This window comes from Magallana gigas, chromosome 9 (assembly GCF_963853765.1).
Source record: "Magallana gigas chromosome 9, xbMagGiga1.1, whole genome shotgun sequence".
Lineage (NCBI taxonomy): Eukaryota > Metazoa > Mollusca > Bivalvia > Ostreida > Ostreidae > Magallana > Magallana gigas.
Genome location: NC_088861.1, coordinates 43,584,778 through 43,639,328, shown reverse-complemented (window position 1 = coordinate 43,639,328; position 54,551 = coordinate 43,584,778). Strand labels below are relative to the sequence as shown.

Genomic DNA, 54,551 nt, shown 5'->3' with positions numbered 1-54,551 from the left:
TGATTGTTACATGTATAGCCCACATGTTATCCACTGATGAGAGAATTAAAATGAATTTTATATAAGAATGCATATTTGTAACGTCATAGGTAATTAATACAGCGTTAGTTGGCGACATTAGGCCTTCTATTTTGTCTTTAAAGTCCGCAGTGCTTTCATGTAAGTTGATTGTTTTGTACGATAGTGAAAGAAAGTGATCACATTTCTATTCTATTATCCTTATCGACAAATAATCTCTATATAAGAGTTCTTCATTTGAATCAGAAATATTTCAATATAAGGAGTATTGAAAATAATCAGATATCTTCTAAATTAAAAAAAAATAATAAAAAAATAGGGGAAATGTGAGCTTAAAAATAAAAATCTGAGTTAAGACATTTTTTATATCTAGTGGTATAAATTGATATACTTTGGGATATTTTCTCATTTCATAGAGGAATCGAAAGTTCATATCGGAAACAGATGTCATCTCTCTCTCTCTCTCTCTCTCTCTCTCTCTCTCTCTCTCTCTCTCTCTCTCTCTTATCATCCTTTAAGATATATTAGACAAATGTCATCTTAACTCCATATATATACAAACAGTTTTATAACCCTTTAAGTTGAGGAAAACAGATAGTGACGTTGAGCTGACCTCACGAAAACAAATAGATGGTCAAAAGAATCTAAAGAGAGCAATCTCTTTATTAAATAAAAACCTTTTAGGTGAACAATTTGTTTGTATAGAGGTAAACGTAGGGATTTTGCACATCTTGGACCTTTTGTCCTGACTGAATTTAATCTATATATGAGCCAGTGTATGAGAAAAGGGGTCTTATGACATAAAAATCATTAAATCATGTTTTGAGTGATTCTTACAGATGAGAACATGAGAAAGCAGATGATATTAAAATTAATAGTCTAGCTTGGCTATAAACTTTTCATTTTGACGCTGCAATCCAGACTATTTTTATCATGACGTCAGAATTTTTTGTGTTTTAACGTCAAAAAATTGAAACCAAGACGTCAGAAATGCATTAAGAATTAGATAACCGAGGTTGCCTCATAAGAATGATATCATATTGTGACATAATAAATCAAGGTAATTAACAAGGTTTCATTGTTTTATGTCAGAATAAAACTAAATGTGTTTAAATAATGCATATCTATTTAACAGCATTTTAAAACTCTGCAAAATGTCCTGAATAAATTGAGTTACCGGTAATGTTATTTTTTCTTTACTTCGTGATTGGTAGGAAATTTCCAAGACTGAATTACAATTATTATGATTTATATAGTAGTATATGTACGCATAAGTGTGCAACTTTTCCCTGTATATTTAGAGGGTTTCTTACAATGTACATACTACCCATTTGTAATTTTAATCACATCTAAATGTAGCATCTACAAAATGACAATTTGCTCTTAGGTATATTTATAACTGAAACCAGACTTATTAACTATTTAAAAACTCATTCTTCCAGATAATACCGTTTTAATATTATCAAATATTAGAGTAAATAACCTCTGAGTTACAAACTGACACATTGGGCGAGAACAATAACGTCAGATCGTGACACACAGTATTCTTGATATTAAGATTATTTAGACAGTATTATCAACTTTATCTAAGCAAGTTTGATTTTTAAATTATAGTTAAAATCACATACACCACGTATTGCGTAATAATTCCAATCTTCGTAGAACAAAGAAATTTGTTTTGATTTTTTTCGATGGCTGAGTGGTTATCGTACTTACCGCTCACTACTAGAACAGGTTTTTAAAGGTCGTGAGTTTAAGGTGGAATAACACACCTGGAAAAAGTCACTCGAATTAACTGTAAATTATTTGATTATGAAAGATATAATGATATATTAACTATACATATTTCAAATAAGAGAAAAATTTGCAAGTTGGGGATAAAAAATGAATATCTAAAAAAATCAATTCAGTAAATAACAACAAAAACCCCAACGGGATTCGAACTCGATATGTACGGATAACGAGCCTCACACTTTATCGACTCGGCTATGAGGTAAGTTATATGTTTACGTCGATAAAATCCGTTTAATAAAACATAATGTCGTTTCGACCAGAGGTCAGCCATTTCGTGAAGATGTGTTATTCCACCTTAAATTCGGCCGGACCGACGGTGAAAATCAAATAAGGTGAACTTATAAGTGCTGCATAGGATTAATATATCAATTTGTGGGTCTTTGGACATCAATCAGCATTAATAAAAAGTCCTTTAGAGATTCGCTATGAAAGAAATTTCATCAAAATACCCTTTTTTAGTTATATAGAATATTCATTCCATGACGTTCCATACGGTAAAAATCAATCAGAATTGGTGCAAGAAATTGCAATGAACGAAATTCCCTGAGATTTGGGTAGAAACAGAAATGTATTTTCTGCATTAAATATTCATCTTGTAATGTTCTACACCATGATGATCAATTGGATAGGAATAAAATAAAAACAAAAAAACCCTCACAGTTACGTGAAATAAAGCATAATGTTTCTCTATCAATATCTATTTTATAATGTTCAATTACGTAAGAGTATTAATAAAAGAAAATTTCAGCCGGGAATTGCAGTGAAAGAATTCTCTAAATCAAATTAAAACATATTTGTTTACTTGTATTAGATATTTATTTTAACGTGTCTCTCCAGCAAAATCAATCAGAACCTGTGCAGGGGATTGCCATGAAAGGATTCTCGGAATTTTAAAGGATTGCAATGAAAGACTTCTTTGAATTATACGTAAAACCAAAATAAGTAGTCTATATCAAATATTCATTTCTTAATATGTCATTGCATGTAAATCAATCTGAACAAGTCACAAATGCTGTAGATGACCACAATGAAAGAGGTCTCGGTATTTTAAATGAAAACAGAACTATTGATATATTACAATTTCTGAAAAAATTAAAGGGCATTCCAAATGCTGACTTTTATACGAAAGCCGAGAAGGATCATTCGAGATTCGAGATTCGAAATACGAGATTCGAAATACGAGATTCGAGATTCGAAATTCGAGATTCAATATCTAAATTAACCAATCAAATCATGGATCTGAAACCTGTATCCTAGCAACTTCAAACTGTTCTAAATAAAGATCATTCGTACATGCTCTTTCCTACAAATAAATGTCTTAATAGCTCTTATATAGTGGTTATAAAATGGTTAAATTAACATTGATGAATTAACCCCACACAGTATAAACAATTAAATTAGAAATAACACTGTTGGCTTTGCGAATCTAAGTGGTTTTGTTTGCCCTGTATGTATTTCCCCCCCGAACAATTTTAACCCGAAGTGTATTCGCCCCAACTGTGTAAAAATCGGCTCGCGAAGAAAGATCTTTTTAATCTAAATGTTTTAGCTATGAAACGAAACTCAAAAAAATAATCGACATGTCAAAATATAGGTTATGATAAAGTTTTAAACCATAGAAGATATAATGATTTACAACCTCAAAGACAAAAATCCAGATAAGAATAGTGTATAGTAGGGTATAGCAATGCCATTGTCGATATGAGGGAGAGAGAGATAGAGAGAGAGAGAGAGAGAGAGAGAGAGACAGACAGACAGACAGACAGACAGACAGACAGACAGACACAGAGAGAGTTTTGTAGTGTCAAATTTAGTTTGATTTAGAATTTAAAATTGATTTGATTTGTTACAAGCATATATAGACAATAATTAAGCCTCTAAAACGAGAAAAGAGAGGAGGTAGCTAGGGTAGGGCAGACCAACTAGCAAGCTTTAATTTTAACGTTGTTAGCGCACCTGTGATTTACATCGACTCTCTCTCTCTCTCTCTTTCTCTCTCTCTCTCTCTCTCTCTCTCTCTCTCTCTCTCTCTCTCTCTCTCTCTCTCTCTCTCTCTCTCTCTCTCTCTCTCTCTCTCTCTCTCTCTCTCTCTCTCTTTTCACCTAGCATTTCCTTTTCCGTGAGGGGGCTTGGGGTATTTGTGATGTCTTACATTAGCTAGCAAAAATGATAAAAAAACATGAAATTTTTCTATAAATTGTGTGCGGATGTTGTACGCCAATAATCTGTTTTCAGTATATACATTTCAAGAGGGGGGGGGGGGCGGCTATATAGTCCTAATTAATTTGTCAGTTATTCTGTCCCCACTTTGTTTTCTCTTCGTTTTCCAGGGTTTTTTTATTTGGCTCGGCAAAATAATATAAAACTTTCTGTGTAGCTCCATAACGATGCACTGTAGATAAATTATGAGTAGTTTTACTTTTGATAAACAGGTACATATCCGTACTTGATTTTTAATTTGACTCTTATAATCGGATTTAATATTCCAATAATTATAGGGTAGGAAAGAGTAGACGGGACTTTTTTGCGCATATTCTACTGTACCATTCATTCAACACAGGTCTTAGCACTCATCGAGTTCGACTTGCTTTCCTTTTCTTTCATCCACTGGATTTAAAGCTATTAATTTTTGAAAATATTTTGAATTTATGGCCTGATTATATATAAATTAGAGCTGCGTTGGTGCATATATTTACCCAAATGGACCAAAATATAACCAAATGAATCTAAAAGTTTTGACAAAATTAGTTTTAAACGTACGACTCTTTTTTTCAATTCTAATCGGGTATGTCCTTTAGAAAAATCTTGAACCACACACATTTTAGCAAATAAAACGACAATTGTTTCATTTTTTATGGGGAGGGAGGTGGTGCCGGTAAAGGACATGTATTGCTTGTGGCAGTTGTGCTATACTCTCATTTGTTATAATAGGTAATACTACATATTGATATAAAATGAAAGTTTCCAATTACACTGTACATAGCTTCTATCACGCATTCTGACCCGTGCGATAGTTTAAAACAATTTTCAAAGCATTTAATGTAATTCAACCGATCATTTTTGAAATTTAATTTTCTGGATCCCCGCCTGATACGTCCGCCTTCTTGTATATTAGAATTACATGTACGTTGACCATATGTACACATTAACTTAATCGGCTATGTTATGGGACGATAACATTTTTTATAAATGTTTTTGCAGGATATGTAACAAATAACAGCCTATTTGTGGGTTTTTGCACTGATTATTTGAGACAATTTGCCGCCATCTTTTATGCATACCACACACCACTCACAGTTTCTTTATTTGGTGTTCTGTGTGTATGGCGACAAATTGGTAAATTTGCACCACTCACCCCTTGTAGCTTCATCCTGATTACATTTTATCTGGCTAAGTGTAATGTAGTAGTATATTAAATACACACATCTTTGTTTGCAGTGCTTATTTACATCTTTAGAGATTTACTAACAAAAAAAGTAAACATTTGTATGACTTATATGTAATTATTGTCAATTTTGGTGCGGTGGGGGGTAGGGGGGTAGGAAACTACAGAGAAACTTAACTTGGCTGTGAAACATATGCTTTTATTCTTTCTTGTTGATATATCAATGAATGAATTATAACAAAATATATGTACAACAATTAATTTTGAAATATTCATTCACAATCAAATAAAGGGTTTTACTGTTCTCTGCATAAGAAATCGGCAATGTGAACAAATTGGCACCCTATCATCCCTACCTTCAATTGTAGAGAGTAGGTATCCTTCTATATTGAAAACAATTCCAAAAGTAAGACTCATAATAAGTTGTTTACTGAGGAAAAGGAAAAAAATTGTATTTATTAATAATTCCGTATGATGTGATAATATCTCAATGATTTGTTTATAATCATAGTACTAGTGTATCACTGTATGCATACATAAAAACGATAAATAATGCTTATATTTATTAGTGAAACAGGACAGATTATTTATATTTAGATTATTTAGATACATGTACAATCTTCATGCGGGGATCTAGAAAGGAGGGGGTCAGGGGATCTGGACCCCCTCCTCGGGAAAATTGGAGCTTATTAAATTTACATAGTAAATTTTTTTAAAATTGGCCTAGGACCCCCTACAGAAAAAATTAGCTACGCTTATGAAGTTCTCTACCATAACCGCATTTTTACACAAAAGGGGTGAATAAACCCGGGTTTTAAACTATTACTGGTGGTGAAATACCTAAGGGTTCAAACGCATCAGGTGGAAATGCACCAGGGCAAACAAAATCACTTAGATCCGCGAAGCACACTGCATTATTACTAGTCTACTTAGATATTCTGTTTAAAAATTAATACAAATAATTATTTAGTTAGGTAGGGAGAAGTGAAGATAGCATTTATTTGTATGTAAGAGCATGTACGTATGATTTTTATTTAGAACAGTTTGATGTCGCTAGGATACATATTTTCAGATCCTTGATTTGATTGGTTAATTTAGATATTGAATCTCGAATTTCGAATCTCGAATCTCGTATTTCGAATTTCGTATTTCGAATCTCGAATCTCGAATGATCCTTCTCGGCTTTCGTACTTTTAACATGTTTTCTTTAGAGTTTGTAACTGTCTAAATGATAATAAAAGTTTAATATCTAAACAATCCAGATAAGAAAATTGGCTTATAGTGTACCAATGTCATTGTCTATATTACATACAGAGAGAGAGAGAGAGAGAGAGAGAGAGAGAGAGAGAGAGAGAGAGAGAGAGAGAGAGAGAGAGAGAGAGAGAGAGAGAGAGAATTGAGAGACGTGGTGTCAAACTCAATTTTGATTGATATACAAGTATATATGTATTAGACGATTAGACAATAATTAAATTGTTAATGCTTTGATTTCTTTCAAGGATGATAGCGCACATGTGATTTACATCATGCAATTGCAAACTACTATGACAATATAGACTGTCATCAAAACAATCAAAAATTATACTGGAAATTATTGAAAGATTGTTTCCACACTAAACTATCACACGACATTCCAACTATAAGGTATACCATGGACAATGGTAAGGAGGGTTATGCATTTTCAGACACTGATAAGATTGAATTACTTAACAATTACTCTACATCTTTTACTTTCTTAGATGACAGCAATCATGACCTTCCAACTATAGGGGGGTGTAGATTTAATAACTCTTTTTCAGAAATAAGAATACAAGAACATGAGATTACAGATATCATATCTATCATTCCAGTTAATAAGGCAGTTTTCTGTATCAAGGGATATTCTATCACAAATGTATGTATCTTTTATTAGACCACAATTGGAATATGCTGCCGAAGTATGGGCTGGTTGCACACAGATGGACATAGACAAATTGGAAAAGGTTCAATTAAATGCCGCAAGAATAGTAACTGGGCTCACAAGTTTTGCTTTAAGAAACTCAATTTATTTTGAAACAGGTTGGGAACCTTTGGAACACAGAAGAAATAGAGCTAAATTAGTAACTATGTACAAAATGCACAATAACTTAGTACCTACTTACATACAAAACATTGTACCATATACAAGAGGCAGTGTTTCAAGGTACACAACTAGAAACTCTCTTGATTATTCTGTTCCAAAATTTAGATTAGAACTATTTAATAAATCATTTATTCCTGATACTGTCAGAGGATGGAATGCCCTAAGTCTTAATACAAGGGAGGCAACCTCTATTAAAATATTCAAAAAATGTTTATACAATGATACGGTAAAGCCTCAGAAACATCTTTTATTTGGAAAAAGATTTTTAAACATAACACATACACGTTTGAGACACAACTGTAATTCTGACTTTTTCCGCTGTAACTTAATAGCCAGTTCAAACTGTTCGTGTGGCTTATCAGAAGATGCATACCATTTGTTTTTTGTCTGTTAAAAGTATACAAGAGCTCGGAATTCTCTAATGAATAAGCTATTAACATTACGTTATGTATACATTATAGATACACATTTATTGTTATGGGGGGATGATTCGTTGACAAATACACAAAACACTGAAATTTTCAAGACGGTACACATTTTTTTGAGTGAATGTGGTCGTTTTTCAAAAAATGTCTGAATTTATAAGATGATATTATATATGCAGTAGATTGTTTATTCATGTATATTTATGTGTATTCATATCTAACGTTATTACTGGCAATATTTATAAAATGTCATTACTAGGAGAAGACTATCTAAGTTTTAGAACTTGTGTCTTATCCTTTTGATTTATTCAATAAAATATGTTCAATTCAAATTCTCTCTCTCTCTCTGTCTGTCTCTCTGTCTGTCTGTCTGTCTGTCTGTCTGTCTGTCTGTCTGTCTCTCTCTCTCTCTCTCTCTCTCTCTCTCTCTCTCTCTCTCTCTCTCTCTCTCTCTCTCTCTCTCTCTCTCTCTCTCATTTGCTTTGTTTCTGTATTGTACTTTTCCTTTGGACTTTTGATTGTGAACGCCGTGTGTTATCACTATATTTCATTTAAAATATTTTTGATATTGATGAAGAAAAAAATCATGCTGCATTACTCTATACCTGGTACTTTTCACTCCCGTTTCTTTTCGGTCCTTTTTTAAGCCGCCAGTGATTTCAAGACTGATCTGTTTTTGCTACTTAGATACAGTGATAAAACTTAATCTTTCTAATATCAAACTTAATTAAAACTATAAGTTTATATTCAGATCGATTTATTGCAGACTGCATTATCGTTTTCAACTTACTTTCTCTTCATAGTTTTTATAATGAAATTTGGGGTGCATGTTCCATTTTTAAAAGTATTGACTTTGTCCTAAATATATTTTTTTTGTCAACCCTGTTTTAAAAAATGTACATGAAAATAATGTCGAAAAAAAAGAAATACATATTTAAACATACATTTATTCATGCTCATTTATAAGATGCTAAAACTTACTTGTATACTATAATATCGATTGTTTTTGTAGCAAAAATCAGTATACTCTAAATCAAAATTGCATCAGGCGTTGCCACCAATTGAAACGATGCTCCTTGTTTATGATTGCCATCCAATCATTATAAAGTCATATTGGCGTTCGAAAAACACGTGATAGATCCATTTGGTTGGGTTCGGTTGTTGCTAGTTAAAACAAAGACAAACTTCAATGTCGATTTGGGTTAAAGTAAACTTTGAAAGCTTCATGAAAATGATATAAATCTAACGGACATGGAGAGTTTAATTGAACCAAACAGTTTTATCATAGACAATCTCATGACATCAGTTGTCGAGGGACTGCGGTTACTGTTTTCTTATCTGTCAATTTCGAATGCTATGGTGTGCCAACAATATAGAGTGAATCTTGAGGTTGACAATAAAGTATCTATACATGCCCCTTTGGAAAGCCTACACAACGTTTCCTTCGCGACTTGTTCCCGTTCGTGTATTAATGGATGCGAGTGTTTTAGTTATAACTCTCAGACAAAGATGTGCAAACTCTACACGTTTGACAGCTTATGTAATCCCTCTTATATGACGGTCAGTGAAGGAGGGTGGAGATCATACACAATTCATGGAAAAGACCCAGGTACAATTTTAGTATATCTTTGCTCTATAATCAGTGCATTAGTATGTAAGTATACGTTTTCAACTCTTGACGCAAATGTATACAGTCTGTTAGTCTGCTTATTCATTTTGGATTTATCTTTCTTTGCCCAATTTTTTTTTTTTTAAGGTCTTCCGTTTCCAACGGAAGACCTTATAGTGATTGTAATGTTTCTTTTTATTAAGGTCTTCCGTTTCCAACGGAAGACCTTATAGTGATTGTAATGTTTCTTATTATTATTATTCTTATTTTTTTCCACGTTTTTCTCAGAGATGACTGGATAGATTTTCTTGAAATTTTCAGGAATAATAGGAAATGATAAAGTCTAGGAAGGATTTTTTTATTTTTTCAAAATTCATTTCTGGTCGTCCGTTTCCTGTCCCGCGACGAAAAAGCTTGTCACCTCGAGATCTCAAAAACGGTAAAGATTTGAACAACCAAACTTTGTGGGATGATAGACCTGTGTATGTAGATGTGTTTAAACTATTTTGTTTTGTTCGTCGTAACTTCCGGTCGTCACCGGAAGCACTTCAAAAAAAGTAATTTTACGCATTTAATTCATTTTTCATAAATTAGATATATAAGTATAAATCTATACATAGGTTATCTATGCGATGTTAAATCAACAAAAAAATTCTACTTCCGGTGAGATATCTCAATCATCTCAGGTAGCTCTTTTAATACAGATTTTGTACCTGCGAGATCTCAGAAACTATAAGTGATCAAGACACCAAACTTAAACAGATGATAGACATTTGATTGAAGATGTGTTTATTTGGTTTTATTTTGCCTTCCGTCACTTCCGGTCCACACCGGAAGAGTTCAAACAAATCGAGCCGTTTATTAGTTTAACTGTTTCCCTTTGGCATTTTTAGTTAGATAAATGAAAAATAATGTACAAAAGGCAAGTATACAAGAAAGATTTCATACAATTTACATTGAGCACTTCCGCATGTCCGTTTCCTGTCCCGAGACCAAAAACCTTATTTCGACGAGATCTAAAAAATGGTGACGACTTGATTAACAAAACGTTGTGGGATAATAGACCTCTGTATGAACATGTGTTAACACTATTTTGTTTTGTTCGGCGTAACTTCCGGTCGTCACCGGAAGTACTTCAAAATTTTTGTTTTTTTCATATTTTATTCATTTTACATAAAATGAAAATATCAGTATACAATCTTACTTATGTCATCTATATAATGTTAAATTAGCAAATTAATTTTACTTCCGGTGAGATATCTCAAATATCTCTATGTAGCTTTCTTTTTTACAAATTTGATGTCCGCGAGATTTTTGTCATTGTAAGTGATTGAGACACGAATCTTTCATGATTGATCGAAATTTGATTGGGGGTGTGTTTAACGGATTAAATTTTGTCAACTGTCACTTCCGGTTCTTACTGGAAGGGTTCAGACAAATCCTGTTTTTAACAAGTTCAACTGAGTTTCTTGGGTGTTTCATCTAGTCTGATAAACAGTGATGTTCGTTAAGCGAATGTACGAGAAAAACCATCTTTTGTTTTCATTTATCACTTCCGTTCGTCCGTTTCCAGTCCCGAGACAAAAAATATTGTTTCAAAGAGATCAGGGATGTGAACAACCAAACTTTAAGTAAGATTGACTTATGATTGTACAAATGGTTAACATTTTTGTTTAGCTCGGCGTTACTTCAAAAATTGATTTTCTTTTTCATTCCGTTGTTTTTATTAGAAGTAACGTCTGGATATATCATTCACAATAATTATCATATCCACTTTTTTTCTATGTGAGAGAAGCAATGTCTTACAGTTGAATTGAAACATGTATATCAAAACGGAAGACCTTTTTGTTGCTTTTGCAACAAGAGTCTAGTTATTATTATTATTATTTTTTTCCCCGATTTTCTCAGAGATGACTGGATAGATTTTCTTGAAATTTTCAGGAATAATAGAGAATGATAAAGTGTAGGCATGATTTTTTCATTTTTTAAAAATTCATTTCCGGTCGTCCGTTTCCTGTCCCGCAATGAAAAAGCTTGTCACCTCGAGATCTCAAAGATGGTAAAGACGTGAACAACCAATTTTTGTAGGATGATAGACCTGTGTATGTAGATGTGTTTAAACACTTTTGTTTTGTTCGTCGTAACTTCCGGTCGTCACCGGAAGCACTTCAAAAATAGTTATTTTACGCATTAAATTCATTTTCCGTAAATTAAATAAATAAGTATAATTCTATGCATAACTTATCTATGCAATGTTAAATCAACAAAAAAATTCTACTTCCGGTGAGATATCTCAATCATCTCAGCAAGCCTTTTTAAAACACATTTTGTACCCGCGAGATCTCAGAAACTATAAGTGATTTAGACACGGAACTTTCGTGGATGATAGACATTTGATTGAAGATGTGTTTAACTGGTTTCATTTTGTCTTCCGTCACTTCCGGTCCACACCGGAAGAGTTCAAACAAATCGAGCTGTTTATCAGTTTAACTGTTTTTCTTTGACATTTTTAGCTAGATAAATGAAATATAACTTACAAAAGGCAAGTATACAAGAAATGTTTAACACAATTTACATTGAGCACTTCCGCATGTCCGTTTCCTATCCCGAGACAAAAAACCTTATTTCGACGAGATCTCAAAAAACGGTGACGACTTGAACAACCAAACTTTGTGGGATGATAGACCTATGTATGAACATGTGTTAACACTATTTTGTTTTGTTCGGCGTAACTTCCGGTCGTCACCGGAAGCACTTCAAAAATTTTGTTTTCTTCATATATTATTCATTTTACATAAAATGAAAATATCAGTATATAATCTTACATATGTCATCTATATAATGTTAAATTAGCAAATACAGTTTACTTCCGGTGAGATATCTCAAATATCTCTATGTAGCTTTCTTTTTTACAAATTTGAAGTCCGCGAGATTTTTGTCATTGTAAGTGATTGAGACACGAATCTTTCATGATTGATCGAAATTTGATTGGGGATGTGTTTAACGGATTAAATTTTGTCAACTGTCACTTCCGGTTCTTACTGGAAGGGTTCAGACAAATCCTGTTTTTAACAAGTTTAACTGAGTTTCTTGGGTGTTTCATCTAGCCTGATAAACAGTGATTTTCGTTAAGCAAATGTACGAGAAAAACCATCTTTTGTTTTCATTTATCACTTCCGTTCGTCCGTTTCCGGTCCCGAGACAAAAAATATTGTTTCAAAGAGATCAGGGATGTGAACAACCAAACTTTAAGTAAGATTGACTTATGATTGTACAAATGGTTAACATTTTTGTTTAGCTCGGCGTTACTTCCGGTCGTCACAAAAATTACTTCATAAATTGATTTTCTTTTTCATTCCGTTGTTTTTATTAGAAGTAACGTCTGGATATATCATTCACAATAATTATCATATCCACTTTTTTTCTATGTGAGAGAAGCAATGTCTTACAGTTGAATTGATACATGTATATTAAAACGGAAGACCTTTTTGTTGCTTTTGCAACAAGTGTCTAGTTTTTTTTTATAATTTAATGTTTTCATCCTATCTAACCTAACCATTCGATACGATAGTGATTTAAGTGAGTGAAACAATATATTTATAAGTTTGTACGACTGTACTCATTCTTGTTTTCTTCTCTCATATGCAATCAAATGCATATGAAACCTCCCTTAACGAATCCAAAAGATCTTACTTTTAAAAAAAAATATGAATGGAATTTACTAAATAACTACATGTACATGAATAAACAAAAGAAAAAAGATTCACTGAAGATTCATTATATTAAGCGGAAAAATAAAACAATTATCATCAAATTCGTTCATTGTGATAATATTATTTTAGAAAAAATATGGAGTAACAAAAATGTGAAATAATGTTTTGATTTAATTGATTATTATTAGATTTCATGTATAAATTCTAGGCTATCAAAGGTTGGTTTAAAATAGGTCGGGGTTGGGCTTTGACTAATCATAGTCAAGTGCGAGTTTCACGTGGCTAGTTCTAACACTTGTAAACAGAGGAAAAATAAGCATAGCTAAGAGTAAGTTGACGAAGATTGTTTATACACGTGTTGTAAATAGAAAACAAAATGTTAACCTGTTTTGGGTCTCCATGTCGGGCAAATAACCAAAAGTTTCGAGTTGGACACCAAGGTGAGTGAGAACTTTAACCATGTCCCCTGGACAAAGGTGTTTTTTAATACGTTTTGTCGATGTGGTTTGTCACAAAGATTTTTCCGTTCCATACAACAGAACACTTATCTCTATCAGCCTTTACTAATTTCCTTGCTTCATAGGCAAGTTTGCTCGAGTCTTCGTCAAGTTCTGGTTTACAGCTATGTTTTCCATTTCAGCGATTATCCTAAGGTTTTTTCCTGCACCTTTCTTGTGACGCATGCGCTCAGGATGTAAAATCCCTTCATGAGTTCTTTCATCACCTTAACACAAACTTTATTCCTACAACGCCCCGCTTCGATTTTTCAGATTTAAAAGGAACTCTTTTAAACAAAACAGGCGCATTCCTATCCTGGAGAAAGTAAATTACGAAACCAAAATGACGACGAAATATTTCCAAAATGCTCATTCTTAAAACTTGTTGGTTTTTCGCATTTCTTTTTATGTATTCCATTGTTCTGAAAATCGCCATTACGATAACAATATGGCCGCTATGCAAATTAGTAGAATGTACACGATTTCTCCATATTCTCACCATTATTGGATGTATCAAGATCCTGAAATAACATTTGCCAACAGTGATTATGAATTTAGAATATTTAGGAAGAGTATTTGATATATTAGGTTTTTTTAATCAAGACCAAAATATGTGAGAGAAGGACGGGCGAGTAAACAAATGATGAAAATAAGGATCGACTTGACATCTGATATCTAAAACCAGTGATATCTGAGTGACAGACGTACATGTACGTTCACGCAATAATTGATGAGAATGCAAACCATATGATTTCGTAAAAATCCAGTTATGCTCACATTTGTTTCACGAATTTGTCACGGAGTTTTCATAATGATATAATCAATATAGATTAAACGAGTCCTGTTAATAATATTAATACAATTTGTGTCCACCTTTTGTAACTAGATATGAACAAACCAGCCTGTGCAAAGCAGATAAAGACCCGCGTAGAATAATAAATTATTCTATGTAGAATAATGACCCTTTTGCCTTAAAAATAATTGTCATTTTCATAAAAATGAACCCATTGTACGTGAAGAAAAGTGACCCCTGTAGAATAAAGACCCCTTAACAATTTAGGTTTTTCAGTATTTTTTTTTTTTTGTTAAAATATGTAAAATAGTCTCTATAATATTGTAATTTTTAATTCAGTAAACAAAATGTAACAGAAATTATAATTTATTTTCAAATCAACTTAAAATAAAAGAATGTGAATATTTAAGAAGGAAACGAAATCCTTTCGTCATAACGAGATACGACGGTGGCTGATATAAGATCCTACTACAGCCACCGTAAGAAACTGAAATAATGTACCGAAGTGTAATTATCATCGCAACAAGTAACATGCAAATCATTATTATGAGTAAACACACATTGAAATTACTTTAATATACACATGGAAGCTGTTAAAGGTCCAAACATTTACAAATTTAGATACACCAAAATGTAGGTAAACACATTTAACTTTCACTTTGTGAGATGTTGACTTTTATTGCATCTGTTAAATGTTTTTGACTCAAAGTACAGAAAATGCATATGTATGAAACTTATATCCTTAATATTAGTTATCTAAAGACGCCATATCAAATTTTGATATCCTGTTATATTTGCTGCACACAGCTACATAAATCTTGAAATTCTACTTCTGGTTCAGCTTGTACATGTACAATGATTACGATATAAAAACATCAAGATAAAATTTCACCCAAAAAAGAAAGAACTACCGTATAACGGGTACTTTCTGCGGCTCGAAATTTTTGCGGTTTAGATCCTAAAAGGTATCAAATCATATTCTGCATTTTCAATTTCTGCAATTACATTAGGCCGCAAAAAATAAATCTGAACATAGCACTATTATAATTTGTATCAATATTTAAATCCTTTTTTCAAGCGTTTTACGGGACTTCGCCTAGGGAATTACCGCCGCTACTGTGTGTAAAAAGGTGTTTATTTCGCATTATGCAACCAGCCACCTGTTGACTCTGGCTGCAGTAATTGTCGCGTGGACAAAGTTTGTCTAACAATTTACGGTAACTCACGCATTTGTTTGATGAATGTGCACGAATATTTTACAAATGATGATTAAATAAAAACTGTGTTTAACTTCTTTTGATCCGTAATGAAATTACAGGTTGATGTTTGACTGACTTAAACCTTTAATATTATTTAATTTGACCGATCGTTATTGAAGATACTTGACCGACACTGAATTGAACTGAACATCGTTCTAATGTGACTGCTTATCTAAGAATAATCCTCTAATTTGGCTATTATTATTTAAGACTAGTGTTGTGTTGAATGAGATTTGTAAATAAATTTTACACAAGCGCTTGGAATACATTATCTAATTTATCGATACGGGTAACCTGGAAATTAAATAAAGTCTGATAATTTTGTTACTTTTGAGTGTCTATTTTGGAGATATATATCATAATTAATTACTAGAAAATGTCATATATGGTAAGTATGAATTTTACAAACTATTCCACACAAATGAAATGGAGCTGTAATGATATTATGAGTTAATCACTGGAAATCACCGAATATATAGTACTGAGTAACATACTGACTATTGAGGATATATGTAACCTGTAGATACGGTAATCGTGGCATTTATGTGAATAATCTTAGACTATTTTGCGATTTTATTTCTGTGGATTTTCCATACCCGCAAAATACCACAGAAAGTAAACAACCGCAGAAAATACCCGTTATACGACAATCATAAAAACAATTTAAGGAATCTACAAATCAGAAAAGTTGGCATGCTAAAAATGGATACTGACGTTTCCATGTTGTAAAATTTGTATTCAGAAATCTAGAGTGTATTTACTTGGTAAACATCAAATTGTAACTCTGAAGTACCAACATTAATCAATTATCTCTTACAGCAATTTGTAGAAAACAGTCGTTTAACATCATGTCTGAATTTTCTATTCAAAGCGCTATATATCAACGGGTTAATCGCATTGTTCAGAAAATATGTTCTTGCACAAAATTCAGTGAACACCTTCATTTGTTCTGACATGCCTTTCTCTATGTCTTTAATGATGCTATATAATATTATGACCACCAAAAATGGGAGAAAACTGATTATAAAAGCGATAGTTATAGCTACAAATATTGTTGTTGTCCTAGTAACTTTTACTCCGGAAGTAATTGGAGTTTCTCTCGGAAGCGTATGCACGGCTTCCTGTAGGTAGTTAACAGGGCTTCCTTGATGTCCGCTTTCCACAGTGATAGATTCAAGCTCAACTGAATGAGAATGTTGAGTGCCCATGGTTGAGCTATTACTTTCCTTAATATGCCTAATTCTCATGCTTCTAGTCCTTCTTAAAAATATAGAGATACGCACATATACAAAAATAACGAAAACTAGACAAACGATGTAAAGTATCAACATGAAAGTATAATAAGCAAATGTAAAGTGAGTATGTTTCATATTGTCTGAGACTTCACATCCAACACCCTCTATTCCGGAAAGCCCAAGGCTTAATGTCCTTTTTCCCATTACTACTAAAAATGGCAGCGATGACAAGGCACCACTGCACAATGCAATGACACACATAATTTTGACCGTCAAAATTTTAAAACTTTCACCAAAATTACAAATACGTTTGTATCGATCAACTGAAATGAAAACCAGAGTAAACACTGACGCGATAACTGTACATGATTCCATAGCCCTTCCAATGCTGCAAACAGCTGGAGCATTAAACATGTAGGGTAAACTAAGGTCTGCGATCTCCAAGGGGATTCCGAACGTACAGGACAGAAGATCCAGAACTGCCAAGTTCAAAATGAAGAGATCGGATGTTGATTTCTTCTTTGCTTTAGAGTAAATTACACATACAACTATATTGCCGCTTATTCCAACGATCAAAAGAACTACAAGGAACAGGATCACAGGGAGATCTCTTAGGGCTTTCTGGTTGTTTAACTTCAAAAGTAAAGAATAGGGATCTTTCGACGAATCTGACCCATAAGAGTAGTTCCAATAACTTGTCAAAAAGGTAGAGGTCTCCATGGCATGTATACTCGTGTATACACTCTGATTTGCTTTTAAGTCCTGTGTGTGGGGTTTTGTAACTATATATAAGATAAATTTGTTCTAATATCCTGGTTTGCAATCTGATAACCTATTAAGTAGACTCGGTTTTTTTGCCGGAAATTACAGTGTTTAAAACCGGGAATTACGTGGTTTAACCAATTATATTATAGCATTGAATCATGATTTTTTGAAGTATACACTCTCATAACTGCAGCGGTGTGTGCATACAAAATGAGTAACGCGCGTTAGCGCGTTATGAAAATTTGTATGCACACACCGCTGCAGTTATGAGAGTGTATACTTCAAAAAATCATGATTTAATGCTTATATTTACATTTTTTTTAACTTCTTGCCTTGTCTGCAAATGTGATTCATACCTTTAAATTCCTATCTTATCCTAAGGGTAAGTTAATATTAATGGAAGAGCCACAGTAACAGCCATAAGCGTGAACTTTGATTTTCGCTTGTGACGTTGCAGTTTACAGCGTTCAACGTTTGTGACGTCATAATAAAACTCGTCAATTTGACCTTTGACTACTTGTTGCATTTAGAGGCATTTAAACATCACGGAATTTAATGGAAAAACACAGTAGAATGTAAATATTAAATATTACACGTCTGATATTCTCATTGAATTTCCTTTATCATAGTTTGGAATTTTTTTTTAAACAGAAGAATTCAGTTTTATCAGTTTTGAATTATTAAGATTTTGTAGAAAAAATAATAATTATCGATAATTAAACAAAGATTTAGATAAGGTCACTTTATATATATATATATATATATATATATATATATATATATATATATATATCACAGAGAAATTCACTTTTGTTGGAGCTCCACCTTCCGCCCCGACCGAGGATTGAAATCACGACCTCTGGAACCCATTCTCTCAGCAGTGAGCGGCCACCGCGCTCCACACTCGGCTATCTAGGCAAGACAAAAATCTTGCTTTCGATAACGAACGGAACCTAGCACGCTGGCCGCGAACTACACAGTTGCTTGAGATACAGGTGTGATACAGTTAAACGACAATTTGAGAGGATCGGAACGATACACATTGCATAGATTAGTGTACCTGATATGTCATCTTTATCATATATTTCACTTAAGAAAACAACTTTTTTGGAAACTCGCTTAAGTAAAAAGTCATAGTTTTAAAAATGGCCAAAAACTCCTTCCTTATGGAGAGCTGTGTTTTTATGTAATTTTCTTTTAAAATTTTTATTTACAAAACTATAGATTCAAATAATAATACGCACATAATGATTTAGCAAAAAACTGGATTATGAGGCAACAATATTGATTGAGGAACAAATCAGCCGATAAAAGTATTCCATTGCATAATGCATGCACTAGGGTGCTATAGTGTTATGTCACTGATGATACATTTGTCTGAAGGGTTTCCCATCGTCCCAGTTTGTACACTTCAAAGAACGTAAACTATTTTAAGAATATCACTTCCCTATCGCTTTTATGTAGGTATTATTTCTCCAAAAGAAAAAAAACAACATGAATTGTTTTTCTTAACCTAACTAAATTTAGGTGTATAATATCCCAAAGTACCGATGGAAGTTGATTTAGGAGGGAATAAAAACAAAAAGAACAAGACCTGACAGAATGAGAAATCTATCTTTGATTTTCTTTCCTCATTAGTCACGAGATAGCAAAAGCTACAAAGATAGCTACCTTTACAGCAAGCCAATGTTTGATTCAAGAAATTAATATTTACCTATTGTAAAGATCACGTGAATCATGGCTAAGAATTAAATTAAATAGGCTGTCTATCAACGGATTGATCGCAGTTTTCAGAAAATAGGTTTTTTAACAAAACTCCAGAAACACCTAAGTTGTTTTGATATTTCTTTCTCAACGTCGCTAATGGTGATCAATAATATCAACAACTACAAATGGGAGAAAACCGATAATGAATACGATTGTTATTGCAACAAAAATTGTTGTGGTTCGTGTTACTTTAACAGCAGATTTTCGTTTTGTTACTTTGTCGAGAATTTTGACAGCTTCTTGGTGTAGTTTGTTGTCAACGATATGGGGTGTATAATCCTTGTTTTCAGACTGAACATCACCTGAATGCGTATGTTAAGTGACTGCAGATGAATTGCTAACACTTTCACCCGATAATCACCTGAAAAAAGTATTATATTGATATAATGATGTACTTGGGTGCTATAGTGTCAGATGACTGATGCTATATTTGTCTGAAGGGTTTCCCATCGTCCCAGTTTGTACACTTCAAAGCGACGTAATAAGTAAACTATTTTAGGAATATCACTTCCCTCTCACTTAGATGTAGGTATTATTTCTCCAAAAGAACAAAAAAAGACAAGAATTGTTTGTCTAAACCTAACTAAATTTAGGTGTATAATATCCCAAAGTACTGATGGAAGTTGCAGAACAAGACCTGACAGAATGAGAAATCTATCTTTGATTTTCTTTCATCATTAGTCACGAGATAGCAAAAGCTACAAAGATAGCTACCTTTATAGCAAACCAATGTTTGGTTCAAGAAATTAATATTTACCTATTGTAAAGACCCCGTAACTCATGGCTAAGAATTAAATGCCACAAAAGTAACAAGGAACAACTTTCATTATAGAAACCCGTGTATCCGCCAAACTATAGAATGTTTTGTGTCATGATGTATAGAGTTGTACCTGTACTTCCAAAAGAAATCCTTACGTTTGCAACAAAGGCCTAAATGTCACAAAGACATCTTTTCCTATGTATGCTTTTTTATGTGTATATGTATATATAGTCCAAAATTGGTCAGGACCATCCTCCAATCAAACAAATACTTATTCAATTCGTAATAAATTCATATCATATTAATATATTTCAAATCATTACAAGGTTTCAAATTTTCTCATATATATTTCTCTATTAAAAATGTTTTATCAATGCAAATATTATCAATGCAAATATTGCATTACGTCATCGTGAATAGAAGTCTAAACAACTGACCTGAGTAATCATTGTCAAAAGTTAGTTATCATTACTTAATGAAAAAAGATGCCATCATATAAAAACCTTCATAGATTCACCAAGGTAAACGAAATTATTCTCAATAATAAAAGATTATGATTAAATGCTTTTATTAGAATGTGTTAATTATGTTTTGGAGTACTTATGAATTATATTCAATTCCTTTGAAAAACAAATATGATATGGTTCTTTGAATTTAACATGGAACATTTCAGTTAAACAAATGATCCGGTTAGGGGTACCAATATAATACAAAGCGTACTAAAAAAAACTAGCCTTAAAATAAGCATAACAAATCATGTCATATGTAATATAGTTTTGTATCATTATAGTTAATTATTTTATACGTGGTTTTTATTACACTGCTTGAGGAATAAATTTTTTTAAAGGTGGGACATGTGTTGAAATAATCAGTTATTTTCAAGACTGTCTAAAGAAATTTGTCAGGTTGTTTAGGTCCCTTGTAGGACACAGACGTCTTCAACAACTTGACAAGTCCCCAGAGATTTTCAGATTTTCCCCTACAGGTGTATTGTTTTGTTGATGATCCATAATTTAAGTGTGTAAATAAATTTAATAATTCCAAGACGAAAACCTTCATCTGAGTTTATTTTGTAGTTGGTGCTATCAATTTTCTTGAGGTCCAGGACATTAATACCATTTTAAATGGTCTGATATCTCGAAATAAGCTAATTTCCTCTTTTATTGTAAATACTTTTAAAACATAGCTGCTGCTTCATTGGTTGCTCGTAAAGATTTATCGCTTCAGTCCGTCGTCAATGAATACGTTGATAAATAATGTGCAAAGGAATTGTCTAAACATTAAAGAATTGAGAAATTATAAGAATGGATCGTATCGTGGTCAATAATCAGCTACAAATACGTTACCTTAACAATTTTGCCATATAAGTTTTTATTCTTGTAGTCAAAATGCAATTTATACACGTTTCGGACCAACAATGTATTGGGATTTTAACCGACAGTTTTTTTTTGGTATAATATACCCTTAAAAGAATATTTCCAACAAATTAACAACAACACCACTTAGGTGTGAGCTAGACGAGCTTTGCGGGCAGCTGGCCTTTAATGATAATACATCATCGATATCGTGTGTACATAAAGTGTAACATATAAATATAATTACATATCAATTAAGTTAAAAACCGCCCAGGAAAAACCATAGATAAAATATTTGAAAAAAAACTATGGAAACCTGTGTCCGAACGCAAGTGTAAATAACGTCTAGGGGCGAATATCGGACTTATTCAATTACAAAATGATATATAATTCAATAAATTTAATAGAGACATCGAAAAAACTTTAAAAAGAATCTAAGCTTCGTGCGCTGAGTTAAACTGGCTAGAATGACCTTTACTATTAACACTGACCCTTTTTATACTGGCATTCCTATGGCCCCATCCTGTATTCCTACGCAAATCTATTCGAACACGTTATTATCATACAACATTTCCCGCTATTCTACGAAACGCGGGAAAACTATATGATCGGTAAGACTTAAATCATTTTCAAAATCTCACACAATCACAACAATTACATGTAAGCAAACAGTGAATGTAAGAGGCAGGGCTTAAATTGTACATGACTTATTTTGAAACTTTGAATTTATTTACTTACACGTTTTTTTGGTCTGAATATATAAACAGCTCATTATCTGTTCTTAAAAGATATATTTGCAGATTCATGGAAGCGGTAAAAGGTCCAAACATTTACAAATTTAGATACACCAAAATGTAGGTAAACACATTTAACTTTCACTTTGTGAGATGTTGACTTTTATTGCATCTGTTAAATGTTTTTGACTCGAAGTACAGAAAATACATATGTATGAAACTCATATCCTTAATATTAGTTATCTAAAGACGCGATATCATATTTTGATATCCTGTTATATTTGCTGCACACAGATACATAAATCTTGACGTTCTACTTCTGGCTCAGCTTGTACATGTACAATGATTACTATATACATGTAAAAACATCAAGATAAAATTTCACCCCAAAAAGATAGAACTACCGTATAACAGGTACTTTCTGTGGCTCGAAATTTTTGCAATGTAGATCCTAAAAGGTATCAAATCATATTCTGCATTTTCAATTTCTGCAATTACATTAGGCCGCAAAAATAAATCTGAAATAGCACTATCATAAATTGTATCAATATTTAATCCGATTTTCAAGCGTTTTACGTGACTTCGCCTAGGGAATCACCGCCGATACTGTGTGTAATAAGGGTGTTTATTTCGCATTACGCAACCAGCCACCTGTTGACTCTAACTGCAGTAATTGTCGCGTGGTCAAAGTTTGTCTAACAATTTCCGGTAACTCACACATTTGTTTGATGTATGTGCACGAATATTTTACAAATGATGATTAAATAAAAACTTTGTTTAACTTCTTTTGATCCGTAATGAAATTACAGGTGTATGTTTGACTGACTTTAACCTTTAATATTATTTAATTTGACCGATCGTAATTGAAGATACTTGACCGACAATGAAGTGAACTGAACATCGTTCTAATGTGACTGCTTATCTAAGAATAATCCTCTAGTTTGGCTATTATTATTTAAGATTGATGTTGTGTTGAATGGGATTAGCAAATACATTTTATACAAGCGCTTAGAATATATTATCTAATTTATCGATACGTGTAACCTGGAAATTAAATAAAGTCTGATAATTTTGATACTTTTGAGTGTCTATTTGGAGATATATATCATAATTAATAACTAGAAAATGTCATATATGGTAAGTATGAATTCTACGAGCTATTCCACACAAACGAAATGGAGCTGTTATGATATAATGAGTTAATCACTTGAAATCACCGAATATATACCACTAAGTAACATACTGACTATTGAGGATATATGTAACCTGTGGATACGGTAATCATGGCATTTATGTGGATAATCTTAGACTATTTTGCGATTTTATTTCTGCGGATTTTTCCATACCCGCAAAATACCGCAGAAAATAAACAACCGCAGAAAATACCCGTTATACGACAATCAACAAAAAACAATTTAAGGAATTTACAAATCAGAAAAGTTGGCATGCTAAAAATGGATACTGACGTTTCCATGTTGTACAATTTGTATTCCGAAATCTAGAATGTATTTACTTGGTAAACATCAAATTGCAACTCTGAAGTACCAATATTTATAAATTATTTCTTACAGCAAGGAAAATTAGAGTTAATTTGTTTATGACTTTTGTGAAATATAGGTAAAATATGCCAATATATGTCGATAAAAATATTGAAAAATTGTTACAATATGTTTTTTAAATTAAAACGAAGATATCCCAATGCATAAACTATTCGGGAATTTGGACTGCTCTGAAAAAAAAGAAAACTTAAATTCAGATACTCTAAAACAACTGAGTTTTGAAAATCGTTTTTTTTCCTCCTAAAAACCCTGCACCACAAAATTTAGAACCTAACCTCTGTAAATTTGTAATTTTTCCTTAACAATTTTAATTGATATAGTTTATATGGTATGTAAAAAAAAAAGAATTTACAAGTAAAATTCATATATGACAGAGAATTTCCAAATTAGAGGTGACCAAAAAATGGCTACCCAAAATCTGAGTAACGAACCTCTTTAAGTACTTAGAGAAGAATGCAGCAGTTCGTTAAATTAATTTGACATGTTTTATTATTTACTTAATTTCATCGTTATTAAATGTTACATAACAAAATAATAATTTTTTTAACTAGAATAATAAAAGGGTGTTCCGTTGAAAACAGAAACTCAATTGATAAAGAAAAAGAAACCGTAGAATAACAAGAGGGTCTTCTGTTGGAAACGGAAGACCCCTATAATGATTAAAATAAACCGTAGAAAAACAACAATGATAAAAAGAATCCATAAAAAAACAAGAAACAAACAAAAAACATTTTTTTCTAAAGAAATGTTAGGCATTTAAACCTCTTATATAAAATAAAAGAATGCATGTTGTCGTGTACACATACGGTCTACATTTAGCTTTAAAAAATATGGATCTTTAAAAGAGATTGAAATACAAGAACTTGAGCAGTGCCTTTTTTAGATAGATCTTCAACAGGAATAATCTAGGACACAGGAACATGAACAATACGATACAAGAAAAGTAACGTTTTCATCTATGTTATTCTTTTATTAATTTGATTCAAACTGCTTTTTGTTTTGTATTTTTTTCTAAATTGTAGCAAAAAAGTCAAAGAACGGGGGGGGGGGGGGGGGCTATTTTTAGCAAAGGCAAATGACTTTTTTGCTAATACCCGCTTAAACATGTTGAGAGCACTGTGAATAGTTTAGAAATTACCTTGCTAGATAATAACATGTTATCAGTTTTAACGGGCATGGACACATTTTCATTTTAATATCTTAATGAAATATATACATAATGTTTTACAGGTGTAATTGAAGTGGGCTAATAAATATGAATATCGGTAATTGAGCTCTGGACATAGTTTTGTATATACTGTATAGAGGTGTGCTTTAATATTTTTATACCCCCGCTCCGAAGGAGAGGGGGTATACTGTTTTACCCTTGTGTGTGTGTCTGTATGTCTGTCTGTCTGTCCGTCTGTCTGTCTGTCCGTCCGTCACAAAAATTTATGTCGCATTTATCTCAGCAACTATTTATCGCAGATGCTTGAAATTTTTACACAGTGTTTGTTAAGGCATGCCATATCGTGGGATATATTTTTGTACCAATCGGACATCAACTTCCTGTTAAATGACGACTTTGTTTATTTTTTAACCAAAATTTTCAAACAAATTTTTGTCAAAGAATTCTCAGCAACTGTTTATCGCAGATGCTTGAAATTTTTACACAGTATTTGTAAAGGCATGCTATATCGTGGGATATATTTTTGTACCAATCAGATGACAACTTCCTGTTAAATGACGACTTTGTTTATCTTTAACAAAAATTTTCAAACAAATTTTTGTCAAAGAATTCTCAGGAACTGTTTATCGCAGATGCTTGAAATTTTTACACAGTATTTGTATAGGCATGGTATATCGTGGAATATATTTTTGTACCAACCGGACATCAACTTCCTGTTCAATGACGACTTTGGTTATTTTTAGCAAAAATTTTCAAACAAATTTTCCTCAAAGATTTCTCAGCAACTGTTTATCGCAGATGCTTGAAATTTTAACACACTATTTGCTTTGGCATGCCATATTGTGGGATATATTTTTGTATCAATCGGACGTCAACTTTCTGTTAAATGACGACGTTGCTTATTTTTTAACCAAAATTTTCAAACAAATTTTCGTCAAAGATTTCTCAGCAACTGTTTATCGCAGATGCTTGAAATTTTCACAGAGTTTTTGTTTTGGCATGCCATATTGTGGGATATATTTTTGTATCAATTGGACATCAACTTCCTGTTAAATAATGACTGTTTATTTTTAGCCAAAATTTTCAAACAAATTTTCGTCAAAGATTTCTCAGCAGCTATCTATCGCAGATGCTTGAAATTTTTACACAGTGTCTGTTAAGGTATGCCATATCGTGGGATATATTTTTGTACCAATCGGACGTCGACTTCCTGTTAAATGAGTACTTTGTTTATTTTAGCCAAAATTTTCAAACAAATATTCCTCAAAGATTTCTCAGCAGCTTTTTCTCGCAGATGCTTGAAATTTTAACACACTATTTGTTTAGGCATGCCATATTGTGGGATATTTTTCTGTACCAATCGGATGCCAGCTTTCTGTTAAATGTCGACATTGCTTTTTTTGCATATTCACATCAGAGTGGGGGTATCACTAGTGAGCATTGGCTCACAGATATCTTGTTTTTTCTGCCTTTTGTTTATTTTAGATTTTTTTTCTATTCAAAAATGATTTAGAAAATCAATTCTTGTTATAGATAAATATGATTCTCTAGTAAGCATACATGCATATTAATCTAGTTCTCCATTATTTTATACAAAGTGTGTCTTTTGAGCCTATCAAATCGCCACACCTGACTGAACACCTTTAACATTGGTTTGACGTGGGTATTTTTTAGATCATGGCAGTATCTTTGATTGTGCATTTTATCCCGTTAGTTTACAATCAATTTGTGTTTGAAACAAAGCTGTCCAATCTTTAACCTGTCAATGTTATCTTATCCCAAACCATGCACCGACTTATTTAAGAGATGAATATGATCTGGTCCCGTCACATATGCACCAGGAAGTTTAAAGTTACCCCTTGAAGGTCTAATTGATAGAGTACAATAAATAACCCAGATCTTTAAAATAGAACTGCATTTAAAAATGTCGTAACGCTTATAAACATTCGCATTTAATTTCAAAGCAATGATTTTCATTTAATGTCTATTTTGTCATTCCGAGTAGAAGGGTTGGTAGTGTTTACATTTGTTCAGCTAAAAGGTTAATTTTTTAACAGTCTTCCCGTTTAACAGTGGCATGTTTAAAATCCTTAATTAGGCCACAAATTGTAGGGATTGTTAACATTTTCTGATATTCAATTATTTTGATTGGTATTTGTTTTCATGCAGATTTATCTGCATGATTCTTTGAATTAAGAATATTAAGTGCTATGCATACATTAAATCTTAAACCTTTTCATCTATACCCTTTTAATGATCGTTATACCAAATAAATACGTTCGATTTCCCGCAATAACATTTTTTATTTCTGTTCAAAGCAGGGTCACTGTCTAAGAAAATGAAAAATGTATATTAAAAGGTTCGGCGGTATTAGACGTTAATTTTTTATGGCATGCTTAGTAATTTTAACAGGTATATCCAAAAGATTACATGCCGCATAGAGCCATTCTATTGACTAATATAGAATCTTATTAGGCACATACATGTTTGACTTATGAGAAGGTTGCATCCAGCAATCAAAAGTCTTCAAAGTTTTCTCAGAAGTTTGTTTTAATTCTGCATATTAAACTAAACTAAAATTTGCAACAAAATTGCACAGTATAACGTCACAATCACTAAAACACAATCTAAAATCGTTTATGCAAAACATAGCTTTTCTACATCATCAATGCACATTTTAAGTAGTGGCTGAACATGGTATTATTACAACATGTTACAATACGCTTTTCAATATTATTTAACATGCGCAATTTTCGTTAGGGGATGTCACAGTACTGTAGTGAATTTTAAATTAGCTCAAGTTATTTATTACTATCTACATAGGTTAGTAAATAACATAGTTTGAGCCAGTGAACAAATCAATTTCATTTCGATCGTCTTCAATGCTTCCATTTAAAATAGTTCAACTGTCACTGTGCTTAACTTTTCAAGTATTTAATCATAAAAAATGTTTGGAACACTCTTATAGTTGTCCTTTTTCATAAATGAACCTCGATATGGTGTATATAACTTTTTTCTTTGAGTTTGCGCAATACATTTTGTGAAAAAAATTTTAAAAAATAACGACACACCTCTTTCAAACTTCAAAGACATGGCAATTATTTTTTACATGATATCAATTTAAAATCATCATATAAGTATCATATTTCAATTTAGATAGAAAATCTGTTATTTCATCTTCCACAAGCTCCCACAACTGCGCTTTAATGTTCAATTGAAAAAGAGAAGAACTACTAACAGTTTTTTAAATAAAAATCTTAGTCATAATGTAATACTCTTATTTGTTATGATATATCTTTAATAAATCTTACTCATGAAAAATGTTCATGAAAATCACTTTTGTAGAAATAAATTGGGTCGTCGTCCTTAAATACTCTTCAGAACGATTTTTTAAGGAATGCTAAGCCTAAACGGTTTATAAAATTGCGTAAAATGTCCAAAACTATTTTATATCGTATAAAACTATTACATATATTGAATTTTATGCATATAATTTAACTTTGTGCAATAAATTGTAGATAAAAACTGTCATTTGACCTTTAGGGACGTTGTTTACCCAGAGTTTAAGTTTTCAAATTCGGTTTGTAATAAAGTTAAATGTCATTGGTAAAATTCGTTCTAACCACTAAAAGTATCAATCAAATTCACTATTATTGACATAAAATCTGATAATTTTACTATATTACAGATGATACAAAATTGAGCTTATAGCAAAACAGAGGAAATTCAAACAAAATTTTTCAGATTTTGTTTTTCACTGAAATAATTTCGGTTGTACTATGATATAATTAGTTAAGATTTAATTTGTTGGTTAAGATAATTTTGCATGGTTTTAACTGGTTTATCACACTTTTTTTTATTTAGATAAGGATGAGCCTCACACTACAAAAAATATTGAAAATGCTTAAAAACGATTAAGGTACCATATCTCCAAAAATTGATCAATGACCGCATATAAATTATATGCCAGCAGAATAAGGCCAATGTAATTGGTTTAGTACTATAAATGTTTTTTTGTATTATTATATATATATTTTTTTTTTGTTAAAAGGAAAAACAATGGGTAGGGATTTGACTGATTTAGGAAATATTTAAAAAGATTGTCAATGAAAGCGTTATGCTTTGTATCAATACTATTCATAAACTGTGATTCATTTTTAAAAGTGGTAAGCATAGTGTAAAAGTTTGAAGGATTTCCTTGAATTTTCCAAAAAATATATTCAATGGCCAACAACTCAAAAAGCAGGTTATCGACCTACTTTTTTGAAAGTTGAAAAATACAATTAAAAGGTCTATACAACACTATAAATGATTTTTAATTATCACCAGTGGATTTTGTTTTTCATTTTGAGTAAAAGTTATCCTTAAAATGACATCAAATTGTTAAATATTCAAACAGAACATTAGGTGGGATGGTACTTTTTTTTACGCTAGTCTTACTATGACGTAGGTAACATTCTTTATACGATATAAAATCATTTTTTAGCAAATTAGAAAGCTCATTACAACCAGAATTAAATTTTTTAGGTTTAGATTCAATTTAACAACGAAATTATGTAAAATTCATACTGAAAATAATAAAGCGATTTTTTTTTCAAATTTTCAAATGACAAATTCCAATCATGTTTTCAGTTCGTGCAGTTAAAATGTGATTTAGATGGTTAGTATTTTTTATTGATTTGTTCTAAAACAATTTCTAGGTGTGCGTATTGTCTTTGTTTTAAATAAATGTATATCGTTCAGGTCTCTAATAGACATATTACGTGAAACACGTCAGAAATTGTTTTCTGACATATAGAACATTGCCTTTAAACGACCTTTCTGGACTGAAAGTGCAACTTACAGATTAACCATTTTTCCCTCTATTATTATTTATCGGAATAAATCATGGCAACATTTACAAGCTTATTATATTAAAATGGAAAATGTTTGATATGACATGATACACGCTAGTTTTGAACAACTATTAGAGTTAATTTTATCTTGACTTTTAAAGAATACTAGCCCAAAAAGCCAAAATATGTCGACATATACAAAATTGTTTATCTTTAATAAGAATATAAAGAACATTGCGACTTTATTTCTAGCTTTAAAACCCAAAACATATCAAATATGTGTTGTTTTTATCCTGTCATTAGGTGAGCAATGTCTAATGTGGACTCTTCATCACCTGGTACACAGGTAAGATGTTTAAATAATAGGAATTAGTTATAATATCGCTTTTAATGAGGATAAGTATCACTTTGCACAGGGGTTTATTTTTATGCAATTCTGTAGGTGTGAGATTGTAACGTGTGTCGTGTTTTTATTGAAAACTCACATTATCTGTAAGGTTTATGTGTTAAAAAAATGATTTCGTGACTGAAATCGGGTAAAACTCTAAAATGGCGATTACGACAGGATCGTTTACTGGAATTGAAAGTATGCATGAAGCCAACATAAACCATGATTCGCTCCCGTATTCGAGGTGGCCTAACATAAAAAAAATAACTTAAGATTTTTTTTTGACCAAACCAAGGTATCAACATTGTTTTAAAATGTACTGTTTACTATAGTGATAAATATTCTAAAGAAAAGGGAATCTATAGAGCAAAAATATAACCAATAAAATAAAAAAAGGGTAAAATGTGAAAATGAAGGAATTTCCGACCAATTTCAAAATTGTTAAAAATTTAAAAAAAATCATCAACTTTAGATGACCCTTAAAAAATCAAGATCATTATTTTTTTTTTTAATTTAGAAAAAATTGACTTTCGGCAATTTTTTTTTCAAAATATATAAGAAAAAATTATTCAGACTTGGTTCGGTTGAATCATTCTAATTATTACAAAATAAAACAGATAAAAAAAAATAATTGTAATTCCAGCTGTTGCATCTAAAACATATCTGATTTGTCAAAGAAATTGTGAAAATCATTTTATTATGATTAAATTTATATGTGTTTGCCTATGATTTCTTCTGTATACCATGCATCTTTTTCAGATAAGTTCGAACTGGGGAATGTTAAGTACTATTTTGACATTCATGAGTAATCGATTAACGTATTTTTTCAGGACAAAATTTGATGATGCAGCGAGTTTGACAGTATTTGCCATTATGATAGTTCTTAACGTTTGTTTAAAACTGTTGTCATGCAGTACACTATTTAATATCCTACATACATGGTGATAAATGGTCCCGCATGTATGTGATGATACTACGATACCATATTTAAAAGTTAAATAAAAAACAACAACAGAAACCTGTATAATATACTTTTGTTTCACTGCATAAACACGTACTGTTTGTTTATTTATCACTTAAGGCTGTCTAGCCTTACCTAGAAATAAATAAACCGATATATTTTTGAAAAAAATGGAACAAAATTTGTTTCTATGTTTTATTTCAGACTGTTGTAAGCATCTTTGTTCATAATACACGTATCATGTGGTCATCGAAACTAATAGTTGTAACTTAAGCAATATAGAAGTAAAATTAATACAACATTGCAGAGAAAACAAAATTCGTAAAGATAATTTTTCAAAAGTATGATTAAATATTTAGAACAAAGCGCATTTTTATATTAACAGTGGAATTGATCATCCAAGATGGAGTCAGGAATAATTTCATAAAGTATGATTAGGTGCCATTAAGTGATATCAGGATAGATTATGTATCAAATCTGTTTTGAAAATGTTCCACTGATGCATTTAGTATTTATCATTTAATTTCAAATGTGTTTACTTCATATAATCTCTTAACTGACTTCTTTTTGTATCTTAAAGGTTTGGCATCTAAACCTTAATAAACGAGAAACATATGTTGAAAAGGTAGGTACAGCGTTGTTATTTTCTTAAAGATAACATAATTATATAGGTGGATTATACATTGGATGTATGTTTCATTGATACCACTAAATGAATACTAAACATACTGCATTTTTAACAACCTGTTTTAGGACTGGATTATTTTTAATAACAAGAATTACCATCGATCTCACCCAACGAACAACAAATACGTTTTTTAATACAATAAAACAGTAACCTTTCAAAAATATGATAATACTGCATTATGATGTATTACTATATGTATTGTTTAGTGTTTTTGTTTGACGATTTTGAGGTCTAGGGACAAAGTGAGTGCAATGTATGCTCAAACTATTTCTCTCATAAACTCTCACAGAATTATGCATAACCCTTAAGTATTTTCTACGCTAACAAAAGTGGTTTCGTATTTATTCATAAGATTTCCAAAACGTGGAATGAAATCAAGAGGAACGTCTACACGGAGGATGAGCAAAGTTCCACCAGAAAACTCATTAAATCAACGCCCACCATGGTGTTTTCGGTGATTGGAGACTCAGACAGCTGTGTTCCAAGTCCTTGGCCAACTTCAGTATTCCAGACAGCTCTGATAGAAGCAGCAAAGAGTGGGGGAGGTAATAATATATAAACGGTATCAATTTCTATGTTGCAGTTCAATAAAATTCCTAAGGTTGGGGGTAAAACCGAAATAAACATGTAAAACACAAACCTAAAATGAATTCATATAAATATATCTTTTATGTGAATAAACCCCCTTGAAATTTCTAAGTTTAAAAAGAAAAAGCAAAACACATTTTCATTGGTAAAGGTATATGAAGTACAAAATAGTTAAGAAGGTGCGAAAGGATCTAATTTGTTGATGGTAAAATATGAACCCTATTTAGGAGATTTCTCTTACTTTTTCTCTCATTGACATGTAAAAAAAACCTTTATTATAAATGTTTTTGTTTATCTTGTAGAAACATTTATCTTATTCAAAGGAAACGGCGGAGGGGTGTCTAATGTCGTACGGGATGCCTATCAGCATTACGAGGATATGGAGTTTGGGAGCGAAACAAGGACAGTAAATGACCCAGAAAGACACATTAAACTCATCAGTATGGCCGGTAAAAAGGTACAGCAGAAAAAAGCCAAATCGTTATTGATCTAGATAGAATAATAAACTTTAAAAGTATTGTTTGCAAGGATTGATTGATACATAATTCAATGTCCGAAATAAACTATTGGGTTTATACCTTGTAACCGTGGATACTCCAAATGTGATACTTACAGTAGTTCCTAATCAAGAGACCACCCATTACGACCTTCAACATTGATATATTCAGTAAAATATCTTAAATAGCTGTTATCCATGCATGTATTTGCTTCTTTTGCGATATAATCAGTAGTCAAATACTATTTATGGCTTCAAATTGGCTCCTTGGACTTTATACATTTAGATGACCAGAAATGACTTTATCTCTTTTTTTTTAAATCACTGTGTTAATTTCCTCCGCTTGGTTGGCGTACGATTTTACTATTTATAATTTTAAAAGTTATAACTGAGACCAAACTCAAAATATATTCGTTACTGTTAATTTGAATGCTGATATAATGTAATCTTAAGAGGATCGTTAACAAATATGTTAGTGAATATCAGTAACAAACTCAGGGTTATCATACTGTCCTATAAATATAAAAAAAATAATCAACGTCGGATATTTTCTAAAATGAATTAGAAAATACTTATCCTATTTTTTTCTGACTCTAAAATTAATACAGTGTTTCTTAAGTCAATCACTTGACCATGAAACCTAATCTTTCTGTAAGTGAAAAACTATACTACAGAAATGTTTGTCCGAATTATCTTTTGTCAGCAAACTTAATCAATAATTCATATTTTAGACTGATAAACAACAATCAGAGAGGAACATGGCTACAATACACACATGTGAAATTGAGGAAGGAGATGACTTTATGCTTGATTTTGAACAATTTGTTTCTGAACAAGAAATCTTCTATTTTGGAACAGACATGGAATTCAGTATGTTTACAACTTATTTGTTTCTTGGGTTAAGAAAAGTCCTGTTTTGCAATTATACATAATGACAATTTAGTAATGATAATATTTTTTATCGTCAACAAATATATTTTCTGAACATAGATAAACAAACAATATTCCAGTGTAATGTAAACGTTTCTTGAAAAACAAATACATGGTAATGAAGTTTGAATTTCTCATTCACATTAATATATTTCTAATTATTTTCAGAATTGAAATTATAGGGTTGACCTGAATGATTGTCTATATTACTGTGTTTCCCCTTTTATCATAGGATTGTAAAAGTATTTTTTGCGCATGGCATCTTAAATTCCTTTACACACAGTTAGTAAAATTAAAGAACTCGACGGTAAAAAAAAATCAAAGTACTGAAGAACTGATGGGAGTTGATTTTGTCGATGTTTATTTATTTTAAAATCAATGATATGTTATTTTGCACGACAAGAACATATAGTTTCTAATTTGAATTATGCACATTTTTATAATATGAATTTTTGACTTTTTCGACAAGAATGTCGAGAAACCCCCATATGAATCATGTTAAATGATATTTAAAGATAAAATTAATTCAATCAAACTATATATGTATCAGTGATAGAAATATTTCTCGAAAATTGTATGGATCCAAGCAATATTGAACTCTAGTCTCGTTCAACCAAACGCTCGGCTCACACCGTAAATCTCCGACAAGGATTTAGGGAGACCGCCGAGCGTTGAGTTGAACGAGACTTATGGGCGCGCTTGATTAAGCTTAACTTGGTGTACACCGGTATACACCGGTGTAAAAATTTTGTATTGTATATCAAGTCCACTTCAATAGTGTAGTGTACATGGTGTAGGGAAGTTAAGAATGAATATGAAGAAAAGGGTGCAGTTTTAACAAAGAATCTGCTGTTCTGCGACAATTAATTGTTTTTTTGTGATATAAATGCAATAAAATAAACACACTTTTCAAATTTAATTGCTTTCATACAAACGACAACTTTTATGCGACTTCTAAACCGTTACATTACTTAAAATCATTGTCCAAGTTTCCATCATAACATTCGTCCGCCGTATTGGATTCAGTGCTACACCCAACAACACATGCCCCTGACTCGGTGTAGAAAAGCTACACCTTTGCACTTGATTTACAAAAGTGTACACGGTGTACACCTTTTGGTAAAATCAAGCGCGCCCTATTGAACCCTGGCGTAGGAATACATACGACTACAAAAAATATTTAAATTGTTCGTACCATTTAAAATCTGACTATTTTCAAGGTATTTATAAATAAGTTTCCTTGAAAAAGAATGCTTTAGCATACATTACATCGAATTCATCAATTGTTTTCAAGAACTAAGTCTTGTCAGCAGCAATGATTTGTGCTGAGGTCCAAACACTGTTTCACTTTCGGTTTGTCTGCGTGACTGCATAGGAGAGTTGATTAAAATCAACTCCCAAAAAAAACTGGCATTGAAACTTGTAATTATTTTACTAATATTGACACTATATTAAAATTGTTCTAGAAATCCCTGTTCCAATCGTTATTCTTGTATGCGAAGGGGATATCGACACCATCTCACACATATCAAAAGCACTTCAAGGCAAAATTCCTGTTATCATTATGAAAGGATCGGGAAACGCTGCTGACTTGGTGCTTGACTACATAGACGAGTATTTGGACTTATATATAACTGGAACATAAAGAGCAGGAATTCGAAAAATATTGACATTTTTTTTTAATTTGAATTATGATTGGATGTTCTATATAAATATATTAGCAAGAAGAAATAGAAAACAGAATACATTAAAAAATCATTTTAGGAACATATTATGATGTTATATTTATAGCAGATGAATTCCATAAATCAAACTCTTTTGTAGTCCTAACATACTTCGGAAAAATGTCAGCATCATTCTCAATATCGAGTTGGATGATCCCAAATTCAGTAATCTGGAAAATAATTTACAGACAATCAGAGACAATTGGGATTTGGTGAGTTATTTTTTTTTAAATATAATTACATGTGACTTTGAATTAAATTTGATTAAGATTATACTAAGTTATGAATACAAAATTGAATATTTAGTGAAACAATTAGAATATGACGTTAAATTAATTGAGTTGACTTTTCTATTCTTTAGTGTTCCTTTCATACCGAGAGCTTAGTGTAAAAAAAGAAATATTTTATAATCCATGAATTTAATGCCAATAACGTTTATCTAGTAAACGAAGAAAGCTTAAGCGATAATGATACCTAATATATGAGTTCTTCTAATGAGGCTATCGATTTTTCAACGCAGTTTGCATTTCGTTAACATCAATTCAAAAGTAAATTGCATTCTAGAACTGGTGGCTCAGATTCCAGGGTCATCTACTTGTGGCAAAACACTTCCATTTGAAAACAAAATTACTTTCGCATTATTCCGGTGTGAGATCAGTTTGTCCAGTGTACGACAGCAGTGTGATTTTTTGTGTCTTTCACTGTGTATTACTCCGCCGCTTTAAAACGTAAACAAACGTTGTCTGCTGTAGGGAAGTGAACTGTAGGGTATGAAAATGATGGATTGAGATTGTCCATTAAATAACTGTTTTGCTTAATCAATTACAGTTTATAATTGTATTGCTGACATTTCCAGGGCCATAAAGTTGTGATTAAACACTACCACTGTTAAAAAAATGGTGATTTATCATCACTATATTCTTATACACTCCAAGAAATTAAGTACACTATTTTTTAGACCGAGAAGTTAATCAACGGATTGCTTGATAAAAGTTGCTTGCTGAAGTGAGATGTGTCATTTTGTTTATAACATAGAAAATGTTGTGTGAATTGTCATTTCCAATAAAATATACAGAAAAATTGTAGAAAAGCTCATATCTTTTCCAGGTCTGACAAATTAAATATCCAGAATGCATAGTCGTTCAAAACAACATAAATATACAAAATATACCAGATATCTGCCCTGCAGGGCATGAAGTACTTTTTTATGCAACTCAACTTTATTCGACATGTATCCAATGAAAGTGTCGACTATTTAAAGGCAAATACCAATAACAAAGCTGACATGTATTTTTTAAAAAGAAGATTTCAACTATTTGATAGCAAAAACCATTTTTAAATACTTGCATTACAGGTAGGAGTGTTTGATCTAGACCGAGATGACCCACATGTCTTGTCAGGTATTGCAGGGAAAGCAATAGTTAGTTGCTGGTCAGTAAAGAGGAGTTCCCGGTATTCCAATCCTGGTATGTCCATTTTTTCACAATTGTCATGAAATATCTTCTGCAACCATTATAAATCTGAACACTAATTCTGTAAAATTAAAATGCAAATATGTTAGGTATATTACGTGGCCATCATTGTTCTAAAGCTAAATTATAGACATAGCTGTTTTCAACATAATGGAATTTAGTAACAATGTATTTGTTGCTAAGTACTCTTACAATAGGAAGTGTCCTTAAAATTTTAGATGTTCAGCAGAAAGAAAAACAAACAGCTGGAACAAACAAACACATGTCTCAATCAGCCTCGAAGAGTTTTTGTATGGATTTGATAGACCATGATCAGCTAGTAAAAGGACTCAAATGGGGGTCGAGACCATATGTGCAAAGTCCAAACTTTTGTACTTCTACTTCACTCCCGTTGTATTTTTATTTTGGATATCAAATATTGCAAGCAAAACCCCTGATGAAGGAATGTGGAGATGTATGCTAAATGTGTTTTATTTCTAATGTATTTTCTTATACACATTTTAAAAAGTAACTGTTATATTGAGGTATTCAAAAACATATATGAAGTCGTTTTATTAAGAAGTCATTTAAACGACTCTTTTAATTTGGACCTCATAGTAAATATTGAGATTAACCATTCCTTTGTAATTATCATTTTGCCGTTTGAATTTAACCATTTTGGTAAACAACATAACGGAAACTGAGTTTCTTTAACTTATCAAGGTTCTCCTTCTTGAGGCATTAAAAGCAAACCGATGTGATTATGTGAGAGTTTTGTTGGACCGTGGTGTTAAATTCAATATCGACAATCTCTCCGAACTTTACGAACAGGTAACGACATGTAGTTATTTTCATGTCTCTTTATAATGAATCATTTCATTGTTTTCGTCCCTGTTAATATGTATTTACCTTATCTGATTGGTCCTATTTGTATGGTAGTTAACATTTATATTTTGATGTGTATATCTTTCAGACAATCTCATGCCAGGATTGTAAGTTTAAAGAACAAGACTGTTTGCATTTCAAATGGATTTTATATGTGAGTAATACAACCATGCACTGAAACAAACATTGATATACCATAATAAATTCACAAGCATTAGTATACCATAAAAAGTTCAACTGAACACTTGTATGTTTTTCCTATTCGAATAGGATTTAATGTGAATTATGTTCAAATATCACCAACCAAGTTAGGCGCCTCGTGAGCTACGTAGCACGTTCATTGTATTTAAGAAACAACGTACAACATACTATTCTCTAATTATCCATATATAAGGTTAACTTTTTCATCAACTTATAAAATATGACATCGTTGCTTAATTCCATTTGTGCACTGTTGTTTAATTCAAAGCGATGGATATGAGTGTAGATTAAAATTTCAATTAAAATTTTTTGAAAATGTCACTAAGTTTGTTTGTTCTTGTCAGTTAAAGAATCCACAATGCAGTTTATGAGGTGTGACCACCTTGATGTTAAGATAACGACTAAAACAGCCCCAACATAGATCTACTAAATTAGAACAATTACAGGCCCCAAATACAATTTTTTCACAGAAAAAAACAAGGTTTCCTCATATTTCTTTGTATATATACAATATTGTTATACTCATGTAGAACAGTTACTATATAACTCTATACAAAAAAAAGTCCAGCATTTTAACTGTTGGACTGGAACTGTTAGATTGGAACGGTTAAAATCGACCGGTGACGTCACATTCCGGGAAAACGTAATATTGATTAGAAGGGGTATTACAAAACAGTTGTTGACTGTGTCTCGGGCAACAGTTGATCTGTCGGACCGGCTCGCAAACTTTGCCCGCGGCCTTCGGCCTTGGGCAACAGTTTGCGAGCCGGTCCGACAGATCAACCGTTGCCCGAGACCCCAGTCAACATCTGTATAATGTTTTAACCATCAAATGCTAATCAAATTCGAATTTTTAAGAATTCAATAAGAACAGAATAATTATAGTGGCTAAAGATGCAAGGTCAAGATTTCACCCAAAGTCGTAAAATCCCGGAAAAAAAACATTTACATAACTTAAAAGACTGAGCTCTCTTTATTGTTTATAATATGGCTTTTGATTTAAATAAGCAGTAGACTTAATAAAATGCATGATTATCTTATTAATTATGATTGGTATGAAGTCTCAAACATATCAAATCTTTATTTTATTCATAATAAAAATACCCCTTTAACTCTAAAACCCAATCAACCTGAAGAGGTTATACAATATAGTCGAAAGACATATCATTAACATTTCAATGATTTTTTTAAAGTAATTGATTATTATTCAATTGCAAGTTATAAAGTAATCGATTTCAATCGATAACAGGACAAAACATTACCCTATGTTATCGATCATTAATTGATTACAGTTTTTAAGTAATCGTACCCAGGCCTGCTTGTTATACATTAGGAAAAATTCAAAAGAAATAAAATATCTACCAGGAGGGTACGCAACGTTTTTACAAGGTTTAAGAATGGATTTATCAAAGTTGCAACGTTTATCAACAATTATTCAACGTTGAATCAACGTTATTCAACGATGAGGTTTTAACGTTGACACCTAAACTATATGCCAAATAAATTGAAATTTAGCTGCATGTATACGGCAAGTGGCTAGTTTCATTAACTAGTTTAATGCGGGCTTAAAACTACTGCAAGCACTGCTGATCTTCGGTGTAATGTAATTTACCAGACTGCTTTACATGTATGTCAGCTTGACTGCTAATGATGCTACAGTACAGCTCACGAGTATCCCGACACCCACCGTGTAAAAAACACGGTGGAAAACGGTCTGTGTCGCACCGTGTATGTGTATTGGAAAATTTTAAAAAAAGCACCGTGTCGCACTGTGGCCGCCTGTGTAACTCCGTGGCCACTGTGTTACTCCGTGGATATCGTTACCTGAGACACTGATAGAAATAGCGTATGTTTAGAAATAAAGAAATTATGGCTAAACAGGGGTTGAAACATACATATTCTTTTCACATTTTAAAAAAAAAGAATGTCGACTTAAGTTGCACGGACCCAGAAAATTGTCGAGGCTGTCAACGTGAAGTTAATTTTTTGTGATCTGAAAACTCGACGTAAATGGGTACCTTTTAATTCATTTGTACTTAAATAAATTGAAATAAATTCACCAAAAATATTTAATAATCAATTAATATATGATCAAAATTCAAATCAATTTAATTCATCTTGTTTTTTTTTTCTAAACACACGTGATGTAACTGACGATCCTATTAAAATGTCGGGAGCTTAAACGTCTTATTTCTGTTATCTGTAAACACTTTCTGATTTATCAATTAATTTACAGCCTTACTTTAAACCAATTAAAAATGAGAAATGAAAATATTTCAGATCATGTTTTTCTAAAAACATGTGCTGTTGATGTGCTGTTGTAAATAACAACCCCATATTACCGGTGATTCGAATAATTTGGACTTCAGCTATTTATGTAGCAATAAATAAACAAAAAATCAATTTTATATTATAATTATAGATAAATACATGAACAAACTCTTGCTAAATTATATTCAAGCATTGTACATGTATTAAAAATATACCCGCATTTCATAAAATATTTTTCAACTTTATTTCCGTATAGCTGGTAATGGCCTCGTGATTTCACATGAAAAAAATCACTCGTGCGATATAGGAAGCTGATCAGATACACAGCATTGTCTTTCATCTTGGGTTCTATACACAACAGGTGTTATTGTCTGTCTTGTTAGGTGTGATTGGAATTTACAACTAACTTTGTGTATATTTGGACGTCTGAACAGGTGTACTCGAGATGCCGTTATTCACACCTTTCCGCGAACACCTGTTTGACAACTCATCACAACCCGTCGTGTGTATGGTCTGAATATATCTTACTTCTACTTTGTTAGTTCAATGATTTTTCCTAATCTCTAACAAACAAAAAAAATTGTCTGTAGATATGTACACAAACAACTACACGTAAGACTATCGGCGCGTGGATCCGGGGAACAATTCAGCAACTCTATAAATGCGGGAATTTCAAAGTATTAACTTACGATAAGAAATTATTTACCGGGTACACATACATGTATGTACGAAAAAAACCTGATTGATTTAAAAGATGAATGAGATAATACCGGTCACTTTTTGCAAGCATTTAGAACACACAACTTTATTGATGTGAAATAGCGTAGAAATTTTAACGAAAAATCTTATTACATCGTGAACATCGTGAGAGAGAGATTTTACAACGTAATATTCCAACCCTCATACATGCAGTATAAGAATAAAGAAACTAAACATTTCAAACACTGAATACTTCATTGTTAAACATTTTTCTATTTTGCGGACTTAAAAAAACAATAGAACGGCATTTTTCCATATCATTGAAGGAGCACGTGGTCTATCTCGCAGGCTGATTTGATTGACAGGGATAGCACGTGGACCCTGACTGCATATATTCTATAATTGCAATTTTAGGAAAAGGGTTAAATATAATGGAAACTATAAATCTAACTTATTACACTGAATTACAAGTAAAATGTACTTAAATCAAACTCATACGGGTATTCTCTCTCTCTCTCTCTCTCTCTCTCTCTCTCTCTCTCTCTTATATGACGATCATTAAACAATCAGAAATTATTGCAATACTGAGTAAACTGTAGTTTCTTGGAACACAGATAATTTCTAAACTCAAGTTGCTATAAAGATGAAATAAAAAAATATCAAGTACCGATCCACGGATTCTTAGCGCTATGAATATGTACCGTGCGATACTTAGTCTACATGGACAAGTACATCACACATATGTATAAAAGAAAGAAAATTTGAAAATATATTAGATATAAAGCTGTATAATTATATTACTTAGAGAAAGTACATTTGTTTTCGACAACCCGTTAGATTTGTTATCGTTGAATAGAGTACAAGTGAGAAAAGATCACAGTTATGGTTCTATGCACTATTGAAACTGCCAAACTACAGTAACTACGATTACTACTACGTTTAAAAACGGACTGAAACAAAAACTTATGGAACCGTTTATTTGAATGTTAAAAAGGAAAGAAAGTGTTAGTGTTTTAATTGATCAAACCTTTATGTGGGCGATATCGATTTTTAATATCAACAAAAATCAACCGTAACAATCACATTCGTCTGAAAATTGCGAGCCTAAAAATTTTATTTATTTCTATTTCTTTGTCTTTTTCTTTCATTCTCTTACGTGCATCAACAGAAATATTTTATTATTTATAAGTTTTATTCCTAAATCCTGCTTTTTTCACAGGTAAATACCGCGTGTTACACCGTGTTATTGTCCGTGTTGCATTGCGTTGCACTGTGTCGCACCGTGTTTTTTCTCGTTCCGTGGCCGTAACAGAGAACAATAGATCAAAGGTACCGACACTTCCACGCTCAGCGTGGACTTCCAAACACGGTGGTCGGTGTTTTTGTCGGGATACTCGTGAGCTGTACTGTAGTGGTATACAGATCTTACGCATCGTGAAGTCACCTCACAGATATCACGTTCAGTAAAGTGCTGGGATTTTTGCTTTTGGGCTATTGTGACTATTATTTATTCACATTTGAGGTTCCTAAGAATATTTTTTTAAAGCGGTCTGCAGAATGTATTTGATGAATTTACCGTTACGAATTTTAGAACTTTGTGTGTACAACCTTGGTTCCATATAATGGACAAGAAGCATGGCTGTCATTTGGCGCAATTCACATAGTTTTTTTATGTTTATTTTTACTAGTTTTAGGCTGTTAAACGTTTCAACGAGAATTTTATATGTACAGGCAAAAGATGAACGCTATCAGGATTTAAGGGCAACTTTTTAAATGTGGATCTAATTTTAAAATTAAAGTGTAAGCACGAAAAAAGCAGCACAAATGAATAAAAATTTATGTTTTAATGCAATATTTTACAAAAACAGTTACTTAGTTTTGACCTAATTTTAACGCTACATCAACATATTTTCAACACCAATATTTTGTTGAAACAGCGTTGCAGTCTAACGTTGAAACAATGCGTTGAAACAATGTTACATTTTCACCGTTGTCTCGACTTTCATATGCAATCTGTATTTCAACGTTGATTCAACGTTACTTTTTGACCTTAAAACAACATTGTTTCAACATTAAAATGACCGCTTGCTACATTGTCTATAACAATTTGATTGAGAGAGTTTTATAATTATGACAAATGAATAGGTTCTACCTATATCCTTTAAATCATCATTTTAATGAATCAAATTTCAACAATGAGAATATTCTCTTTGTTTCGAAGCAAATACCAACAGCAAAGACGTTATGTCTGCAATTGCTACAGACAGGGAAAATAAAGGAACGAAACATAACAATGAATGGAAAGACAACTAAAAAGAACACAAAACATGTTTCTGTGATCAGTGCTACTAAAAAACTTTGTTGTGAGATATTGGGATATGAAGGTAAACACTTTATCCTCTTTTACCATAAATTAGTTATGAGTGTTCACTTTTATTCACATTGTTTTGACGTTCAGTGTGTATATTTACTAATAAGATGTATACAGTATTATCTAAATGTTTTCAGAATGCTCAGTTTCTCTAAACTACTATTTTTAAATATGATTTTTTAAATATCCATCATGGCAACAAAGTAATATGATATAAGTATACCTAAGGTATTTCACTCCTCACCTTTTATTGCGCAAATGTTGATCTTATTTTAAAGGAATATGGTATTATTAATTTAAGGATTACGTTTACTCAGGTTTTGAGATTTTAAAAATATTTTTACAAAGTTCAATACCTGAAATCCAAAGTTGTTTAAAAAACACAAAATAACATTGTAACAACAAATATTGATATTGATATCCATGTTTTGTTTACTTGAAGATGTGTTACGACAAAAGTAGATTAATATTGAAACAGAGGAAATTTGGACTAATTTTTACATTTTAAAATTTTCTCTTAAAAACTTTCTGTGGCAATGTACTTGCAAAAGTTAAGTTTCTAAGTGTTTTTTCATATACCTTTACATATTCTATGGTTGTATTAACTCGTGTATAATTTCAAATCACTGACTGACAAGCGATTGGAAAAATCTATAAACTACATAAAATCAATTTAAGATAAAATATCTCGAAATTTTGATCAATGATCTTATATGATGTTAATGTCAACAAAATACAGACAATAAAAACAGTTTTAGGCCATCAATGGTTTGGAGCTCCTATTAGTAAGATATTTGAAAAACTCTATAAGAAATGGGTCCAATTTTGAAAATTTATAAAGGAAATGTGGACTAAAATAAACCTAAATTATGAGCTTAAAACGATTTATTCAAATATAGAATTAATAAAGCTATTCGTGTTTTATCATTTATCATTTATGGAGCTACAATGTTCAATAGGTAGTTTTTCGTTCCTATTAGTGGATTTTTTTTCGCCACTTAATCTCCACAAAAGATCATTATTTCATGATTACACAACATTCGTAAAGAAACTCCATTTGAATTTACGAAACAAACAAGTTCTGAGGGAACTATTTTCTCATGCGGAAGGTTTTTTAGTCGAAATGACAGAAATTTTATGAATTTTCAATTTACTTTTCTTTTCATTACACCTTATTCATCATTCACATTTTTAACATTTATTAGGTTTGTGTCATCTTCTATAGGTCATTTGTGACTTGTACATAACTAAATTTAAAAAAAAGTAATAGATATTAAGCATAACATCATGCAAATATATAAAAAATGTCTAAAAATTTTGCAAGAATTTTACCTTTGAAGCCATTTTTCTTAAATTTTACATCACTGACCCCCATGTTTTATTATGTCATAATGATCCTGCATATATATCTAGACAAACTGGATTAATTTTATAAAATTATTGATATTCAAAATGTTTTCATTTCAAAAGGGCACACAAAAATGTATGCAGCTTCGCACAAATTTTGTCGTTATCCCTCTTTTCAGTGTGACCATTGTAAATAATTAAAACTGTGTTTCAAGAAAAAACTGCTTAATCATAAATACTGACAACAAATCCAAATCAGGCAAAAATCGCATTTCAAGTTTAACAAGGTCAAATTAAATTGTCCATAACCTCCCATTATCTTTGTCTTTTTAAGAGTGTTTTGTGTACAGCTTTCAATGATATACATCTCAAGAAATCTTCATAAAAAACATTGATGAGTGATCTACCTTAATGTTATTTATGTTATTTTGTCTTTGAGGTACTTAAAGAAAGGAATAGCTTATGCCTACAATTTTATCGTCATCTGCCATTAATTCTTTGAAATTATTTTTTAATCAAATTATGTTTTCATTTATGCGTGCCAGTGTTACAAAAAAGTATTAGCTTTAAGGCGTTAATTCAAAAATATTGAAGCCTTAGTTATGATAACTTTCTAAAAATCTTTAGTTCTTATTGAAATACAGTTTTGATATTGTTTGTATGTATGTTTTAACTTTTTTCGTTAGCTTAACAATATTTTAAAAACAATTGAAAAGCGTCAATTCCTTTTAGCGAGTTTGGTATAAGCGTGTTTTAATCTAGTAGAAACATCCTTTCTACATAAAAGTATTTTTTGAATGAAAATTATTAATGTTCTCCGTTATTTCACACCTTTTTCAGAATATATGCAGGGAGAAACATTCACAGATGAAAGTATTGCTGATGTTTTATTATGGTCTATCTTCGTCAATAGGAAAGAATTAGCAGAAATCTGCTGGCTAAGAGGCAAAGATCAACTATGTAAGCTTAATTAAATCAATAGGTGCATAAAAAAGTGGCAGGCCAGGGATGGTCATAGCAACTTCAAATTCTGATAAAGGATATGTAAAACCTCATACATGTAGTGATAGATAAATATTCGATGATTTATTATTTGAAAAATGCTATCATTACTTTTGACTTTGATTAGAAAAAAAATTATTTTGTAGTGACCGGTCTAGTATGTTCGGCCATTCTTAAAGAACTTTCCAACAACGCAAGCAATGTCAAGGAGCAGGTCTTATCAAAAGATCTAGAGGATCATTCAAAGTAATAAAACTCAGGAGAGAACATAAATAGGCATTATGCCTGCTGTTCAATCCATTTCAATGTATCTATATACATCTTAAAATATTTCTTAAATTAAAGTAATAAAACTAATAAATAAAACTCGTCTGTTTTAATGTTGGAATAGTATTACTATTTTAAAACACAGAATACGATATACATGTGTACACTTTTTCTTTAGAATCTTTCAAGGACGTTGCCTCAGCATAATGGATAGAATGTATGAAGAAAACACAAAGCAAGCTATCGATCTGATGGACACTCAGACAGTTGTCTGGGGGATTCACTCAAGTCCATTGACTTTTGCATACGAAAATTTTATGTACGATGTGGTAGCTCATACGTGCTCCCAAAAATACATGAACAAGCAGTGGTACAACAGATTGTCGCCGAAAATAGTACCTTTTTTTAAGGTGTGTGTGCTAATAATATATATAGATAGATAGATAGATATACATATATATATATATATATATATATATATATATATATATATATATATATATATATATATATATATATATATATATATATATATATATATATCTGTTAAATACCGTGTAGGATTTGCTTACATCTATAGAGATACGCAAATACGTTAAAATTTATTATGGACAGATCATGTAGTTTGAGAATCACAGGTTCACAGGTAATTCTATGGTTTTTTTGTCTAGTCTGCATTGAGCAAGCCGAGGAAGTTCATTTTTGCTCCGAGGACCAAATATTTATTGAATTACGTAAGTATATAAATTACAAACGTGCTTTATATTTATTAGTAGTTACCCATCTTTGAAACAAGAATGAGAGCAATGTGATGTTATTTATTCCTTATGATTTTTGCATTTTGTAAAGTTGTAATTTGAATCATTATTGTAGGTAATATTTTTCTTCGTGTTAGCCATGTACAGTGACTTTGTTCTGACAAGTATCGGAGATCCATTTTATGACACAATCAAAGCCCATGTTTTTGAATATTCCATGTATGTATGGGCTGTCGGAGATTTTATTGAAGAACTGATCGCTTGCTTTGTAAGTAAAAACATGAGAGGTCGTAAACTTTTTATCACATTGCTTGCATAAAAAATAGAGTATATTTGATACTATGTATTTTAAATGTATGTGGAAAGTTTTATTATTATTTAAGGGATGCAAGAATACACCAGGGCGTTCCCACAGGGGTTACTGGTCCCGTGTACTGAGACACTTAAACGACTTCTGGAACGTGGTGGATCTGTTGTCGTTTCTTTTACTCACCATTGCACTTTGTGTCCGCCATGCATATCCAGTTCCTCCGACATTCACTTTTGCTAGAAATATGTTTGCTCTTTCTCTGCTTGTCATGTACCTGAGAATATTAGAAGTGTTTTTGATACACAGAATAATGGGACCCACCATTATAATGATCAAAGAAATGGTACTTGTCTTTGTTTGAATGTTAACTAAAACTAAAAAAAATTACTAAGATAAAATATGTTCCCTAAAACAATTCATTTATTAATTTTCTAAGCTGAAAGATCTTCTAAGGTTCCTGTTTATAGCTGTCGTTGTGGTATTGGGAGTTGGAATTTATTACCATGCAAATATGTGGCCGGATCACCAAAGCATATGGTCAGATGACTGGAACAATTGGAGAATTTGGTCTATCATTTACTTTCCGTACTGGCAGCTTTACGCTGAGTTAAATCTTGAGACTGTTGATGGTGAGAGAATTTAATATTTTATATCAAAATTGTTTAGAAAAAAATGTATTATCGTACATTTTGGAACAAAATGAAACAAGAAATCGTTTAGTCTCTTAGTTTGATCCTAAACAATGTTATAAATAACGACACTAATGCTGATTTAATATTTTTTCTTACCCGTGAGGCATTATTGCATTTTTATAAAATTAATTTTTTAAAAATCTTTTTAGAGATATATTGTATTTATGTATAATATAAAATTTAAAAAAAATGTTGATTTGCTTAAAATATTAAAGAACAAAAGACTATAGGTGAAAATCATCGTTACGCGTATATTAAAATATACTGTGGTTTCATTAATATTCGAGGGTATCAAATTTCGTGGATAAAGTAAAAATCACAGTTTCAAGGATACGTAAATTCGTGGCCAATGACCCTATCAATACAAAATATTAATAAAAATTGCACTTCAATGAACATTTAATTTCGTGGATCAACTTAACAACGAAATCCACGAAAATTGGTATTCAACGAATATTGATGAAACCACAGTAAATGCCTTGAAGGTTTTAAAATACTGAAAATAAAACGTTTTATTTAGGAAATATACCTTTCAAAATGAAATGTTTTCTTAAAGAAAGCTTGGATTGTATAGCAAAAAAAACAACAACAATGCATTGGCTTTTTTACTGTAAACCATGCGGGGTAATTTCATTGTCTTGTTACTGTAAACCATGCAGGGTAATTTCATTGTCTTGTTAATGTTGTATTTCCCCATGGGAATTGTCTTTTTTGTCACATTATAGGTACATGAAGTTGTCTCACATGCCAGTTAAAAACGCAAACGCAATGGATATACGCTCTTTAGATATGTTTCACTTTTAGATTGAGCACGATAATAGAATGTAAGCCTGAGTTTGTTTAAATTCCTATGATCAGGTAATGGACCAACTAACTGTACCAAAAACCGTACTATATGGGAGAACGACCCGTCCAAAACTGGGTGTTCACAAGAGGATTGGACGGTTAAGGCCATTGCAGGAATATATGTGTTGTTCTCCAATCTCCTCCTGGTCAATCTTGTTATTGCCATGTTCAGGTAAGAATTTAGTCATTAGTAATGCTTGCTTGTTTCAATGAGCTTTGAACCCTAACACAACGATGTCGAGATATATACATTATACCCTTATATCAAAAGTAATAATATATATCACCATGTAAATGTTTTTAACAAATATTTGTAAGTCAATATTCATATTTTACTTACAATCAAATTCCTTTTTTGAGTTTTAAGCTTTTATGAAACTAAGATAAACAAAAAGTACAGAAAATTTTATTGATTTTCACAAGTGATGCTTTCAAGATGTTGTTATGACCATTTTTATATACAGATAAAAATAATGAAGTAATATCGGTTTTCTATGTGCATTATATTATGTTGTAAATCTAAAAAGTGCCAAAAGTCGCTTGAAACAATCTACGCAGCATGTTTTTTTTTACTAAAGATGACGGTCGCTTGTTACGTAACGCAGGGGTTGTTTAATGAAGGGCTTTCATATAGAAAATCAAGAGTGGGTCTAAATATGGTCGCGAAGGGGTCAGTTATAAGGGGAAGGTGGTAGTTCGTCGTTTATTTCTAATTTTAATTTTTGTCATAAAGCTTTAATTCTGTCCCAAATAAATCAGCAGTGTTTATTGTCAACATTTGCCAATTGAAATCTATAATTCAATGCATATTTGAAAAAAGTGATTGTGATAAATATACTCCCTATTTACGTAATTATGCAACATTTTATCATTACATTTATATGTTATGGCTCTGGGATCATGAAACTGTCTTAAATCTTAAGTCAGACTTAAGTCAATAAATTTGCACTTAATTTTTAAGATTGTTCTTAAAGTGGATCACAAAAAAAATGACTTAGGGTTCAGTCTGAAATATTATCTTAAATCTTAAGACTGCTATTAGGCAGACTTAAGTTTATAGATTGTTACTAAGTAAGTTTAAAATGGCGACACTCGTTGGATTTTTTTTAAAGAAATGATCAGCAAATAAGGCGGCTCCCTTGTCCTCGGGTTTTCTATTTATAGTTTAGGTTTTTCTCCTTTGTGGACTTGCTATTGAAGTTATTTCCCTTTTTTAAAGTGAAAGTGTGTAAACACGTCTGTATATATAATGACTGACATGTTATCCAGTAAGAAAATATGCTAATATTTGTGTGAATCATCTTTTAGATATAATTTTTAAACTTTGTGATATATAATAATGTTTACGATTCAGCCGATAGGAATCTTCAAACGAAGAAGAGTTCCACTTTTTAACAAATTCGGTCGAAAAATTGCGTGAGTTACTATGTTGTTTAAGCTAAGACAAATCTTAGCTAAGTTTTTTCTTAGATCATTTTGTGATCCACTTAAGAAGTTAATCTTAACTAAGTTTGAATCTGAGATTTAAGACAAAATTCTAATTTAAATTTAAGACAGTTTCATGATCCTAGAGCATGGTTTCCAATGACTTATATCCGCCGAACGTATTTACAACCTTAATCTCATTTATTTTTATATTTTAGGGGAAAATTAACAAAAATGAGAGTAGACTTTTGATTAATTTATCATTGAATACTGATCAGAATAAGAATTCATTTATAGTTTACTGATATCATTGTACACGTGATAAGGTGTAGGCAATACTCTGATGCAGAAATGTTGTAGTTTTTAATAAAAATGTCTCCACCTTTAAGAAAAGATACTATTGCTTCTATTCCAGTTACACATTTGAAAGGGTACAGGAAAACTCTGAGAAACTGTGGCACTTTCAGAGGTACACAGTTATCTGTGATTACAACCGACGGATTCCATCACCTTTTAACCTGATACCTCGTCTTGTCCAATTGATCTTTTTATTGAAACGTGACCGTAAGTACAAGTCACTCAAAGATAATGAGTTTCATTCATATTTGCATTATAAATATCCTATGTAGAATCAATCAAAAAACTTAATTAATAGAAAAATTTTCTCTGTTTTGAGTGTTATCTACTTGTTCTATTGAAAAATTTTTTCATATAAATAATTTATAGGAAAACATATAAAATATTTCATTTCATATTAACTTCATTTACGGTATATATTATCATCTGTATCAATTACAAAATGTCCAATGTCTTTGTATTGCATAATGAGGAAATTCTTTGTAGGTTCCTGTGACATAAAAATAGGTCATACTGAAATAGATCTCATGAATACAAAAGAAAAACGAAAGAAATCAGCTCTTCAGAAGAACTTTCAGAAAATAATTTCTTTTAGAAGTTATAACACAAAGTGAAATCATGAACTATACGACAGTCAGAGAACGTCGATAAGGAGATACAACGAAATAATATGTTTTTAAAAGTTAAAATATCAACAGATCCGAATGAAATCGCTATCATTATTTGTTGTTTTATGTTCTATGAAAAAAACACATAAACATTCGCACGCATTTTATAGTGATTTTAGTATATAAACTAATTAAGGTGAGACTTGTGTTATGAAAAATGGTTTAAAAACGGTTTTTTAGTGTTCCTGTATTTGCTTTGTATAGTATACTCGTTAGTAATCTCAAAAGTAAAAGTGATATTTCATTCTACCATGTGTTACTATAAGCATTCTCACATATATTTGTAATTTTTATGACATTTAACATGAATAACTACATTGAGCGTTGCATTATTTAACTAAAATGATTGCATAACTACATGTATATAAATAATTTTATAAATGACAAAGTTTTAAAATTTTAAAATTTATGTATTACTGAATTTCAAATAGCTCTATTGCACAAAATAGTATAAAATATAATGAAATAAGTCTTTTAAAGACATTTCAGAAAATAGCCCGTCGGCCCCTACATTTATATGGTTGTATAATTATTGTCCTTGTTACATCGTGAACCAAAACAAGAACTGATCCAGCAGCCTAATGATATACTTCACAGCAGACGTCAACCTCCAGATCTGAAGAACATTCTTACCAAAGCCAAATTTACTTTAAAACCCGTTATACCAATTGTATCTTAATGCGAGGATCCACGATGCAGGAAATATTCTTTTCTTCAAACCGGCGCATCCATTAATTCCAAGAACTGCAATGAATTGCAAATCAAAGAAGCTAATTTACTGCATGACGAATCCTACTTGTGATGACGACTATATAGGACAAACTAGAGCCAAACTCGCAGGTAGAATGCGCGCACACAAGCAGCAGATTAGAGACCCATCTGTGAGGAACACGCCATGCAGCGGTCGATATATGCGGAAATGGAATGTTTTATATATTTCCTTTTCATAAAGAAAACAATGAAAAATTGCGTAGAGCTATAGAAAATCTTTTTGTTAAAACTGTTTAAACCAAAGTGAAATTTTTAATATTATATATTTTTAACATCTACGTATGATAACTCTTCAACTGTACATACATGTTGAAAAATTCACAAGCTGCAGTTCATAGATGGAACGAAAGATTTAAGTCTATTAATGGAATTTGGTAACTGTTAAGATCAATGTATGGGCATAAATATAATTATGTACAAGACAATTTTTACACTTGCAAATGTTTTCCCTTATATAACACTGTTTGCGCAATCCGCTGTTATTCCTGCATAACATCAATATGGGTCAAGATGTCAGAGTAGCGCATGAATAATCTAGGTCACTACTTTTTCTATATGTGCAAAAACTAACCAACTTGTGCTGAAACAAACCTATTTAGATATCGTAATGAAAACATAATTTAGGCATAAAAATGATAAACATACATGTATCTGTATTTTGTTATACAAAGTTTTATTCATTCATTTTCTTAAAAAAAAAAAACATTAATTGCGGGGATAAATGATTCATGTTAGATAACACGTCAGGCCTGTAAACAGAATGTTACGACATCGTAACGAGGCGTTCTTGAATTTACAATCGCAATTTGTCAAAAGAGTTAATTCAGTTAAAATTCATTTCTGACTTAAGCCTCGGTCAAAATTGCAAACGCAATATCACAGACCTTTCGTGTTTAGTCCATTCACGGATCACGGTCAAATTTAACTCCTTGTGCTTTTCTGTCCGATTTGTTCCGTAAAAAGAACTTCGAAGTAAAAATCGCTTTCCTCTACAATGTCGGAGGAAATCATTATGCTCTTGAATCTGATTCTGCGATAGAATTTCCCATAAAAATGCCTAAGTAGATTCTAACTCAACTTTCAATCGCTTTGTTTTCAAATTTCTAACTGCTCTGCGACTTCAACAGATGTGGTACTATTCCGCTAAGCTTCAATCGGTTTTTTTTTCAATTGTACAAGTGAACTTTCTTATCTGTTTCCCTTTTTAATAATAAAAAAGTGTAGTCTTGTTAAAAGTAGTGTCATATTTATTTTTCACGATAATCAAATGCTTGCAACATTAGTGCACTATATTTCGTTACGTCATCTTAATCGAATCGGCTTTCTAGGTCATCACAAAAGAGAAAGTATGGAGCATTGTTATTGTCATAATTTGCAACAAATGTAAGTTTAAAAAATAAGGTATCATTTTTGGATGTATATCGGGATATAAATACAGGTTGGTCACGTGATCAAATCCCCAAAAGCCCAAAGGGCTTTATGGAAGATTTGATCACGTACCAACCCGTATTTATATCCCGATTTACATCCAAAAATGATACCTTATTTCTTAACTGGACTTTTATCATTTTAATTGTGTTGACTCTTATTATACACCGTATAATATTTTGACGTCACTTTGTTTCGACGTTATAATCAAGTCTTCAACACTTTGAGTGCTTTCCATTTAATCGGCATCGCCGGATTTGCCGGTGTTGTCTTCGTTGCCAAATGCTGGAACGCGCGTCGCCGACAAGCGATTTTGGCAACGCATTTTATCATTGCCGATTAGGAATCAATAGGGCGTATAGGTTACTATATTTTACAAAACTGGATTTTTTTCTACTACATCGAATTACATTTAAAGTGCAAATAGCCAACATGCCTGAACCAAATTTTGAAATAAGTAGCTGTTTTAAGCTGCAACCATCCTAATTGGAGCATTATGGCGTTGCCAACCGCTCCATTAACGTCACTAATTCCAGATAAAGTAGCCGGCAAGGCAAGTTAATGGAAAGCGCCCTTTGTTTGTATAACGTTGATTATCTAACGTCGTGAGATTGACGTCATAATAAACTTGTTTATTTTGTTTAAATCTACTGAAGAGCGTAGGGCAAAAGCGCTATAGCCTAGATAAAAGTTACTTGAGCATTATACTTTTTCTTTGTGAGTATATATATATATATATATATATATATATATATATATATATATATATATATATATATATATATATATATATATATATATAATAAAAAACTTTTAAAACACTTATTTTAAAACACTTTTTATTATTCATTGAAAAGGAGACTTTGGATATATATATATATATATATATATATATATATATATATATATAGAGATATATATCACAACTATCTTTAAATAATTTAATATTTTCTATCATGTCACTCTCCATTGCCTTCATAGAACTTTCCGTTGAGGATGTGTTGATTTGGAATTAAGTGCGACAGGATTTCCATCTTGTTGAAAAGTTTTCTATTTTTCCAGAAAATGTCCCGATCATAGATGAATGACCTGAAAGATGGGAAATAGCATCAACTTAAATACTTATACATAGAGAAATATCTAAAAACTGTTGTGACATTCAAACACAAGAATTTCTTAGGATGTACAATTTATGGTTCACAAAGACTAGATCAAGGACACTTCAGGGTTTATT

General features: G+C 31.6%; 2 protein-coding genes across 3 annotated transcripts; one reads left to right on the top strand and one right to left on the bottom strand.

The window, feature by feature from the left end:
• Positions 1–14,706: 14,706 nt before the first annotated feature.
• LOC117691790 (neuromedin-U receptor 2-like) lies at positions 14,707–17,627 on the bottom strand. Its single transcript, XM_034478506.2, has one exon. It carries the CDS (start codon positions 17,568–17,570, stop codon positions 16,422–16,424), a length of 1,149 nt encoding a protein of 382 aa, XP_034334397.2. The 5' UTR covers positions 17,571–17,627; the 3' UTR covers positions 14,707–16,421.
• Positions 17,628–24,589: 6,962 nt separating this feature from the next.
• Positions 24,590–52,545, top strand: LOC105331961 (transient receptor potential cation channel subfamily M member-like 2). Of its 2 annotated transcripts, XM_034478504.2 has the most exons (23): positions 24,590–24,733; positions 30,097–30,139; positions 31,723–31,767; positions 32,183–32,375; positions 32,721–32,875; positions 33,646–33,784; positions 35,311–35,458; positions 35,669–35,780; positions 36,923–37,034; positions 37,259–37,494; positions 37,743–37,850; positions 37,993–38,058; positions 43,297–43,459; positions 45,634–45,753; positions 45,942–46,041; positions 46,241–46,472; positions 46,734–46,796; positions 46,936–47,088; positions 47,204–47,473; positions 47,567–47,759; positions 48,681–48,840; positions 50,509–50,657; positions 50,937–52,545. In XM_034478504.2, exons 2-23 carry the CDS (start codon positions 30,104–30,106, stop codon positions 51,062–51,064), a joined length of 3,081 nt encoding a protein of 1,026 aa, XP_034334395.2. In that variant the 5' UTR covers positions 24,590–24,733; positions 30,097–30,103; the 3' UTR covers positions 51,065–52,545. The 2 variants fall into 2 exon arrangements, with proteins under 2 accessions (XP_034334395.2, XP_065927106.1); XM_066071034.1 differs by lacking the exons at positions 46,734–46,796; positions 46,936–47,088.
• The last annotated feature ends 2,006 nt before the right edge of the window (positions 52,546–54,551 follow it).

Coding starts and splice junctions, on each gene's coding strand:
- LOC105331961 (XM_034478504.2), top strand. CDS start 30,104: ATGTCTAATGTGGACTCTTCATCACCTGGTACACAG. Junction 31,768..32,182: donor GAGAAACATATGTTGAAAAG/GTAGGTACAGCG, acceptor TTTATTCATAAG/ATTTCCAAAACGTGGAATGA. Junction 32,876..33,645: donor TCAGTATGGCCGGTAAAAAG/GTACAGCAGAAA, acceptor TTCATATTTTAG/ACTGATAAACAACAATCAGA.
- LOC117691790 (XM_034478506.2), bottom strand. CDS start 17,570: ATGGAGACCTCTACCTTTTTGACAAGTTATTGGAACTACTCTTATGGG.